Source organism: Haemaphysalis longicornis, unplaced genomic scaffold (assembly GCF_048455015.1).
Source record: "Haemaphysalis longicornis isolate Haplotype H1 unplaced genomic scaffold, Haemaphysalis longicornis Haplotype H1 scaffold_1, whole genome shotgun sequence".
Taxonomy (NCBI): Eukaryota; Metazoa; Arthropoda; class Arachnida; order Ixodida; family Ixodidae; genus Haemaphysalis; species Haemaphysalis longicornis.
In genome coordinates, this window is record NW_027526203.1 from 445614771 (window position 1) to 445686204 (window position 71434).

The 71434-nt window shown below is 48.2% G+C and overlaps 3 protein-coding genes and 1 pseudogene across 3 annotated transcripts; 1 reads left to right on the forward strand and 3 right to left on the reverse strand.

Annotated features, from left to right (window-relative positions):
• Positions 1-24372: 24372 nt before the first annotated feature.
• LOC144162254 (terminal uridylyltransferase 4-like) lies at positions 24373-31033 on the reverse strand (annotated as a pseudogene).
• A 4791-nt stretch (positions 31034-35824) lies between these two features.
• On the forward strand, positions 35825-37973 carry LOC144155887 (heat shock protein 70 B2-like). The gene has a single exon (XM_077687595.1). The coding sequence runs from the start codon at positions 35929-35931 to the stop codon at positions 37831-37833; it is 1905 nt and encodes a 634-aa protein (XP_077543721.1). The 5' UTR covers positions 35825-35928; the 3' UTR covers positions 37834-37973.
• A 6775-nt stretch (positions 37974-44748) lies between these two features.
• On the reverse strand, positions 44749-49264 carry LOC144155888 (uncharacterized). The gene is made up of 3 exons (XM_077687596.1): positions 49141-49264; positions 49000-49041; positions 44749-45376 (listed from the first exon to the last, which is right to left on the reverse strand). Exons 2-3 carry the CDS (start codon positions 49031-49033, stop codon positions 44790-44792), a joined length of 621 nt encoding a protein of 206 aa, XP_077543722.1. The 5' UTR covers positions 49034-49041; positions 49141-49264; the 3' UTR covers positions 44749-44789.
• Positions 49265-54619: 5355 nt separating this feature from the next.
• LOC144155890 (salivary anticoagulant protein P23-like) lies at positions 54620-59655 on the reverse strand. The gene is made up of 3 exons (XM_077687597.1): positions 59584-59655; positions 57105-57152; positions 54620-55259 (listed from the first exon to the last, which is right to left on the reverse strand). The coding sequence occupies exons 2-3, from the start codon at positions 57136-57138 to the stop codon at positions 54670-54672; spliced, it is 624 nt and encodes a 207-aa protein (XP_077543723.1). The 5' UTR covers positions 57139-57152; positions 59584-59655; the 3' UTR covers positions 54620-54669.
• Positions 59656-71434: the final 11779 nt, after the last annotated feature.

Below are 71434 nucleotides of genomic sequence, written 5' to 3' on the forward strand. Positions count from 1 at the left end.
TACTGGACATTACGGTGTTGCTGATAAGCGAGACAACGGGCTGTGGCGGCGCTGTTGCGGTTACCTGGGAAGGCTCAAAGACCGAATTTTCGGTCGGGGGCGGGGTTTCCCCGAGCGTGGTATCACAGGGAAGTAGGTGCGTAGAGGAATGGGAGCCTGTGCGATCACTACTGGCCGGTGGCTCAAGTTCTCGTTGCAGGGAGGCGCTCGCCGTGCAGCTGGTGTGCGTTGCGTTCTGCCCGGTTGATTCATGGTAGGTGCTGCTGCGCCCCGCTGCGCCAGTAGATGGGCCTTGTTCGAACAGGCTGGGCGGGATAGCCGGCAAGACCGGTGTGGCGACTTCCACGTCGGCAGCCTCTGGTGAAAGCTTCAATTTCTTACGCGCTGGACTCTCACTTGACCTTTGGTCAGGGCCATCACCAGGGTAATCGGAGGATGGCGGAGGGGCGTGGTGATGACATGCTACTAAATCGGACAGACGAGCGGGTCTTGCCTGTTGGACAGGATGCTCGTCGCTTTCTTCCGCGGTTGATGAAGTGGTGGGCTCCGGCGCCAATTCCGCCGAGTTCTGGCTGCACAGGCCTAACGACGACGCGCCCGCTAAACCCGAACAATCATTGACCACGACTGTGTCGCCCGGGGAATTCTGATGGAGAATACCAGCCTCTCGGTGAGGGTTATCCATTCGTTTGCCGACACCACAAGCAGCGCCTTGCCAAGCAGCTACTGGAGACGTTCTGCAGCCCCAGAACACAACGCTAGGCTATAGTTCGCCTCCTGGTACAAAGTGCTGCATGGACTGTGTGCCTCAGCTGCTGCGGCTGTCGTGCGCTGAGGACACTGCTACGATGTCTGGGTCAAAGCTTCGCAAGCCTAGGAGCCGTAATGAACGACGCTTCTGGGGCCGAAGAGCCAGCTCGTCTCCGCTTCTTCCACGAGCACCTCACTCTTGCTGTAGGGGACCCGCGCGAGAAAGACAAAGAAGACGTGGCAGCCAAACGGCGCGTGCTCCTGGCCACGATCAGCTAGCTCGGGCTTACCCAGGGTAGCTGTTGTTATTTTTTCTGTCGGGGTACGTACCCAAAAGGGGCATTGACCAAGAAACGGTGTAGCGTTTTAGGTCGCGTACTTTATAAGGTGAGTCTGCACAATTGAAATGAAGAAACGACCACGCAATTATAGATTTACACCATCGGTTAGAACTGGAAATCAACCAATTTTTGTACTGGTAAAATAGGCAGTAGATAAGCAGTAACCAGCTTAGACGCCTGGTTTCCATAATGTATGCATGAATGGCCGCAACCACACATTTTTGACAGAATTGTAGGAATGTTGACGCGGCCTTTAGGCCGCTTCGGGCCAATCCACAGCAGTTGGAATGTTGCACTCACCGCGCATGCGCTTGCACAGGTCCTGCTCGCGTGGATACTCGGTCATCCGCCTGTAACATCACCTGCACCACTGCCTGGTCGTTGACTGGGCGGATGGTGCGACTTCAAGTACACAAGCGGCGAGCCACGAACCATAGCAAGCGGACGAGACCCGCCGGATGTCGTGCCAGCAAGCGTGATGGATTCCGGATAAATCAGTTGGCATGCATTTAATCACACACCCTTCTTCGGCACTTGCCCTAGACAAGCCTGACGCGCACGGACAGTGCTCTACGTGCGAACCTCTTGAAGCGATTGGACAGGTCATAGGGCCACGCCGCTGCAGTTAGGATGTTGCACTCACTGCTTGCGCTTGCACAGGTTTGTTACCTTGAAACTTCATGTTACCGTAGCAACAATGTTTGCCTCATTGCGGTGTCGTGGTCCCATGACCTGTCAAATAGCTTCAAGAGGTTGGCACGTAGGGCACTGTAACACCCGCCCAATGTTTTACCAATATCACGGGAGCGTCGACCGCTCGGTCGATCAGCGCCGCATGATGGAGTGATACGGCAAACTCGGCGAGAGGAGCCGCATGCGCACTAACCAAAGGCCGCTGCGGCCGTCGTCTGCTACTCTGTTTCAAGAGCAGACAGCCGCCCCCTATTTTTGTGATTCGCTTGTCACACTTCGTGTCATACTCGAAATTCTTCTTCAAGACCAGGCACATGGAGCCAACTGAAAACAGAGTAATGAGCGTTGCTGAGTTCAGCAACGCTCATTGGCTCATTGGCTCATTGGCGCATTGGCGCAAGGCTGGAGAAACAGCGGAGCTGCGGGCCGACCTAGCTTGTTGTTTTCCCCTTGGATCCCCTGGCAATGGGGACACACACACACTAGAACAGCCTTGTAAAATCCGGGTGAACTTGGCCTCACCCCACAGCACTTAGCCAGGCCTAGCAAGAACATCGCAAAGCCCAACAAAGGCTAGCAAAACGTAGCAAAACCTGGCAACACTGGAACCCGTCGTGGTGGCTCAGTGGCTAAGGCGTTGCGCTGCTGAGCACGAGGTCGCAGGTTCGATTCCCGGCCGCGGCGGCCGATTTTCTGACGGAGGCGAAAAGCAAAAACGCCCGTGTGTACGAGATTTCGGCGCACGTTAAAGATCCCCAGGTGGTCAACATTAATCCGGAGCCCTCCACTACGGCGCGCTTCATCGCCTGTGTTGCGTCGGCACGTTAAACTCTACAAACCCTGCTGAGCGTAGACAGAGGGTAGCGGTGATACCCTGCGTACACACGATTTCACATAATCTGAAAAAAGTGGCCCAGAGGTATGACGTGGTGGTTGTATTCTCTGCTTCTCACAAGCTTTCTAAGCTCTGCAAAATGACTGACTCGGAGGCAACCCAGCAAAGCGTCTGCGGTACAAATCATCGGCGACCTTTTGTTGAATGTGCAGAAGGGGTAGTCTATGAAATTCCCTTAACGTGCATAAAAGTGTACGTTGGCTAAACTGGGAGATGCGTCAACGATAGGCTAAGGGAGCACGCGAACAATGTAAAGAATGCGCGAGAGGGGAAAGATGCGGAGGGCTTCCTGGCAAGCCATTGTTCGACTTGCAAGGACTGTTTGCCAGAATTACAACACACTTCCATCATTACAAAGTGCAAAAAATCACGGCTCTCACGCGAAATTATCGAATCAGAACGGATCCTTACGCTTGGTGAAATTTTCTACGTATGCGCAGATAAACCTTAGGTTGGACAGCTATATATATATATATATATATATATATATATATATATATATATATATATATATATATATATATATATATATATATATATATGTATATTGTCTCTCAAAATAAAACCAGTTGATAGTTCAGCGCAGTCACTGTCTTGTATCTTTCACAGTCCTTGTTTTTTTTTTTGCGCTGTTTTGCCTAGATTATGTACCAACACGCCCCCAGTTTTCCACGTTAATACCTGCTTGAGCTTTTCCGTCTTCAAAACTTTTAAAACATATCTCACTTTAACTTTAGGTCGAGTTTTCTTTGTGCTTGGATCCATGTCCGCCCACGTCCGATATTTGAAAGGAGTGGCATCATGAATCTGCTTACGAGAAGCCCCAGCAGGGCCTTTTTGTGTGTGGCAGTCCTATCTGCACGAAAACAGGGTCTTTTGCGAGTGAGGGGAGCACCACAGACGCCAACTTGCTCAGCGGCTGTGGCTCTTCCTCTAGAATTGGAGTACGCTTGTAGCAGCTCCCTCGAAGTGACTTACATTCTCAACAAGATGAGAAGAAGGGTGCGCCAGCCAACTCCTGCCAATGCATGCGATGGGAGCCGTAGTTATCTGCAATATATTTTCGTCAGCCACTGCTCGCATACTCTAGCGAGAGGAAAGTCATGACAGCCTTTGCCTCCCGGCTGCCGGACTTGCACTCGTTACGCACGGCTAAACCATGGCGTACGATGTTCTCACTGAAACTACGGCAGCAAAAAAAGAACTTTTCATTTAAACACGCAGTCGAGCCCACACCAGGTTTGCTTCCATGAAGAACAGCCAAGAAGAAGCGCAGCGATCCCATAAAAACAATGCAATAACAACTGCGCTAGACCGAGCAAGCTAGTGCACATTGCCGACAAATAGCAGACAAAAAAAAGCTTAGCTTGTTTGGCTTTTTTAATTGGCTCCCGAAATCCAGACGCCGTCCTCCTTGCGGCGCACGGTGGAGGCTAAGCGTGGGCAGGTCGTATAAGTCGTGCTATACGCACGTGGCCTCCTCAATAAGCAAGGGAACGAGAGAAGGAACGGGCGCAGCGCAGACAGGGTGATTGGCGCATAAAGAAATAAATATAATGCACACACTTTCACGAGAACAAAAATCCTTTTGAACGCGTATAGTGTCGCAAATGAACCTAGAACAAATTTGCATTGGATCGTCGCATAATTATTTCCTTGCCCTGATTATTGGGCGATTCCCCCACTGAGTATGTGCCAAGGAACATGACCATCATAATCAGTCGTTCGGAAAAAAACTGTTGACGAGGGTTGACGAGGGTTATCACTATCATCATCACTCGTACGGAAAAGGACGGCGACGAGGAGCTGCCTCTTCCACAAAGAGGCAACGCTAGGCGGGCCTGGCTCTCCATGCTTCGAGCGAGCCGTTCCTCGCAACGTTCTCGGCGCACGACGGTTCCCGCGCGCAGTCGCGGAACGTCCAGCATTATATGCCGAGTGATGGCATAGAAGAGCGTAGCAATCTTTGGCTTCAGATCGATCCCGCATGCTGCCTTGGAAGGACGCCTCTTGGGTTACCGGAGAGCAAATGGATCGCCCTCATCGAGCGTCCGATATTCCGCGGCCAAATACCCCAGATGACACAGTACTGGGAGGTGGTTCTCCGTTAGCGGCGGTGAGCTCGGGTGAACTCGTGTTCGGTCCCGCCACTTCATCTATAAGTGGTGAGCTGTCTGTCCTGCAGGTGATAGTACGAGGACCATCTGATCGCTTGGGACTTCCACATGAGTCGCCCCCGGGACGAACATCTGCAGAACACGAGAGCCTCGAACGCCATTGGTGGTGGCACTCAACGAGTCCGTGCCCCAACCCTGTTGATAGTCGTTACGGGGCTCAAGGGGATGGTAGCTGGATGCAGGCACCCGCGGGCGCAGGTGGCGCCAGCAGTGATGTTATGGCCCTTGATTCCTTTATATGCCCCTTTTACCTCACCGCAAGACCTATGCAAGCTTCGCCCATGACGCGTAGTTCCCCCTACGAGCTCTCCCAGGTCACGGTGTATGTAACAGCACCATCGCAGCCCTCCGGCGTGTGCAGCACTACAACCGTCACGTCTCTCAGCGGACCTCGTGTGACCTCGTACTGGAGCCATCCTCTCCAGCATCAGTGTTGCGCGCCGTCCCTTCATCGCCCTCATTGGGAAATGGGCACCATACTTGATACTACACACCAGAGGCCCCGGCAACATGGAACACCGCCTGAAGTCTCGGATCTGGAAGGGCTGTCAGAGCTGCAGCCCGACGGGAGCACCAACGGTGGCGCATCTCGGATTACAAGCCCACGATTGGCGCTGTGCCCCAGTCCGTACCTGCCGTCACCATCCCACCACCACTTCACGAGTACGTCGCATCCGATGCCCATGATCCACGCTCCTTGGTCGTTGGACGCACCACGGGCAGCCATCGCGTCATTCCCACCGCATCCACTCCTTACATTGGGTTCGCTTCTGCACGAATGCCTTGTTCCATCTGATAGTGACGTGGTGGCGGCATACCCTCCGGACATCCCCGAGTTGGACTGGTCAGATGACGATGAAGACATAATAGACTTTATAGACCACATTCCCGATGGCATGCCTCAAGATGAAATCGAGAACCTGTTGTCTTACTACTTCAATCCGGAGGTCGACGGCTCGGATGATATGTCCTGCGTCATCTGCATGTCACGCTACGAGGCCGAAGAGAGGGTGCGGGTTCTCCCCTGTGGCCATGAGTTCCATGCATGTTGTATTAACAAATGGCTAGTGGAAACCCGCACGTGCCCTGTTTGCCGAAGAATCGCATAAAGGTTGGCCACGGACGATGGAGAACCTAACTGAAAGTAGTCTGGCAGTAACCGAATTCCATGCATATGCCTGCCTTCCCTTGACTGCACACTCATCATATTGGCAATCATCAGAATTATGCATGCCTCCAAAATCATGGCCTCGATCCATTTGGACCCTCATAGCCAGCACCAAAATAAATCTCCTAGAAGCTTGCTATTGACGCCACGTGCATATTATTGAAAAAGGAGCAGAATGAGCAAACTGTATTAAGGCGGGCCTTAGGTGCTGATGTCTGGGCACCCGCTGGTGGGGGGTTTCCTCCGAGATACCCTGGCCTGCGCTGGCCACCCGGGCCCGCTCCACCAGGCTACGCTGGGAGGAGAGGGTCAGCCGTGCACCCACTGCTCGTATGTAGGTTGGGGATTAGGAGTAAGAGACGGGATTTGTAGAAACCCCCATACCAGATGGTGTATAGGGTGCCAGGGTTGGGGCAGTATTTGCAATAGGCGGTGCAGAGCGTCGTGTACATTGCACGGAGTAGCGTATTGTGGGTGTAAGAGTTTGTTTGTAGCGTTACACCTATCACTCTGCGCACGTTAAAGTTCCCCAGGTGGCCATAAATAATCCGGAGCCCTTCACGCATAGGGCGCGCCACATAGCCCAGGTGTAGCTTGTTAAACACCTCAATTTTTTCTATTCCAATAATATGCACAGCATATTCAGACGACTGCATATTATTGGAATAAAAAAAATCAAGGTGTTAACGCTCCGAAGCTACACCTGGTCTAAGTGGCGCGCCGTATACGTGAAGGGCTCCGGATTAATTATGGCCACCTGGGGAATTTCAACGTGCGCAGAGTGATTGGTGTAACGCTTACGGATTGTGGGGCAAACTTGCGGCAAGACCACCTTGCTCACATCGAGAGAAAGGTGGGGATAAACTGCGATACCGCGAACAGAGAACCCCTGTCCGGCCCGAGTAACAGGATGAATACTGGGAAGCGGGATAGGAAGTTCGGGCTACAAAATTCGGTGAAGACATGAGAAAAGAATATTTCGAAGCCAAGAACGGATTTGATGAGAGGAAATGAAATTCGCAGGGATACTGAGCATAGCTTACGTGTGCGAGTGCGAAGGCATTACATTTTGTTTCAAGCCGTGTGGTCCTCCATGTCTAATGGTAAGTCTACAGTGTTGAGGCGACAATGCCTTTGTCATAAGTGGGACATATCCTCCGTAACGGTTGCACTGGTGGCAATTGGGGGGGGGTTCTAGCCGCAGCGAACACCTGCCTCATTGCTCCCATGGCGGCATTCTTGTGTTCTCATGCATGTCCTCCTGGGGCGTACTTCCGTGGGCGACAGCGTTTCACTGCTGTTGCGGAGGGAGACGCTCAGAGTCCATCGCAGTATAGAGACAAGAGAGTGCGGTGGTGCGATTGTGTCCTCTCACTACCGCAACAAGAACCACCGAAGAACAAAGGCAACTGGCGACGTACATCAAGCTGCGGCTTGGAGACGTCACCAGAGGTCCTCTGGAATGTGAGGACTAAGCAGGCCTGCGTGCTTATACTTAATAAAAGTTTCTCTCTCTCTCTCTCTCTCTCTCTCTCTCTCTCTCTCTCTCTCTCTCTCTCTCTCTCTCTCTCTCTCTCTCTCTCTCTCACTACCATCGTATGACCCTTCTCCCCTTTGCGTCGTTTTCTTATACTACGACTGACAGGCTTGGCCAATCCCCCTCTTTAGCCATACATATACGCTGTTAGCGTAAACGGGTTTCGGTCATTGTGTAATTATCAGGCTCCAGTGGTGCGATTTATCATTAACAAGGACATGATCCCTTTCCCTTTGTGTCGTTTTCTTCTCTGCACCCTTGTAAGCACTGCATAAACGCTATTGATGGAAGAATAGCAAATTTCACGCAAATTATGAATTCAGCGAACTCTTTGGACCAACACCCTCGATAAACATTTGTTTAATAGAAGAGCGTTCTGCGTCATTATCGTTTGTCTACTACGAGCGAGTCATTAGTTGTGCACAATGCTGCTTCACCACCACACACTAGTGTAACGGGGATGACGTGGCGTCATTTCTTTTTATAATTCTCGGTCTACCGTTAGAGATATGCATCGGTCACCCTTAGCCTATAACGGAAAGTCTTTGAGCCAGAGACTTTGCAGCGTTCTTGAGGTGACCTTGGCGTGGCCCCTCGCGCAGGTATGTAGAGTCGCGTGACGGACAGGTCCACGTCCGTCCGCTTCGGATGCACCGGAAGGCATGTGGTGTAACGTACACGTTACACCACCTTTGTCGATGATTAGCGGACATTTGCGACGGGTCTTTGTTTAGCTTTCACTATGCAGATAATTGTACCGAAAGGTGCTTTACATCGCAGCTGTTAGTATACCTCTCGCCGGTGTCAGCGCAAGCATCCTCCCACCCAGAGGGATTGGCCACTCACAGCTGCTGTCAGAAGCTCTGAAACTTCACGGCTCCTCTGAAACAGTTCGCGACCAATTCACCAGCGCCACCACAGCTGTAGTTTGAGGAGGACTGAACGTCTCTGTCAACGTCGATGACGGGCACGAAAGATTTTGGCTTCGGGAGGGGCAACGCCCGCTTATCATCAGCTCATCGCACTAGTTACAAAGCAGCGGAAAGATGCCGTAAAAAGTCGAAGACATTACTGGGTCCTTGGAAGCCGTTCCCGGCCGAATCCCCCTCCACCATATCACGGCCCATACCACTACATATTTATTGGTGAATGACCACGTCAGTTGAGCGTGAAATGATGGTCAGCTTCGTTGCATTATCGATTGGTCATAGATCAATGCGCACATTTCTTTTCGGCGTGCGCCACGTCCACAGGGAAATCCAACAAAGCATCCCACGTATAGTTCTCGCTGTGAATGGCTATGTGCGGTTTATTCTCTGCACTTTACACAAAAACCGGTAGGAGGGCCTAAATTCCTCAGTATCCCGTTTACTAAAGAAATTGCCGTCCGCAATAAAGCCTTCCAGCGCCTAACGCTGAAAGCTGTGGAAGATTAGCAGCGACGTTGGGCACAAGAAAAAATGCGGGCATTGAAAAATGCGAAGCGTTGCGGGGAAGCAAAAAGTTGGGGGTTTGTCAGCGTGCATACGGCCTGTCTCATCGCCCGGGTGTTGCATATGGCTCGGCTCTTTAAAGGCTCAATAAAACGTTCGTCTTTCTTTCTCTTCGGCCCGCTGAGCCCCCATTCGAACTTTCGAAATTCGACGATTTTAGGTTTACATCAAATTCGTAAAAATTAGAATAACTGACACTTATTAAAATCTGCCTCTATAGCTGTTAGACTGAAACGCCTACTTCAGCGCGAGACAATTAATAATTGGCAACGGTGTCCTTTTCGTTCTTTGCAGGAAGCGGGTGCCTTCGAGGCCACTTCCCCATCCTGAAAAGCAGAAGCCACGTGAGGCATGCCAGGCTTGCATCGGCGTTGGCCAAGCGGGGGAAAGACTCGTAATGCGTGGCGCTTCGCCCACGCGGAGGCCGGCTGGGAAAAAAGAGAGCTCGCTGCCACGGATTCTCTTTCTCTCCTCGCGTCAACGACTCGGGTCACGCGCGAGTAAATTACGTCTGCAAGGAAGTGGGCACCCAATTACAGCGTCCACTTGCAATGTACCTCGTCGGAGCGATGGGATCGCGGAGTTGCGCCACTCAGTGCGAGCGAAACAAACGGCACTCTACCCACATTTTTCTTACCCCGCGCTAAACGGCGCATTAAAATGCATTGCCGTCTGTAGCATGCAGATGTGCTGTAAGCGTGCAAGAGGGATGAAATAACTGCGTGCACTCGCTCGTGAGTCTGTCGTGTCGTTGGTTCAACTTTGCGAGCCGAACGCTGTTCAGTGCAGTAACCTCCAATTATAATGTGGTACATGAATGCGACCTGGGTTACTGGCGATAGGGAGTACCTATTAGGCAACTGTGGAATATTTTTGTTTTTCGTTTAAGTTCGCCGTGCGAACGCTTCCTGACTCGGCCCTCAACAGTGCAGCGCAAAAAATAATTAGACAATGCCTTTTGGACCGCAAAATGCGCCAAATATTTACAGCAACGAGTGTATTCCTTGCGGGCAGCGGTATGCATACCTAAAGGAGTGCGCTGCAGAGGTAGCTACTATTAAGGCGAAAGCCTCATATGCCTTGTCAAACGCGAATAGCAAAAGTGAAAAGTGACCGCAGTCGGCGACGGCATGACCACGAATGGTACCAAAGCCACGTGACGTCAGTGGCGGGAACTGCGCAGTGGAGGAGCGCCGTGGCGCTCTGGCACCAGCGGCTCGCCTATCGCATATGCTGATTAGGGATTTATTGTAATGGCTTGTAAAGAGGGATTAAGGTGGATTAAGATGGATTAAGGTACTTTAAGATGAATTGAGGTCGACTACAATGAATTCAGGGGGATTAAGATTACTTATAGACGGTCAAATAGTATAGGGCGGACATGCATCTAAAAAGTGCCCGTCACAATAGTACGCCAGGCCTTCGCTTCAACGCACTTACGTGTACTTCAGTTCCCCGAGAAATTTTTTTTTTTTCATGCATTTGTCGTTACAATTCATTTTTTTTTACTCGTTCGAATCACAACGAGCAGCAATAGCGTCAAACAAAGTGCTTTGATAATTGTTGATGCCCTAAACATTATTTATTTATTTCAGGATACTGACAATCCCGTTATGGGATTATTACAGGAGTGGAGTCACATTGTAAAAACAAACAATATGCAGACTAAAAATACATGTTGCAAGTACTTGGAATTTCAAGCATATATCACGGACGTAGTGCAAAATACGGCGCAGTGAAAGGCAAAGAATCGCCGTGAATATAAACGTTGGTTCAATTTCTGGGGTAAATGACAAGCAAAATAAAAAAAAACAATACAAAAAGTAATTGCACAGACACAGAGTTAAAACCTGCGACATCGTCAACTAAAGAAATCACGGCTACATAAATGTCAGCACAGATTCACTCGCTCGAATAACAAATTTGTCAACTGTCGGCATGTCAACACAGTGGGGTGCAGTGCATTCCAGGCGAGTATGGCTCGTGGAAAAAAAGAGTCGCCAAAAACATTGTTCTTGATGGGATACTCATCAAGTGTGTGGCAATGCTTGTTTCGTGTTTGGCGCTTACAGCTAGCCTTAACATAACTACCAGGATTTATTTTCAAAATTGTTGTGTAACATCAGATACAAAAATCTCAGACTGCGAAGCTTGGCGCGACTCGCCAGAGTGGGCAGATTGATTGATTGATTGTAGGGTTTAACGCGCCGACGCAACGCAGGTGATGAGGCGCGCCGTAGTTGAGGGCTCTGGATTGATTTCGACCACCTGCGGATCTTTAACGTGCGCCGAAATCTCGTGCACACGGGCGTTTTTGCTTTTCGCCTCCATCAGAAAAGCGGCCGCCACGGCCGGGGATCGAACCCGCGACCTCGTGCTCAGCAGCGCAACTCCTTAGCCACTGAGCCACCGCGGCCGGTGGGGTGGGCAGATACACTCTTTTCAAAAGAGCAGTAGGTGAATCGGGACGCCTATAACGATCATAGATAAAACGAACTTCCTTACGTTGTATTCTTTCGAGCGCGCCTACATGTTGGTTTGTGAAAGGGAACCAGGCCACATTCGCATATTCGAGGACTGGACGGATGAGCATGGTATACGCTAGAAGTTTTGTTTGGGGTGTCGAATGACGAAGGGTTCGCTTAAGAAAAAATAACTTGCTGATAGCCTTCTTTGTAATATGTTCGACATGCGCAGTCCCATTTAGGTCGGACGATATCAAGATGCCCAAATATTTGCACGCAGCGACGTTGCGAAGGGGTACACTTCCCAGCGAATACGAATTCGGCTGTTTATCAAACGGCTGCATGTTTGAATTCGCGTCGCCGCCCCGCACGTGGAGGGAATTACGATCACTGTCCCTAACGTTCCTGCGAAGGCCTGCCAGTTACCTTACTAGATTTGGCCTCACCTCCAACTCAAATCAGCCTTGTGAACCTCACCTCAACCTCGCAGGAATGTTGAGCTGGTTCGCAATCGAGCGGTTTACAACGGATACTCTAGAAACGCCGATCAGACATAGAGATGTCAGAGAAAGTAATGCCTGTGCTACACGGTGACTTTCAATTGACAATTGGAGTCCCCCCCAACTGCTCCGTATGTATTTACGATGGGGAACTCGAAAGACAACCGGTTCAACGGCCTTCCGAAGGCCCCTGAAACGACCACGTAGCACAGGTATAAGATTAAGTGCATTAGCAACGAATTTAATAGGGGCAACTTATACGTTCAATTCAGGGACAACGAACACGAAGAGGGGAAAGTGAAAATGCGCAACACACACGTCGATGCTTGAGGGAGGCCCGCTGACTCCTTGCGCCAGAAGCTGCAGTCACGCCGTTGTCGTCTGCTACACTCGTCTTGTGCATGTGTATGTGTGGCAGCAGTTTTTGTGCCCGAACTCACCCGTTTTGGTGTTTGAGTGCTTTAAAAAGCGTGTTGGCTTTAGGTAAATTACATTGCGAAGTTCTCACGCCACTTGATACCCCGAAGCTGTATCCCGAATGAATCGGCAGCACATCAGGATAGCTCGTTCTTACTATCTTATTTCCGAGGTCGGAGCTCAGGGCTCCTAAACAAGTATTTGTAAACTGCGTAGTATTCAAATAAGAACTGGCTCAGTTATAACCCTTGTAAAGCTGGTTATCACGAGTGGAAGCAAATACTGCCGATTGTTTTGTGAAAGTTTCCCTTTCTTGAGATTTCGCAGCCGCATCTCTACAGGATACTTTGATTCATCCTTTCACTTGCGCTGAATGGCTCTCACGGACAGCTCAGTCAGCGCACCATCGTTGGCCGTGTCTTCGTTCCTGTAAAGGCCGGCAGTGCAGTGTTCTCATATCGTTAAAGTCTCCCTAGTCACATGGTTAGTTTGCACTGAGCCGCATGCACAGACGGCCCAACCGCCGCTGGAGGATAAGGCGCAGGCGAAACATCCGTTTCACTCTCGCCCAGCCACGGGGCAGCACGGCGAGGAAGCTCCCAGCAAGTGAAGCGATAAGAAAGGCGCAGATTGCGCGACGGCAGCCGAAGGCCATTGCGGCGCGATAAATGACCTCGAAAGATGTAGAGTAGCAGAGCTTTCACTCTAAAAAATTTAGTGCACTTCCACTCTGTGAATAAGGATGCGTAATGTTGGAATCGTCTTGGCGGCTAATTGTCACATAATTTGTTACCGGTGTTGCGGATCTGGTAGCGGGACCGGTGATGGCGTCCGTTGGTCCTGAGTTGGGGCAAACATTGGGGCCGAGTAGGGCGAAGAATGCAACTTTATGTACAGAAACTAACATGGCGTTTGACTGAGCGAACAGGATTCTGCGCTCCTGTGCGCGCGAGATTAAATAAACAGGTTGGGTCCACCCCCTGTCACCCTTTCTCCCGGTGTTTTCAGGAACGCACCAGTCACGAAAATCCGTGACACTAAAATTGACGCCCACACACTCACAGACAGAAGGCACTTTTCCTCTCGCACAGGTCAGCGCCAGGTTGACTTCGGTGGTGCAATCTTCCTAAGGTCGAAGCCCTTAGGACCACCCGAGGTTAGAGTTCCTGTATATAGCTCCCGCAGGGAGCTATATACAGGAACTCTACCCGAGGTTGAAGCGATAGGAGGACCCCTGGGCCCCGTCGGTAATCCGGCGTCGGGCGCTCGTTGAAAGCGGCGTTTCGGACACGCCACAAACGGTTCCCACGATGCGCGTGTCGCCACTTCGTGGGAACGGGCGGCACCGGGCGACGCCTTTGTCACCACCTCCGTATGACTTTTACGGCGCTTGGGTGACCGTGAATTCTCCGAAAGCGACTTGTGTCCAGCAGCAGCGTCAGTCCCCGCCAGCAGTCTGTCCGTTCCGTCGTGTACGTTGTTACAGGGTTGCCGGGACCAGTCTGCACTCGCCGCCGTGACGAATGCGCCGATATGGCGAAGGCCGGTCCGCGGAACTAATCCCCCTACCGCGACGAATGCCCAAGTGCCCAAACGGGTCCCGGTCAACCCGGCAACAACGTACAGGACGGAACGGACGGACTGCTAAAACTCTCTATTGTGCACAAAGCCGGGTCGCTTCGCGTCGATGAAAAAGGGGGAAGGGGGGGGGGGGGGGGGAACCGGACGCCGGAAGGCTTGGGTGGCCGAATCCGATAATATTGAGGACGATCTTCGAAACACCGTACGCCGATCGTAACACCAGATAGTTCCGGTAAAACAGCAACAGTCGTCTTCTGTAACCATACTCCCTACGTAGATGGTCATGTATTGAAAGCAAACAGCCAGAGGAATTATGACAAATAAAACTCGCTGTAATGCTAGGGCTGTCCTAGCGGCTAATTCGCATATAATTTTTTTTACGGATAATTTTTATAGCGCAAAGGTTAAAGCCGTTTTTTGTATTTATACTCCCTGCATAGGTGGCCATGCCTCACTGCGCAACACAAAATGTGGAAATGCCAGTTTTCAAATACCAAACTTACACTCGGCTTCACGCCTAAACACAAATTCATTGATGGGTAGACATTTTTAGAGGGGCAATATAAGCTGTATTATAGTATTATATCGAAATATGAAAGCTGTAGTACGTTCTTTTGATTTTCGAATGAATTTTTTCTACAGAGGGAACCGGTTTATGCGCGGCGAACAAACCTGCTACAGAGAGAGCGTGACACGATACCAGCAGAGGCTGTCGTCTGGACCAGGCCTAGAACAGCTCCGCTGTTAATTTTTTGAAGGGGTTCAAGAAGATTCAGGGACTTCTAATGCTGTGCACCGAGCAGTGGGCGTCAACAAGCGCACCCCACTTAAGGAAATAAAAAGGCTGTTCTTCGTTTTGTAATTGGCCTGTACAAGATGAATGTTGTTTCTGTGTCCAGTGATTTTGGTAACTCCTGTGCCATCAGCAAAGTCTTATTTTGAACCTTGGGGACGTTCCCGAGTCTCACAGGAGGTTCCTGTACATATTAGCTTCAGGCTGACGAGGGTGCTGGTTTGGGCGTGTTGGTAGAGCATGACAAAGAATTGAAGCGCTAGGACAACGGGACAAGCGAGTCAACACACACAAGGCGCTACTTCCAACACTTTTATTAGCAGACGAATACGCACATATATACATGAAAACTGCCCACGTCGTAGTACAATTTCATCATGTCACACTCCACTAAAAAAATTACTCTCTTTCTTTGATAAGGCGACAGCCGCAGTACTAACGCACTCGTGGTCCGCTTTCGCTATCGGATGAGCTTCCAATATCTCTCGCGTTAGCTCGTTCTTGTTCTTGGCAACAATTGCGCACTTATCGAACAGGGGCTTGCAACCATGCTCCTTGCAGTGTGACGCAAGCCATCCCCAGGTTTGACTTATGTACCTTTTCCCACATTCCAACGAAATGATGTACAGAACACCTCGTGCGCAAGCCATGAAGCGTTTTTTGCGTTTTTTGTTGCACATCGGTCTAGTAGGAAGGCTAGGGTCTGTGAATCTACATAGATTGCCCAATTTGTTAGGAGCCGAAGGAACAACCCTTATTTTGGCCTTTCGGCTATGTTTTTCATATTGTGGGAAAGTTTGTGTACGCATGCCTGAATACGCGCGTTCCAGACAACGTAAAAAATGTTTTACAATATTTTAGAGCATTTACCAAAGCACAAAGGACTGTTCACAAAAGTATATACTTGGAAACGGTCGCTGAGAATCGCAGTGACTTGTCCCTAAGCCAACCAGTACAAATAGAAGGGCTGGAATTTATTTTGCTCTAGCACTTTCTCGGTTATCGAGTATTAGCAGCTGACTTATTCTCTTTGAAAGACTGCGGGATACAGAAGCCGACGTCCTGTATATTCGTAGCAATAAGCAGCAGTGACTCTTCGCACTTCGCACGGGATATTGTGAAACAGGCGATGTTTCCCCCGGAGAGGTAATAAGAAAGCATCTGTATTGTAAATCGCGCTTTGAGCGTGTTCATGCGATTGGAAGCCTTTTATTGTGTTAAACGTTATAAGCACGCCAAATACGGTGTGGGGAAGGAGAACACGTCAACCGAACGGAACGGAAAGCAGTGAGTGCAAGCCTGTACGAAGCCACGGCTTGACTCGACTCTCCTCCTCCCACACTGCCCGAGTCGAGTCCGGCCGGGGCGAAGTAGACGACAAATTCTATAATCTCTAAGCCGACATCACGCAGACTAAGGCCCCTATAACGCAGACGTGTTTAGAGCGCCGCCTGTGGTCGTGCTCGGGGCCCTCAACTGCCCCGAAATTGGCAGAGCGCGCAGTTCAGGCGTTTAGAAGGCGCTGCAGCAGGTTGCCATTGTGACTCTGCACGATTGCAGCTCGAGACTAGCTACCATTTTTTGGCAGGGGGTGCACGACACTACCCCCTTGTCGGGCAGGGCAGGTAATTTTGACCCTCGCGCGCCGCCACGCCAGCCGCTCTCCCGAACCCAACGCCAGTCCGCGCGGTTTTGGCTCGAGTCAGCCTCGCTACCTTTCCCGAAACCAAGACGAGCCTTGATAACTGGCACCAGTGCACTATGTATCCCCGCCCACGGAGATACAAAAAGAATGAAACTAAACTGAAGAAAGGCTTTGCCCCTCCTGGGCTGGCACCACTACGTTCAGCATTGAGGTATATTGCGCTTAGTCAAGTTTATCTGCACATTGGTCGAGACTTACACGTCCACCTCAAATTAATCTGTTAATCGTATTTGCCAATCTATGCATACAGGACCCTGCGAAATTGTCAATTGTCTTCAGCTATATTTTCGCATGTGCATAAAAGCATAACGCGTAGAAATTCTAAAATTATTTCAAACATGTAACGTTCATCATTCTTGATGTAAAACGGACATCGATTCGTACTTACTGTAAAATTTCCAAAAAACAACCCATCAACTCCCATTCCCTGTAGATCATTTGAATTGCCGGGGAATCACCCGCTACCCTAAACTCATGTGCGTGCGCTTTGATCGAGGCGCGAAAATAGCAAAAAAAAAAAAACGAGAGCAAAATATTTTCTGTGCACTTATATCTGCTGTTGCTTTGACGAAGGTGTCCCAGAACCGATCTCCGTCATGTAGTCGTAGCGTGGTGAACTGGGGCGAGCAGTAGAGTTGCCTCCGTTTTGACGATGCACAGCCGAGAGCAAAACTTAAATTGTTCAATGTATGACGAGAAGAAAGCAGCGATGACACGGGAAGAGTAACCAGCAGGACAGTCGAACGGGTAGAGCAACGCTTTCTGTCGAGCCCGAGATACGAACAGCTGGGCGCGCGTGGAAAGCCCTTTTTTATAACCAGAGTCCCAACCCTCTAAAAGAGTTTGCGCAAAGCAAGGGAAAGTACAAATATACAAAACACTTTGCATAGCTCCCATGATAGGAGCTGGCGCCCAAAGTTACTTTATTGGCGCCCGCTCTAAAAGGAGAGAGAGGGAAAGAAGTGGTCTAACCATCGCCTCCTGTATTTTACACTGCCAAACGCATCGCGCGCTTCCCTGTGGGAGTGAGTGGCACGCCTGCAGTGCCCACATGTCGTAAGGTGGGGCCCCGATCTGAACAGGGATCACCCAACCCTGAATTCGAGAAAGGCTTGTGCCTGGTTGCCAAGGCAACCAATGTTTGAGATTGCCAGGTAATGGCGCTCTCGCCAGCGTTAGAAAACTCAAAGCCGCGGCGGGCCACGTTTCGCCAACGTTGCCGCTTTCCACCACGCGTCGCCAAAGATGAACCGGTCATATGACTAAAGCGCTGGGAAGGCTAGCAATAGGGGGAGAGTGGCCGAAGTAGAAGGAGAGGGCTTGGTCGGCCGGTCCGGGCTGATGCGTTTGGCATTGTAAAAAATTGGGCCCATCTCCCCGCGAGGGGGACTCGAGTAAATGCGTCGCATAGGGGGTGGGTGTATTGCGTTAACGTTTAGTGTTTGGGGAGTTGGTGGTAGTGAATGCGTTGTATCAGCAGCTTCTTGATGTAGTTTGAATGAGTCAAGGATATAAGGCGCGTTCGTAGCCTTCCATTCTGTGTCGGCTTTGTGGCGCAGTGGGTAGAGCACCATGTACCTTGCGTTCCGCCCGCAGGGTCGTGGGATCGAAACCAGGCGCCGATAAGTAATATTTTTTTATATAGTGTAGAGGGAGGGGTGCGGACCTGTTGTTGAGAGCGAGGAGGGTAGCGTGATGCGGGAGAGGAGGAGTGGGGGAGAGGGCGCGCCTGCGCGCTGAGCTGTTGCGGACGGACGGCGGACGCTACATGTGAGTTAAAGAAATGCTCTGCATTTAAAATACAGGAGGCGATGGGTCCAACGGACGCCAGAGTCAAACAAACACAAAAAAGCACTCATCCCGAGCCAGACAGGCGATAAGTCAGACGCCGCCGCCGTCAACGGCCGCTCGGGGAAGCCCCTGCGTGCCCGAGAGGATTGTGGCCACGCCGAATTTTCGAAGTCGCATGGGCGCTGCAAGTGTCTTTCCTTCCCGGCACCAGTGCGACGCGCGAAAGCATCTCGGTGCGCTGTCGAAGCCAGCGTATCCCGTCAACACACGCACACACAGCCGATTCGTAACACGGCTTACGTACTTTGAAGAGGCTTCCCTGGCGATACGTAACATGAGACTTTTAAATGCGGAGCATTTCTTAGGCTCGCGATGTCACTCGTCGATGTTGTCGGCGCCGTCCACACGCTCACTGCGCATGCGCGTCGCGTCGAGGCGCAGGTGCGCGTCTCTCCCCCGTACCCTCCTCGCTCTCAACAACAGCTGCGGCGGCGCGGGGGGAGCGCGTCTGTGCGCGCATGCGTCGTAGCTACCCGTGCGCTGCGTCGCGCTCAACAGTAACGGCTGCAGGGCGTGTACACGTGATAACGGCGTGGTGGGTGCGTGGAAAGTTCGCGCGCTTGTGTACGGAAGTGTGCGCATGCGCGTCTCTCCCCCGTACTCCTCTCCCTCGAACGCGGGCGGTGTGTATATAAAGGAGCCATGAAGAGAAAATACAAGTTCGTTTAATTTGAAAGAACTGGGATTCAGTATCTCACTCAGCGGCATTAGAACCACAACAGATGTTTTTTAAAGAAAAAAAAGTAAGAAGTATTTAAAAACTTTTAAATTTTTCGCCAAAGTGACGTGTTATGAGCAAGAATGACGTCATACGGGCCAACAATGAAATGTAATTTTCAGTGCGTTAACTGCACGTTAGCATTCAAGTGATGCGGTCAAGTGGAACTATATGCCCCATTACAGACGTCCAGTCATGTGTTGTCGCCACAGGTCAGTTAGGCGGCCGCCAATCGCACCAACAAGGTTCATTGACGTCATAGAAAAGTTGCGGGAAATTAGCTAGGGGGTCGCCATGGCTTCACACGTTTTCTTTAATATCTCCGTTATTTTTTCGAAGATTGCGATGATATTGGTATCATTGTTATCGGGACTAAGCAGTCTTTCTTATAAACCCAACTTGTATTTTGTCTTCATGGCTCCTATAAGCAGCGGAGCGCGCGTTCGGAATCAGTCAAGGGCGTCTTTGCTTGGCTTTCGCTTCACTTGACGCTTTGCTTGACGGCACCAAGCAATAAAGACAGACTTTAACTTTACACTCCTTGCCTTCGCTTCTCCTTCATTCAAAAAATAAGAATAATAAAGACGAAATAACAATTAAGCATTCCCAAACCATACCCAATTACGCAACATTCACGCGATACCCCCACCACTCTGCGACGCATTTACTCGAGTTCCCCCCGTGGGAAGATGCGGGCGGGTTTTTTCGTCAACATCGTGTTTGCGTGTTTCTTCGCTTTTGTTTCTTCGCCGTTTGGCGCGAATTACGTCGACAGGCAGACCGTGGCGACACTTCACCACACAGCTTCCCCAGAATAAGAGTTCTCCGTGGCTCAAATGCGCCTGTTCTGCTCACGCGCCGTCACGTTCACCTGTCACTTGATTCACTCAACACTCAGGGCTAGGCTAACTCTTGCTCCCCGTCTGGTAACGTGCCAATGTAGCGTGGTGGTAAATCACTCGGATCCTACTCTGGAGACCCCATTAGACCAATAATTGAACCAACAGCTCAACAAACCATGTAATTGTAGGCACGGGATTAGAAGCAACACAAGAAAATGAGATCCATTCGAAATGTCAAGCTTCAAGGTACAAGAGTTTGAGATGTGAGCCATTAGACTATCCTTGTGCCTGATTATAGTTTGCATGCATGCGAGCACGAATCATGTACAGTTTAATGAATCTTGCTTTGCTCCTCCCAATTTGGCCGACCGCGCTCCACGCATTCTCACTGAGTATTTGATAACCTGCTTCGTAGACATAAACTGAATGTTGTCGGCTTTGGACTTTTACTTCTCGACATAATAATTAAATTGTTAACGAATTACCAATGACTAGTTTTCGAATGCCAATAAAACTTATCGGCTGTCCCTGGACATGTAAATAAACACGACAGATTTTTATTGGTATGTTTTTATTAATATTAATAAGTACGAATATTTTATTACTTTCTTATACTGTACTACGAGCATCACCCTCGCTATGAAAGAATCACCCCCACCCCTTTCCGTGGTCGCGCCCGAAAATCTAGCCTCAACTTCCGCTTTGAAGGCCGATGCCGGCTCTTCTGTTTTAAATGCAGAGCACTTTATGGGCTCACCTTGTCGTCTTAGCTCGCTAACGGTCGGTGCGACCGCCGGAATCAGGCGGCGCAGCGAGATAATGGACCCAAGTAGAGCATTCTGTACTGGGGTCAGGGAGTCACGCTGAGGCTTCGAAAACCACCCGGTTTAAATAGTCATAACCGTTCAAAAATCGTGAACCGCTGGCGTTTGTCATACATCTTACCGTTATTTAGCGCGAAGAAAATTGCAGGTATATTTCGGGCAAAATCTGTGTATATAACCGGCAGCCCCCGCGTTCATTTAGTTAGGAACGCTCGTTGGGTTGGTTTTCACGATAGTAAGCGAAAAAAGCGGCAGCGCAAGAAAGAAATGGCGCGTTTGAAATGCTGCAGAAAGGCTCCATCCGCGCGAGAAAAGAATTAAGCGTTCGAAATAACGCAAATCAGCTCCAGCATACGACATTAAAGCAAGCAAAAAAAAAAAAAAAAAAAACAGAACTCCCGCTGGCGCAGTTCCAGGCACGGTGTGCGCGAGTAGGGTGCCTGGATGTTCCTCCTCGCCCATCCAGGCACCCTATGCGCGAGCACTGCGAAGGCGGGAAATTTAAAGTGCAGCAGTGAGCGGATAACGGCGCTGCAGCCCATTACGGCGGATGACTGCTCTGCACTTCCGACAGCTTTCACATTGAGTGGAACGGCTTTAATTTTTTTTGGTGCAGAGGCTGGAGGGAAGACCCGCTGTGTGAACAGAGGCGACTTGGGATCAGGGGGTGGCAAGGGCAATGTCCAACCCGTTATCGAGAGAGCCAAGCTATACTAAGACATCGATATGTCTGCTCTGAGCAAAGTCGAGCTCACCGAGGACATCGGGAAGGCTGGCTGCCCTTGGCGGCCTTGGCTTGCAACGTATTTATTTATTTATTTATTTATTTATTTATTTATTTATTTATTTATTTATTTATTTATTTATTTATTTATTTATTTATTTATTTATTTATTTATTTATTTATTTATCTATTTATTTATTTATTTATTTATTTATTTATTTATTTATTTATTTATTTATTTATTTATTTATTTATTTATTTATTTATTTATTTATTTATTTATTTATTTATTTATTTATTTATTTATTTATTTATTTATTTATTTATTTATTTATTTATTTATTTATTTATTTATTTATTTATTTATTCATTCATTCATTCATTCATTCATTCATTCATTCATTCATTCATTCATTCATTCATTCTCAAGGCAATGCGTTACAAAGCAGAGTGGTTAAAACGTTTAACAAATCGTACAAAGAAATGAAGCAATATCAAAAAAGATATGCCTGTAGGGTCGTCTTGAAGTTAGTCTTGTCGGGTATTGATGCGATCGAAGCAGGAAGGTGGTTCCAGGCCGAGCTTGTTGCGGGCACGAATGAATTAAAATGAATATTTCTCCGGCTGCTTGGAATTCCAATTGTGAAGTGATTGTCGCTGCAGAATCAAAAGGCAGCAGCAAAAGTAAGTTACTTAGTGAAGGCAAAGAATGATAAATCTTGTGGGAGAGGCACAGGCGCGAGCTATTGCGGCGGCTTGATAAGCTGGGTAGATTTAGACTTGATGTCATGGTAGTTATGCTTGCCATGCGGGGGTAATTTGACAAAATGAATCGTGTGGCGCGTTTATGAATGGATTCAGAGCTCATGATATGAATGTTGACCTGTGGGTCCCATACAGATGAGTAATATTCTAGCTTAGGTCTTACTAACGTTAAATCAACTGCATCGGTACAAGAGAGAAGTCAAGCGTAAATAGCCAACAGTGCAGTTATCTATAACTTTAATAATGTCAATGTGAGTCTGTAAGGAAACGCCGTCAGAAATTGCAAGAGGTAACTTTGCTCAGGAAAAAAATGATTCAATATGTACTCAGAAGAAATTTCGCAGGTTCGATGGGAACCTGCATTTCCACAAAAATGCAGATATCACGGAAGTTCCACCTGTAATCCCTAAAATGGCGTAAATGAAGGGTCGCACAAAATTTTTAAATACTACAAAACAAGAAAAATATAAAAAAAAATATGGAAAATGGCGAAGCGTGTAACGCCCTGCATTTCCCCAGTAATGCAGATTTCACGAAAGTTCCACCTGTGATTGTTATAATAGCGTAAACGAAGATAATTGGTCGAACGAAATTTTTAAAAACTAACAAAATAAGAAAAACATTTGTATATTAGGGGCAGTGAAGGGTAAGCGGCACACAGTTTCATACTAAACATTTGAGGGTACACTGCCGCTGCAATCGTGCAATCACCATGGGGCTGATTGTGCAACGTAGACTTGTGATTTCGAAATTGGCTTAACTTGAGGCTTGCCGGTTGTTATTCGTACCAGGCTTCGGATTTTCCCGCGCCACCAGTTTCGGTTTCGGCGTCGAAAGCGCCGACGGCTCAGTCCGGGGCAGAATTGCTGTTAGCGTCCGATTAGAGCGGCTCCAATCAACAGATACTGCTCGGCTGGAATGAAATGGAAGCGGAAAGCAGGAGCATCGCCGTGGTAGCCTCTACACTAGCACTAGTCATGTTCTACGGCATTTCTCAAAAGGGACGCGAACTCGGGATTCCACACATGGTAAGCGGTACGAGCACGCTGTTCCATCCTAGTACCTTTCATGGCGCAACTTGCGAGGACAACACGAGCGCGGTAGCGGCTAAGCCAAATAAAAATCTTTTACCAGCAGTCGGTGTATGTGTACAGTCGTCGCATTTTTCTTGCGGTAGCGTCTCCCGGCGGGTGGGTCAGCACAAAGTTGATACTGGTCAGAACCTTATCACAGTAGAAAGCGGCAAAACAATCCAGGGAAGGTCGCACGCATAGAACGATTCCGATATGCAAACATCGTCTGCTAGGCTGTTCGCGCAAGTACACTACAGCTTTTTTCAGCTGGTAACCAACTGCCTGTAATCATTGGCGTGAATAAGACGCACACAAAATTGCTGTAACCGCCAACTTGTGAAGCCGCCGTGCGTCAGCCGCACGCCATCGCCGACTCGCACGCAAGAAAAGAAACGCTTCGCTGCCGAATCGCCGGCTCCGATAAAATCAGTCGTGTATGCACTTTATAAATCTATTCCCGCCCAATAGAAGAATACTTCTAAACCTCAATATAAAATTAACAGAAAGTACAAATTCTTTACACGACTATTAGTTTACAAACTCTTCAACATTGTTTACAGCTTTTTTGTTAAAAAATGTGCCTTATAGGTCAAGTGAAGATGATGGCTGGGTCAAGCCAAGTTTTAAAATCACGTATCCTCCAGGCATGGCCGCCCGCGAGGAGGTTGAAACCGCTGTTCGGCGGCTCGCATAGACACTAGCGGCAGTGTCCCCTCTGTATAATAGTGTGAAACTCTATGGTAAGCGGAGTAAGGCGCGTGCAACAGACACACCCGTAGCGTCCGTGAACTATCATTATTGGCTGCCTTTTCAGAGGCCTGCTACGTAGCCCCACGGCCAAGCGATAACGATGACCGTCTGCTGAGAGCAGCTCGTGGCGCTGGTTAATTTTACCCTTTTTGCTTCTTTTGTTGCCGCGCGCGGTACGGAGCTACATACATTACGGGACATTACGGTGGTGAATTCATTGACATTCTACTTTTGTGCGGTATTCTTCATGTGCAATGTTGTAAATGACGGAGATGAAAAAGATGGAGGTCGTATGTTTACTCCAGCCGGTGGCTTATTTACTGCAGCAGATGCCTGAAACAGGTCATCGATGTTTATACATGCCTAGCATCTGCCATTGGCATTGGCCGTTGTACCTTTAGCGGCTGCATGCGTTCCTGTCTTCACACTCGCTAGGGCAGGAAGCAGGCTCGTTGTCGCGGTGGCCAACCTTCCGGGCACTCTTTCAGCCGGTGGCCAATCTTGCCGCAGCGGTGACACCCGCGGTCGTTGGGCGGCTGTCCATCGGTCAATTGCCGCGAGTCGAAGAAATAGTCCACGTGTGTGGAATAGGCAGGGGGAAGCTTGTCTATTGGTGCTCCGAACAGGGACCTTCCCTGGATGAAGGCTTTCATTATGTATATGTACATCTTCTGAGACACTCCAGTACCGAGGTTGTGGTGCAAGTCAAAGGGATCCTCGATGGCAATGCACCGGCTGTTCCACATCTTCTGGAGCTTGGTTAGGGGGGCCTTCTGACGGATGCACACCACGTTTTTCTTGAAGTTGAACTCCTCCGTGTAGAAGCGCAGCATGCCCAGCCATAGCTCCCCCACGGACTCGTTGTTCTGGCCAAACTCACTCCACACGCCTTGCAGGCGGTTGATGTCCTCAAAAAACCACGTATTCCAACCTTCGATTATCACTTCTGGCTTTGTCTCCCCATCTGGATACAGCTCCTGGAGCACTGGAATGACTGGTGGCTTGCGCTGCTGGAGGTAGTAGAGTGCCACAATGATGTACGCATAGGAGGACAGGCTTCCCCGTGACGCGTCACAAATGTCGCACGTTTTCGCAAAATGCTTGACGGTGTAGCCCAGTTCACGGACGCGGTTGTCAATACTACTGTACGTTTTAAGAAGTCTCGTATTTTGCTGCGCCAGCCTGTTGTACAAGCTGATGTCGGCCTCCAAGCCACTCGGGACGTGGAAAAGCTTGACAATGGGCACCTTGGCGTTGGTGATGGCAATGACCTCTTTAAGCTCTGGGTGTTTGTAGAACTTCCTCGCAAGATACTTGATCATTCTGACATGACTGATGTCCTTGCCGTCTTTACTGCTGTTAAACGTCAGACAAATGTCGAGATCACACCGTGCCAAACCAAAGCCGTTACAGGATGAGCCGTACAGGGTCAGCTTGGCGTCTTTGTGGGACTCCTGAATCAAAGACTGCAGTTTATGAAGCACATCTTGGCGATCTGCCTCGTCTTGCGGCTTTAGAGCGCAGGCATTCGTCACGTCTTGGCAGACGTCGTTGAGTATCTTCGTGAAGCTTCGGGTCATGTCAGGAAGTTTTTTCAATTTGGGAAGCCACCAGTCTGGGCAGTCGTTGCGCAGATGTCCACTCTTCTTGCAGAAGGAACAGACGAGCGGAGGCACCTTTCCGCCGGCGAGAGTCTCCCGGGCGAAGCTGTACTGGAAGTCCCCCATGTTGCAAAGGTCGAGGTCGTCCAATATCCCCCGAGGGATCGGCGGTCCCGGTTTGACAAACTGCAGTTGCGGATCAGGCGTTTTCTTCTGACCTTTGGCCTTTGTGGCCGAGTCCGGAACGAGGTGGCGGTTGCTGACGACATTGACATTCCCGTCAAACGAGACGTCCTTAGCGTCACACTCTTCCTTAGTATCATCCTCATCCGTAGCCTCAACTTCATCCTTAACATCATCCCTCCGCTTTTCCTCACCGTCATCACCGTTGGTTGCCCTGGTCCCAACTGAGCGTTCTAGCGGCTGGTGCCTCATTTCCTTCGTTACCTTGAGCTGGTCCTCTTCCTGGTCAGACTCGGACTCGGAACTCTCAGTCGTCCTTGTAGTGAGGCATACCCGGCAGCATGGTGAATATCGGCCCCGACCGGAGCTGGGGCAGCAGAAAGTAGAAGGCTGACGAGCGCAGGCCTTCACAAACAGGTACACCCGCTAGCTCGGGATAAAACGGGCCAGGTTCCGTTTTGAGGAGTACGTATCTTTGATAGCAATGTAGCGCTTGTTCCACTTCTTGTCGGCAATAAAAATGGGCTCGGACTTCCTGAAATACACCACGTGTTTGTAGAGCTTGAACTCGACGGCATAGAAGCGCAAAACGTGAGAAACAGCGCTAACTAAGGGAACTCAGAGTACAAGACATACGCACAGCGCTGACTAACAACCAAGTTTTACGGCTTGAAGGCGGCTTAAATGCGCATCTACAAAGCAATGGAAAGGGAAAAGGAAAAGTTGCAAGAACCACAAAATGAACAAAAGTTCTTGCGCATTGTCATCAATAAGTACCCAGTTATTCATTAGAAAGATACATGATTTCATTTTCATACAGTAACACAGACGGTTTGCTTACACATTGGTCACCGCTCTGGCGTATTCAAAAAGCTTCATTGATTTCACGTGTTCGTTTGTCCGCATATCTTCGAATGATGTGACACTGCTCAAATTCTGGTTGGGACCGACACTGGCCACGGTGTGCAGATAAGTGGCCGCCGACATTCGCTTTCAGTGAATTTGCATGCTCCTGGAGCCGTAAATAAAATAGCTTCGTTTGCATCATTTGTAAATGACCCCTGACAGCAACCCACGCAGTTCGTTTTGTGGTTCGTCTTACATGAGTTGCCTTTTCTACTATCCTTTCCACCCCCTCACCATCCATCTATCCATCCTTTCCAACTATGTATGTACATACATTAACCTCATCGCCTTGGCAACAGGCTAATACCGGCTAAACTGATTCTCGGTTAATGCCTTCGTCCCTGTTTAGGTCGTCTTGCTGTTCGGGACCTTGTTGCCGTCAGAGGGACACGCAAAATGTGTGTGTTGTATTTTGTAGTCCGAGGCGCAGAGACAGGCGCGCTTTTACAGTGACTGTCTTTTGGCTTTTATTAGGGCCACACTACCATGTTGCAGCGGGGTAACACAGTTTCACCGGGATCTACGCATCACTTCCTCTGGCTCCGGCTGTTGCATCAGCTACCAAGAAAACAGCGAGCCCCTGGTCCGCGCGGGCAAGAGGTGATTTTGCTGGGGAATCTCTCGCATTCTCCAGGTACGGAGGAGCTACTCAGCATGGGGCCGAAGTTGTGTCAACCGGAGCTTAGACGGGACGGCGCTTGTGGGCATCGTCAGAACTGCAGCTGGCAATGTGAAAGAAGAAAGGGCGGGTCTTTGCATGCAGGAGGCCGTTGAAGCCCTGCCTAACACTCACAAAAAAGGGTGTTCCCCCGTACTGGATGTTCACGCAGGCCCCCAGCAGCGCTGCTACGGGAAGCGGATCTTCGTCTTCTGCAATCCCACAAGGAAGGTGGTTTTGTGCTTGCGTCCAGTGACGTATTCCATGAAAATGCGGTCACGGCAACTGCAGAAAACTTCAAGCCAGTCACCGATGCTAAGCCCGGGAAGGTCAAGTCTACAGCGATCAAGTTGTGTTAAGGAGCCAGACTTACCAAGCTGGCAGCTGCCGCAAAGAAAACTGAGGGGAACACCCTCTCGATCTTCTCGGCAAAAACTGACAAGGACGACTGCCCCCTCCGAGTCATCGCGTCGGAACGGGGGAATCGAAGTTGCCGACCCTTGCATAGTCAGGAAGCCGTACCTGGTCGATGAGTTTCTTTTGGCTGAGCGTCCAAAAAACGTGAGTGGATTCTGGGTGGACGTGAATGACTTGGATTACTCGTTGCCGCATAAGTTAGTCTCCGAAGAGGTTACCGCAAGTATAGACCGGCATGGTGCAATTAAATTTCAGAACGCGTACGGGGTTTCCTTAGACAGTTTTATAGAACTGCTGACTTATTATCTTAGCTCTACCCTCATCAGTCACAAAGGGGGCATTTTCATTCAAAGGGAGAGTGTCCGCATAGGCTCATCTCTCGCCCCAATTTTAAGTGAACTGCTTTTAGCTGGCTTTGACAGAAGCCTCATGACCGCTCTACGCAGACAAACATGACCAAAGTGTACCGGTACGTAGACGATTACCTAGTTTTGTACCAAGGAACTGACGAACACCAACGGAAGACTTTTGTTGAACTAATTTTCGAGGTGTTTCAAAACGAACTAAAATGTCTGCAGAAACTGACGAAGGAACTACCCGATGCCAACGTTTTACGATTTTTCGAAATCACAATTAAGTTCAGCCCTGAGCATGTGTACGGGTGTCTTGCATCACGGTCGCAAAAGGCCCTTTTGCCTTTTACTTCAGCCCATTCAAAGATAGTAAAAAGAGGGGTGGCCATATCATGTTTGAAGTCAGCATTGACTAGGTCGTGCGAGCACTCAGCACAACATACTTTTGACGCCCGAATTGGCAGACTAGAAGCCGCTGGTTATCAGCATCCATTTTTATCAAGCATCCCTGGATCCCTGTTACGGGATCTCCGGGAACAAAAACACAACAAACTGTTACTTAACGGAGAAACCTAGAACGTAAAACGCCGCAAAACCGTATTCCGTACGTGCATCAGGTGTCGCAAAAAGTTAAGAAAATTGCCGAAAGAGGGGGCGCAAAGCTTCTCATATCCGCGCCGAATAAACTGAGCAAGCTCTGTGCGATGGTGAATAAAGATGGTAGAAAGGGAAACTCATGTAAGATGAAACACAAAACAAAATACAGTGGTGAGTGGTGGGCGGCCACGGGAGCGCGTGGCCGCCGTTATCAGAGCAGCCTACCCTGGGCTGCGCGAAGCATCACGCATGCGCTGTGCGTGTCGAGCCAGAATTTGCTTTTAGCGCACGCATCGCGTTATCGGAGCGTCTGCTCGTGTTCTGCTATGTTGCGCATCGTCTGCTAATGGTGCCTTGCTTTGAACCTGGAATCCTCGGTCATTGTATGAACATGCCAAATAAACATCACAAAGGTGCTTTTCCACCGTGAATTGAATCGATGTTGTAATGCCCGAGCTCACTTTAAGCTCTCAATTTATTTCTGATAAACATTGTACTTATGCGTTCCTTCGGTTTTCGTGGTAATCACTTACAGACAATAAAGTGCTGCAAAAATGGGCGTCATCTTTTTGTCGAGTCTGCTTGAAGCAAGCTGGCGAGTTGCGATGTGACGAACCGATTGCATTGCATCAAGCTAATGAAGGAATAACCGCTCCCTCAGGAACATTTTTCTGGCGGATTCCAGTTATTTATACAGCGACCAATTGCTCCAACGCTACAAGCAAGATAAAATTAGCAGACGAAGTTCAGACGCTCCGATGTCGCGATGCGCGCGCTGAAACCATAGCCTCGCTGGACACATACAGCGCATGCGTGCTGCTTCGCGCATCCAACGGTAGGCTGCTCTGATAGTACCGGGGGCCACGCTCTCACGTGTTCACCCTAAGCGAGCTCACCACTGTACGTGGGTTGCTGTCAGTGCATATGTGTCATCTACAAAATCCCCCTGACATACAATTGAAGCCATGTTGATCAGACGGGAAGATGCGTTAATGTACGGCTCCAGGAGCATGCAAATTCACTGAAAGTGATTGTCTGCGGCCACTTAGCTCCGCACTGTCGCCAGTGCAAGTGCGAAGCAGAATTTCATCAGTGTCATATCATTCGAAGATATGGCGACAAACGCACACGTGAAATCTATGAAGCTTTTTGCATCAGTCAGAGGGGCGACACATGCGGTAGCAGACCGTGTATGTTACTGTATGAAAATGAAATCATGTATCTTTCAAATGAATAATTGGGCACTTATCAATGACAATGTGACAAAAACTTTTTTTGCCGTTGTGCAATTTGCAACTTTTCCTTTTCTTTTTCCATTGCTCTGTAGATGGGTATTTAAGCCACCTGCAAGCAATAAAACTTGGTTGTTAGTCAGCGCTGTGTGTGTGTCTTCTCTGCGTCCCGTTAGTTCGCGCTGTTCCTCTCGTTTTTAACGTGCACCAACCAGCCCACTTGATTCCCTTTCTACGGCATAGAAAGGCATCTTTGGGCTTCACGTATGACTCGGACTCATGGCACACTTTCCCCTAGTGTAGAACAGGCAGCAGGACAGGCTTGCATTGTTGCAGGAAGAACACAGTCAAACGCGTGAGCTAGCAACGTGCCTTTCTCTTGCTGGTCGGGGCCACGGATCTTGGCCCAAAACCAGAATGCGACACCCAGAGTTTGTACCCCGGGGTCGAGCGACACACACTAGTCATGGAGACTCGAGGTCTCGAGCGAGTTGCAGTTGTTGAGGCTGATGTCGCAGCAGAGCTTGCTGCCGACATCCCTGAAGCGTATTCGTGGCACACTGGACAAGAAATCCGTCTGCACGTTCGAATACTTGGGGCGCTGCACGAGCAGGTTGCCAGTTTTGATGAAAAGCTTCACGGCGTCCGCCTTTCCGACTGGAGACAGGCCCATGTCGACCTTGGTCGTCTTCAGGCCAAAGCCATTCACCGACGACCCGTGCAGCGTAAGCCTTACACCTGGCAATGTTGCCTTGATGTGTTCCTCCGAATCCTCGGCTATCTTCCTGCGCAGTTGAACCTCCTCTCTCGTCAGACCGTGTTCCTTGGCAATCTGCTTGACGAAGTTGCTGATCGCGTCGCATTGGGTTTCGACCGGGTACGGAAGGTTCTTGATGTCCATTCGCAGGTCACTGACGGCCTTCTTGATAACGTGTACATCCTGCTGCACGTGCTTTTCCGCGTGCCCGACGTCGTCAAGGTTTCGATGGCAGAGATGGCTCCTTAAATGCTCCTTCTGGAGCATTGAGCTGAAGACGTCCTACCGGAACTTCTTAGAGTGCAAGGTGGTGCGCCTAAGCTAGGAACGCCGCTTCACCCGCGCAGTGGGTCAGATGAAGCTGGGTGACTGCTCAGGGGCTGGTCAGTAGTACTCTATCACATTGCTCGTAAAAGGGATGGGGAATTTGCGCGATTTTTGTTGCCAGAGCTAGTCCCAAAATACGTGGTAGAATGTACCTGGCAAGTCACAGAAGAGGGTGAGTTCCGTGCAGGCGACATGGCGTGGAGTGAAGGAGGAGGGTAGGAGAAGGAGGAGTTCGTTTGAAGAATCTGGATAGAATGTTAACGTGCTTTCGCAGAGGAGGGTCGACAGCAATGAGGAGGGGACATTGTTTAGTGTGTAGTACTGGGTTATGTCGTGATAGGTGACCATTGGGAGCGCCGTTCACCCACTCGGCTCGACGTGCCAGTTCGCGGGCGTCTTCGTCTGCGGCGAAATTGCCTGGGAGCAGCGTGGTATGAGTCGAAGCCACACAGTGTTGGTGTTCCGGTCGTGCAGATGACTGAGGAGTATGTTGAGAGCCTCTTGGATATTCTTCCTCTCAGGAACCGTCCGCACACCATTCGGAGCCGGTGATGAACTGAGGCGGCATCCATCCTTTGGGGGATGGTTATCTGCGTAAACGCGATTCTCATTGTATTGCGGGGGGAGGGGGGGGGGGGGGGGGGCTGAGTGCGTGGTGGGTGAGAATACCTCTACTTGAACACTTGAAAGCAACTACCCTACCTCCCGTTGTTCAGTAGTGGTAGGGAAGAACTGCTAACACGCCAGAGTTGTTTCTTGTACGCACTTCGCGCGTAGTGGCATGTCGATGCATGGTGGACTTAGGGGCGACCATTGCGACTGATGCGACGGGGTCTGCAGCATGCGCTAGAAGTGAGGTTTGGCTTGTGCGACGTACTATCTGTGCGAACAAACTCAATTCACTTCACCCACCCCTCCACCTTTCCCTTTCCCCATTCCCTGCCCCTCAACCCTCCTCGTCACTCTGTCCACATTCCCCGAGGCTTCACGTTGCAGTATAGATGGGCGTGAGTGGCAAGACAGGGACAGACCTGCCACAGAACGGGAGAAGTAGGCCAAGGGTTACTCGCATTAACACTGAAACCCTTGCCACGTGAAAGGAAAGCGTCAGGCTACTTTGCGCCTGCCTGGGGGTACGTGACGCCGTGTAAGTGACGAGTGCTCATCCGGTGCGGCTTTACAGCAGCATAAAAGCTTCAAATGGACGGCCCAATATAAGCGTCGGAATGCCACTAGCGCCAGCCATCAGAAGCCTGAAAAAGCATTCTGAGGAGCATGAACCATCGGTGGGTAACGCCGCACATCAGGAGGTGGCAACAAAAGCGTGCCGGGCGGTCGCCGCTGGTGGTTTATTTTGAGCCCCGTTTATTGACTTGATATTGTTACCTGGCGACCAGACAGAAATGACAGGAATGCATGGTAGATGAGTAGCGATGTATTTACATTATTTACAAGTCGGCCTTGAAAGACCTCCCGCAGGCTAAGCCCACATTTAGAATCTTCGTCAATACTCGAGGCCACAGCAGTATGTTAAACTGACCACTTCGTGGTCACCTCGTTACAATATAATACGCTACAATCCCTCTCTTCAAGTGAGAAAAAGAGCAGCCTTAGTTTTGCGAGGTATCTAAGGCGGGGAAATAACGCCCGCAATCCCTGTGGGACGTGTCACGTTTTTACGGCGCGGAGAAAACACGATCCCGCACCACGAATAGCCTTCGTACCGCGCTGCTCCTTGCTCCGCGGTGTGGTGGGGGCGTATACGTGTGAGTGGCGCCCTAAAATAAGCGCGCACTTTCACGCTCCCCGAGCGCCTTTCTTGCAACCCTACGCCCCCAGGTTGGAGCTTCTTCAAAGAGTGTTTAACGCAACCAATTGCGACGTAATTTGATAGAATTCAGGCAAGATACAGGGCAGGTAATCAGCAGGTGTTCTACAATTCACGGTGCTCTTAATAAAGCTCAGTAAAGTGGACAAAAGTCGAGCGACAATGATTGCTACCGACTATCACTTAGCAAATGACACGGAAAAAGGCGGATACATATTCGTCGGCATAACCTGTCTATACGGGTAAAAAAAATTCATGCATAGCCGAATACGTTTTTCACACGAATTTAACAATAATAAAAAAACATTGGTAGTATGCATCAGTCATGTAAACATTTGTTAGGTCTTCATATAATGGGAGCATTCTTCTGCCGAGCTTGCCGACATTTACCTCGTCTATACATTTCTCACTTTTCCATCGGCATTTTTTTAATCATTTCGGGAACCCCGAACAATTCATATGCTATTTGTTGTGGTTGGCTTATCATCGAATGTTAGGTTAAATCACTTTGCTACTAAGCTTTCATATTTTACGAGATGGTTGAGCCTTACCCTCACATGACACACGCATTAGTATATATTTTATGCATCCCAAATGCGTTCTCGTTCTTATTGTTTTCAACTTTAAGTTTCAAAAATGTTCTCTAAGCATCAGCGCTCGAAACAAGCAAGCTGCCACAGTGAAAAGCCCTAAGAATTAGAACCCCCCCCCCCTCCCGCCGCCTTTCACGCCATACGCAATCCAACCATTTATTTCCACGCTACACTTTTTTCAACTTTTTTTTTGCAAATCATAAAGGTTTTCAGAACGTAGTCAACAAACACATCGAGTACTTAGAATAGGGGGTCACAAAGTACCTCAGCCAAAAATTGCTGCTCAATGCCCATCAGACTACTTGTAAACCTGCTCAAAAGAATTTTTTCTCTTTCCCGAGTCTTGACGCTTTTTGAGTGCTCCAATTACGTCATTACAGCAGTGTAGCGACTATCGGTCGCAACCTGTTTGTTGCAACAATAAAACGGATTGGATAGCCACTTAATAAAAAGGCCACAAAGCAAAGCAGAAATGTAAGGCGGATCTGCTGCGACGAGCAAATCAGGCAGTGCCGATCCGTGCTGTAGATAACTATAGCTTTGACAATGTTCCCAGACGCGAAGGGAAGAGTGAAGGCGGTTATCGGAACTGCTGCAGAGTCCCTTTAGCTACTGCAGTCGCAGTCTTGCTCGATGCATGCAGCCAGGGCAAGACGTTGACACCAAGAGTAACAACAAAAGGGAGCCGCTACACTGGTGTAACACCAGACGATTCCGCACCTGACGCTGGGCCCAGCGTGCGAGCTGTTGCATGTACAGACTATACGCAACAGGCATATCGTCAGCTGTAGCCATAACAAACGGCTATTCGCGCAATTGTATTTGCTGAGATTTGAGATGGCGTCCTTAGTTGGAAACATTACAGCAGTTGCGACTACAGTCTTAATCGGTCCTGTGTCTCCCTGCCCCAGATACTGATCATGGCTAAAGCAAAATTTTTGAAAACAAAATGGGCACTCTTCCTCACTTTTTTTCACGGTTCCAAGAAAGCCCAGTGAGAGAGAGTAGCTATGCATAAGGTTTATTGACGCCTTGCTCAAGCTATTTCCAGGCGGCTGAAAAATCATTATCTGTAGTTAGTATATGTGCTACATGGCGTAACTGGAAATGCTAAGAATACCTGCCCCCTCCTCCCGCCCTTCTGACCAAGTTCGCTGTAAGATGTGAATGCTAAGTGCACAATAGCATAAAAAATATAACGCCAACCACACAAAAACAAAACGCAATGTATTCAAACCTAGTGTATACATGCGTGTGTAAAATAATAACTATAATCTAAATTTGATAAGTACTGAACTTCAATAATAATCACGCGCAGTTTTACATAACTTCGGAGGAAATAGCAGCACGGTAACAGAAAACTATCATGTCACAAAATAAATAAGATATTTTATGTTCTATTTAAAAAAAACCACTACCGTACTTTGAACATCAACACGAAAAACTAAGAAACGACCCTTGACTACGGCTCCTACGAGTAATGAACTTAGCCTTCATAAACTGTCAGTGTATCGAAATGAGCAGAGTTAAACATGCTGAGTGTTGCAGCATTCACAACTCTCCTTATCTTCCTGCGGTCCACAATGGTCACTGGTAACCGACGCGTGTCGCGTTTGAGCTCACACAAATATTTCTCGGCCTTCTGGAGGGCGCAGGCTGTTAAAGCTAGTAGTTGAGCTGTAACCCCGGAAACATGATCGAAACAAGTGCTCGTCTCCACGGTCGAATTCTGTTCTCTGCGGTCGGTGCATGGCTGCTTGCACGCTCTAAACGGTCGGTGCCTTGGCACGCAGAGCCATCCATGCATGCAGGCAGCCACCAACCGGCCTCGAGAGCTGTCAGAAGCCGGCACCCGTCAAGCTCTGCCGTGTACAAGGGCTCGTCTGTTGGCGGCAAGCCTCAGCGGCATCAGGGCGCGAGCCGTTATTTTTAAGAGCTCCCGGCTTGCCGCTTGAAATAGAAGCAACAACAGAGAGATACTCGAGAAGTGTTCGCGATTGATGCACAGCGCGCTATCACATTGACAAACACAGATCTAATACCGTGGGCTGTGCGTATCCCCAGCACGGGCGCAGCCACAAAATTTCATCGCGCCTCCTGCGGCTGCTGGACGCGAACCTCGGCTGCCCCAGCACGGCGGCAGGAGCCCCGGGCGGGGAAAAGGAGGCCACGGGCTCTCTGGGACGGTGACTCACGTCACCATGATGCTTGCAGCCGGGAGGCTGGATACGCCTGCGCGAACTTTTTTTTTCGCGCCGGTTGAAAACATAGTGCGCCATGGGGCCGACCAGGTAAAAATAGATACTCGGGGAGCCCGAGCGTCTTAAAAAGGACCAGCAGGGTGTCGACAAAGCTTGGGGAAAGCACGGAAAGGTGGTTTTCGTTCGATCTCAAGAGCGTGGAGGCGGAGTAGCATGGCCAAGAGTGCGCCAGCGATTGGAATTGATTTGGGCACCACGTATTCGTGCGTGGGAGTCTTCCAGCATGGTCGCGTTGAGATTATAGCCAACGACCAGGGAAACCGAACGACGCCCAGCTACGTGGCCTTCACCGACACCGAGAGACTGATAGGAGACCCCGCCAAGGCGCAAGTGGCCCTCAATCCGGAGAACACCGTGTTCGATGCCAAGAGGCTCATCGGCAGGAAGTTCGATGACCCCAAAATTCAGCAGGACATCCATCACTGGCCCTTCAAGATCATCAATCAGGGAGGCAAACCCAACATATGCGTCGAGTTCAAAGGGGAGAAAAAGGTTTTCAACGCGGAAGAAATCAGCGCCATGGTGTTGACCAAGATGAAAGAAACCGCTGAGGCATACCTGGGAAGTGCGGTGAAAGACGCCGTCGTCACAGTGCCAGCCTACTTCAACGACTCTCAGAGGCAAGCCACAAAAGATGCGGGAGCGATCGCCGGCCTGAACGTCTTGAGAATTATCAACGAGCCCACGGCCGCTGCCCTCGCTTATGGCCTCGACAAGAACCTCAAAGGTGAGAAGAACATTCTCATTTTTGACCTCGGAGGGGGAACCTTTGACGTGTCCATCTTGACAATCGATGAAGGGTCCATGTTCGAAGTGCGATCAACAGCGGGAGACACTCACCTTGGGGGCGAGGATTTCGACAACCGCCTCGTCAATTACTTTGTGGAAGAGTTTAAAAGAAAGCACAAGCGCGACCTCAAGTCAAACATACGTGCCATTCGGCGGCTGAGAACGGCGTGCGAGCGCGCGAAGCGGACGTTGTCAAGTAGCAGCGAAGCCAGCATCGAAATCGACGCTCTGTTCGAAGGAATCGATTTCTATAGCAAGATAACAAGGGCACGATTCGAAGAGATGTGCATGGATCTGTTCCGAAGCACTTTAGAGCCTGTCGAAAAAGCCATCCAAGATTCCAAGCTCAGCAAGTCACAGATACACGACATCGTCTTAGTCGGCGGTTCTACGCGAATCCCTAGAATTCAGAAGCTCCTCAAGGATTTCTTCAACGGGAAAGACTTGGCCATGTCTATCAACCCGGATGAAGCCGTTGCGTATGGCGCTGCCATACAAGCCGCCATCCTGACAGGGGACACGAGCGATATTATTCGGGACGTATTGCTCGTTGACGTGGCTCCCCTTTCTTTAGGCATCGAAACAGCTGGCGGAGTGATGGCTAAAATTGTGGAGCGCAACAGCCGCATACCATGTAAGACATCTAAAACCTTCACTACGTACGCAGACAACCAGACAGGCGTCACTATCCAAGTGTTCGAAGGGGAAAGGGCTATGACCAAGGACAACCACCTCCTCGGTACCTTTGACTTGATGGGCATCCCTCCAGCACCCCGAGGTGTTCCACAGATCCAGGTTACCTTTGACCTGGACGCCAACGGCATTCTTCAGGTGTCCGCCAAAGACGAAAGTACGGGCCGCTCTGAGAGCATCCGCATCACCAATGACAAGGGTCGCCTTTCCAAGGACGAGATCGACCGAATGCTAGCGGACGCGGAGAAGTACAGACAGGAGGACGAGAAGCAGCGGGAGAGAGTGAGCGCCCGCAACAACCTCGAGTCGTACGTGTACAACGTGAAGCAGTCTGTCGAGATGGTGGGTCCTGAGAAGCTAGACGCGGCCGATAAGCAGAAGGTGCTGAGCAAGTGCGAGGAAGTGATCAGCTGGATCGACAGGAACACGCTGGCCGAGAAGGAGGAGTACGACGACAAAATGAAGGACATGCAGCAGGTGTGCACGCCCATCATGACCAAACTGCACCAAAGTGCCGGCCAGGCGCCCCCGAACCAGGCTGGCGCAGCTGGCCCCAAGATCGACGAGGTGGACTAAGTCGAGGTCACTTTTGCTCAACGGCTGTGAGTTCTGGAGACAGGAGACGCTCCTGTCTCAAAAGCCAATTAGTTAGGGTGTAGGTCTAGCCGCCGACGGAAGCTATGTTACTGGTGCAATCGGTTAGTCTTGCCCTTTCGTTTATCAATTGAGCCTGTGGTGGAACGGGCATTCAGAAACTTTAGACAAAGCTTCGAGGAAAAGGTTCGGGCTCTCAACTCGTGACATCTTATGTGTATTTCAAATCTTGTTGCCTAACATTTTATTAGACTCATATAGATATGCACTTCTCTATAAATTTCCTTTCCCTACAAAATTGTAATCACGACGGCCTGATTTGCTGTAAAAAGTATAGCTAGGGCAGCAAGAAAGATGATAACCCAATTTTTGTGTTCCTCACTTTTTTACATCGACACGGAAATTCAAATGTTGAAATCGGCTGCACTATAGTTCATTGTTAAGAAGATAATCTTGACTGAAATCTCACTTGTTGCCTAATCTAACTTCCATCTTGGTAGGGCGAATTTTATCTTCAAAGATGAAATTCGATTCTACTAAGACGGTGCCGGGTTCAGATTCACAAAACCGTTCACTCGCAAGAATTGTTCGGTCAGTGGCTTGTCAGTAACTCTCAGTGGCGCCTTGCAGGTCAGCTACACCATAAAAACGTGACAACAGGCAAGGCACCATCCAATCAAGAATCGTTTTTATGAGCGCTCATTTCTGTGTATATGGCCTCATCGTTGTTCTGCCATGTACAGCATTTTTACAAACATGTTAACATAACGTTCCAAAGCTTGTTGCGTAAAGAAAAAAATATTCAGAATTGAAAATCAAATTGAAATATTGGGTCGATAATAGGGTGAGTGACTTTACTTAGAAGTCCTTATTCTCATTTTTAGACTGCTTCAGTCCTTCAAAACGGGATTTTGAGAAGTGAATCATGTAACCTTTTCGCGAAAACCTCCTTAGAATTTCGCTACCGTGACGCCATTCCTTTGAACACTCGCAGAAATTGCGAATGTTGAAAGAACTTTGGCGAGAAGGTCTCACCCTTATCTCCACAAGCAGATTTTTTTGTAATGTGTACCAGTATTGCTTGACATGAAAGTTTTTTGCTTCTTGCAGAGTTATTTAACACATTGAGACCGAATGTAAAAAGTTATAATCGCGCAGCAATTGTTCATCGACCTGCATGTCATTGTGCACACAGTCGCATGTTTCGCTTTTTAAGTGGTTCAGCTGGAATATAGCCGGCTCTCAGGAAGCCAAGGTTTCCATTTAAAAGTGTTTTCTGTTATTAATTAAGCAACACAATAAAGACAATCAATGCGATTATTGTTCAAAATATCAAAACATTGCCTTGCATTGCTTATAATGGGAAGAGACTGCGCTTGTGGGCTTTTTTTTTCGAAATTAATTATTTTTGTTTTAAGTTTCCCTTGGGTATGGAATTGAAAAATCTACCTGACGTGCACTGTCGTTTTAAAGAAGTGCTGAAATTCTTTGCTACTGTTGCAAAAATTGTCCATGATTTCCTTAGAAAATCAGTGCTTTGTGGATATCTGACACTGATATTGAGTAATTTATGGTGTATTTCTGACTGGCGTGCTTCATCGCTAAATTTGTCTTAACAAAGCACCACTCCAATTATACTGTGTCAGTCTTTTTTGAATAAGTCAAGTTTTCATTTAGTGTCGACCTTTTTTCGTGCCACTGCAGCACCGCTAGTAAATCTCTATATTGTAGCGTTCCCTTTAAGAAGTGTCATTTTTTGCTTCCTTTTTACGTTTATTGTGATCATACACGATGTTCAAGTCATAAAGGGTTGGTTCTATCTGTCTGAACATGTATTTTCGGTCTTGAATTGGTGGCTTAAATAACGGGCCAAAATTCGGTTACTCGAAGTATCGAAATACAGTTTCGCTAAGTGTTTGTTATGTTTTTATGTCGCTTTCATGGTTTGGCGTGTTTTGACAGATAGCTGGAAAATGTAGCACGCGCTTTGGGAGCCGAATAAAGAGAGTACATCATAATAGCATTGATGAAAAAGATACCGAGAAATGACGTCTAGTTTTACCGTCGTAAGGCTGTATTTATGCAAGCAACCTTGTAACAAACACTCTATACGATATGCTGCTTGCCATGTACGATCATGTACCGTACTTTTTCGCGCGTTTTTGTTCGAAATTAGGCCTCCATGGCTTGTTGAAAGCCGTAGGGGCCGAATGCACTTTCGTAAAGCTTTGTATGGAGCACACGTTAGCTGAGATATTGACTCCAGATGGGATCAACAGGTTGGGGTTCTGGTGTTGCACTACGTGTGGTGTATGCTGCTTTTTTCACATCGTTGTGTGTTTATGTCATTCTCGCTGACTGCGTTTAAAAAGCTGTAGGATTTTTACACCCGCCTTAATCTTGTATCTTAACTAAAATGCCCCATAGTTCTCAAACTTGTGCTATAAATGCTCTCAGAAAACTCGGACAAGACAATTACGTCCCACGCTCTCAATGTCCCACCTTACACAGTTCACCACATAGAAAGAAACAATCCAAGTATGGTAAAATTTCCATACTTCTAAGGAATTTGCTCATACTCCCGAATTTGTGAGGAAATGGAGGCACCAATTATTTTTAATGCTTCTTCGATGCGAGTGACTGTTGACACAAGGCTCGCATTCGCTATTGTTGCGGCTTTATAAGCTTTCAAAAATTTAATCTACTGCCCCCACCCTTTCATCTTCCCTTTGCTTCGCCCAAGAGCAAATAGCGTTAAAGGTGACCCATATGAATACACATAGCAACGCTTGGATTTCGAGTTTACGTTCATACTACTATAAAACGCCTTTTAAAAGAAATTAATAATGAATCATACGAGAACCAGACTAGGTCTCAAGGGTGCAGCTGGAAAGCCTAATGAGGTTTCCATCTCATCAGATCGACCTAAACTTAAAATCAACCTCAGCCTTAGCATTTAGGACTAAGTTGAAGTGGGTTCATATACACTGTGATTTGCTAAGATCGTGCACGAAGGCTGGAGGTTCTAATACCAACCTCAACCGACGACTTCTAGACTGAGTGAGGTTGCGCATCAAGCTGATGCAGTAACGTAGCGCGATATATTAGCCTACTTACCGTTTTACGTAAATCTTTCTCCGATTTTTCTAGTTTTGATCGTGCATGACGAAAGAAATCAGTATTCATTCAAACGAATGACCTTCAAATAGGTGTTACGCTAGTGGCATTTAAGGAACGCTGACGTGAGTTGTAAACATTCTCTTATCACATCACCAAAATGAGTAGGCCATTTTCTGGAGTTTTCAGGCCTATTTACCTGCATTTTTAATGAGAAAACTTTGTTCAACGGTGCGGTTTTTCTGCAACCATATTCCCCGACGAATTTGCTGACGTCAGCTATGACGACACACTGATCAGTCGTCCTTTCGAGCACGTTTAACGAGCCCAATCTATACAGGGTACAAATAAACAGGTGATATCGCGCATAAAATGGGTGAAGATAAACAATTTGAAGGCTGAGATAGCGTGGAAGCACATCGCAAACCAATGTGGCGTGCGGTGACCGCGAACGGCGCTTGATGTTCCTTCATCTACCACACGTTGGAGACGAACTGCAGCTATAGATGCCCGATAAATGTCAAAGAATTGGCTTCTGCCGGTGTAACTTCACAACGTGGCCACGTGCAGTAATCCCTTGTTTTACCAAAGTCCTAACGACCGAAAATTGCCTTCGTTTAAACGATAATTGTTAGAAGTGGAGGTGATTAGTTCTCTATGTACGGCAGTGAGAACCATTAAACACTGCGAACAAAGCGATATTTTGAATAAAGCGATTTACTTATATTGAGGGTTTACTGTATAAGCCTTCGACTGTTTCCTTTCAGTGCCCCTTTAAAGGAACACTGAAGAGATTTGTAAACATTGCGGGATTACTAGCGCAAATTGTAGTCCGGAGTCCCTAGGTCATGTTTCGACCATTCTGAGCGCGTTTACGCGAATTTATTTAACAGAAAAGTCAATTCGGAAATGCTGTCCTCCTCTCTGCATCCTCACCCATTTTCTGTGGCGTTTTCGTGTGGCGTCAGGAGGAGATGACTTAGCTTGACCATACTGCAGGGCTCGCCGACCTTCCGGCAGAGTCAGTCGGCCCCGCGTTTAGTCCGCCGACCGCCGATGGGTCGTCGCAATTCGTTCGCTCAGTTGAAACGAAGCCACGACCCGTTTGTGATTGGAAGAATGTACCTTCGTTTAATTTGTTAGTTTGTACACTGTATCTAGCTCCAAGTCAAGGTCGCTCCACACAAGCGCTGCACAAGCGCACATGCGACGCTTCGCTGACTGGTACGCTAGTAGAAAAATCTAAGGCCACTTGAAAGCAGGAGAAGAGTCAGCGAAGTCAATATAGGTACTAAGGAAATAAAATCAACTGATACTTTTACCGTACAGCGTAAAGCTATGGAGCCCGAAGCGCTTTTTTTGCGCTGGGAGAACAAGCACAGCGGTCAACAGCACGACCACACATCTGCGAACGCTGTTCTGTCTAAGAAATGCAATCGCTAGACGTGAGATATTGTAGAAATTTGGGGGACGCTTACTGCACGAGCGCTATACAACAAATAGTCACCTAAGGTACTTGAAATGCTAAAACTAAATAAAAGTGTGAACTGGTTGACATTATATACCTTATATATCCAAATTCGGCAGCGCTGGCTCGTGGCCGAGTGGGCTGAAGCGCTAGGATTGTTGTTTTTCGAATCCCCGAGGGTACATTGTTTTTTTTTTTTGTTTTTTTTTTTGTTTGGTAAGTTGACTTTTTCTTTTTCGGCCGATGTTTTCTATACTGAGTTCACCATTTTCGGGCCGTAACGTAAACTGCTCCACGAAATAGTTCACAGAACACGCCCAGGCTGACACTGACGCGCTAGTGAGGTCTCGTTGGCGTGCTGTTGCCATAAGCACCGACTGCTTGCGGGCCGTGGGCACAGGGCGGAATCAACAGACCCTTGGCCTGGTGCAACACGCTTTTTACGATACAGGCATGAGTGAGGCAAGCTCCAAATATGGGGGAAAAGCGCATAGCATTTGAGCGTCTGCGGTGACGCGGAAGGCGTTCATCCACTGCGTAGGCCTCGGCTAGTGATTGCTACGATTCCAAGCCGTCCTGAAAGGCTTATCTTAGGCATTTTACAGCCGACAACATGGCAGAAGCGTGGTATGACGATCACTGAGATATCGAGAATGTCCATCCAACGATGCCGTCGGATGTCAAGCATGTTGTTTTCAGAACCAAAACCGAAACTTGTTTGAATGCTAACCTTGGACCATCGTCCAATCAAGGTACATCTCCTCCTGTTGTCACAGCCTTTAGTTGGTGCAGCTGCCGCAAACCGCGCATGGTAGTTTTTCTTCTTTCGCGCTTTATAAAATAATTACCGACTTCTCAACCGGATAAACGATGAAAAGTGTGTTAATTTGAGCCAGTCTACGCATGCAAGCAAAACCGGGAGCTTGACAAATTCACTTCAGTGTCCCTTTAACTCTGCCTGGGGCCATAACACGGACACTGTAAAATAATTCCGAAGAAGTCACCTACGTCCTCGTGCAGGTGCAGTGAATCAAAACATGTGAAAATACGACAAAGAAATGGGGATTTCTCACCTAGTTGTTGACTATATTCTTTCTATTTTAGTTTTACAAATATTATCCACTTCAGTAACGCTTGGTGTCGGGGCAGTTGGTTGAACATCGTTTGGAAGGTTGCGCTGGGTATAACACAAAACACACTGGAAACGACATATTCACTTGACATAAAGGCTGCGCACTGACAACTGTTTATTATAAATGAAGTGACCACATATATGCACACGAAAAGCAAAAAGAAAAAGGGGGAAAGGGGAAGTGGCGATTAATAGGTCTGAAAGACCTTTCCAGTGGCACGCGCTGCTTTCACGGTGATTGTTCCACAAATTCCATCTCACGTGTGGTGAGTGCGATGGAAAGGGAGCTAACACATTCTCCTTCGAGCCCCGAGAAAATTTAAAGTGCTTTGAAAATCTTCCGTCCGAAGTCACCTTTTGATCTTGACAGAATAGTGGTTTTATCAAACAGGGCTTCGCAGTTGCTCCTCGTGCAGTGCGCGGCCAAATTCTCTGCGGCAGTTACCTGCTGGCACGCACGCATATTTATGCTCTTTCAGCCTTTCAATGATACATCGGCCCGTTTGGCGGATGTAATAACGACCGCAATCCAGTGGGACCGCAATCCAGTGGGCACAACTGACAAATTTACGCATGTGCCTGAGCTTACACGCTGTCTTGGCTGGGCCCCTTTCTATTTTTACCTGAACAGCCTTGCGCAACCCACCAAGTTTTATTGGTGCCGTCAACACCGCAGCAACGTCAGGTTTGCCCTCAACTTTTTTTAACCGCTGTGAGACGCGTGAACATATTTCAAGACGGTCGCCTCTTGTGCCTCGCGCTTTCCTTCCCGTCGTCTTTTCCCTTCACAATTGTCTTCAACGCTTTTTCTGCCACAGAGACTAGCAAAGAATCGCGGTACCCACTTCTCTTTAAACCGGCAAACTTGGTTACAAAGGCTTTCGTCGATACGGTGATAACGGGGTTTTGTTACTGCTCGCGAAATTTCATGAATACGCAATAGCACACTTGGCTAACTTCGAATTCATGCCTTTTCGCAAGTGGTCCAAAAATCCCGTTATCACAGTATCGACGAAAGCCTTTGTAACCAAGTTTGCCGGTTTCATTAGGCGACCACTTCGGATCGACTGAAATTTTAATAGCCCCAACCACACGGTAAGTACCCCTCATGTCCCCAAGGGATTGCTTCCATGACTTTCAATGGAGACGTTGCACGCAAGTCGTTAACGAAGGGACAAAATTCGGCATTCGGCAATTCCGACCGTCAGTTTATTCAATCCCTCAATAAGGCGCCGGGACGTCCGCCAGTGCGTCGGCCAGGTGGTCGACGTACTCCTTTTGCAGCGCCCTGTGGAGCATGTCCGAGGCCTCCCAGCCGTAGCCCAGCCTCATGGTCTCGTTCTCGGTCAGGTTTCCCAGGTTCGTGTAAGAGATGGTCGGATCGAGTTTTTTGTGCAGCTTCAGCGTCACGACGGGGTAACGGCGCGCTCCGACCTCGGCGGTAAGTGAGGCCAGGTGCGGGGGAAACGTGGCCGTCACTCCGATCACGTCCGGCCGCTGGCCCAGATACGACTGCGCCGAGGTGAAGCGAACCGAGAGGGCGTCAAGGCGAAGGCTGCAGCTGACCACCAGGCGTCCGGACGGCAACGCGCTGGCCTCGGCGCAGTCGCCGGCCCGGCGCACTTGGCTCAGCCCGACCAGCGCGACGTCCTTGATGTTGGCCGTCCAGTCACTGCGGATCCAGCTGTTGAGCATCGCGTAGCGCCCTCGCAGTCCCATCGGGTCTACCTCCGGGTACTTCTGCACCCCACCTTCGAGCACGGCGTCCATGTAGTCATTCACATCCTGCACGCTGGCGCCGAGGGCACCTGCGATGGAAGTGTGTGCTTTTATTAGTCCTTTGTCAGAGCTGATGCGTGACTTCTCAGTCTCCCACTGTGAACGTTAAATGCTTGGTTATCGAGTGTATTGCGTATAAAACACAGTGTATTAAAGTGTATTGCGACTGCTCGGCTGAGCGAACTATTGGCGTTAATTGGCAAAAACCGACCACCGCGCTGTCTCCGCTCCCCACTTTCCTTCTATGCCCTCTTGTCTGCTAAACAGTTTGTCTTTTCGACAGGTAAAAGGCATTCTTTAGACTCCGCTTTTCATACACATAAGAAGAATGTCATTGTTAGCTCTATCGCCTTCCTTAGCCATTGTAGCACTTTGCCCTTCCCACCCTACAAATTTAATGTACCTCCTGCTGTTCCGTAAACCCTGCTACATGAGCGTGCGAACTATATAGGTACACGCCTTTGGATGAGCCCTTAGCTGGGGCTTTGATTAAGTTCAGGCAAACCGAAACATTTTTTATGAATCTTGTCTGAAAACATGAGCTGCGAGGAAATAATAAAAAGGCGTCCAATCGCGCGTCGGCTGTCCATCTTCTTGCGTCTTGTGATGATTATATATATATATATATATATATATATATATATATATATATATATATATATATATATATATATATCTACTGCCTGAGCAGGCGGCCAAATCCCGCTCATCGCTTTGGACGAACAATGAAGAGACCATGATGACGACGATGCGTCACGACGACTGTCCGTGCGTAGACATATTTTCTTTTCCTTATAGCTAGGCATGGCTAAATCCTCCATTTCAAGAATCAGCATATTGGTGGAGCAAGCGAGATTTGTGATAAAACATTGAGAATCGGTGGCTGGGAATCGATCTAGCGATCGACCCCTTGTGCAAAGGCGCAAGACCTTACCGGTCCTATATACGTTTGGTCATGCGCGCCACACGTGGGTACAAAGAGAGGAATGATGAAGTTATACTGTTCGTTAGAGAGGGACATATATGTGGCTGGTTTCGCACTTTACCGCGCAGCAAAAGTTTGTTTTGCCGATGCGCCAAGTATTGTTTTACTAAACCTGATACTACCCAACGTCTAATAAGCTCCTTACAATTAGTGATGGTGAGCGACTGGAATCTACTGTTAAATGTAAACCTTCTCTCGCAGTGTTCAACAAGCCTTAAATCAAGGTAAAAGAAAGACTTACCCTGCCAGCTTAAAAGCAAGTTATGTTTCTGTTTTTGTTTTCCCTCATCTAGGATTTTAGGGGTTGTAAGGGGAGGAGGTGTCTTTTTAAGTTCAAGCTTGGGACTGCAGTGGGAGAATTGAGCAGGGAATCCCAAACAATTGCGCAAAAAAGTGGGGACACGGACGAAGTAAGGACGCACACGCACGGCGCAATATGTGTGCGCCGTGTGAGCCCATCCTCATTTCGTCCGTGTCCCCCCTTTTTTGCGCAATTATTTGGGATAATTATGAATTACGAACGTGTCCAGAATGCTACCCTTATCATGAGCGGTGAACTTTTAACCGGGGAAGGGTGGGGGGGGGGGGGGGGGTGGCCTTTAGGGCCGACTCCGTAGTAGTAGTAGTAGTAGTAGTAGTAGTAGTAGTAGTAGTAGATATATGTATTGTTGGATGAGGAGGACTTAGCCTTGCATAACTGCCGGCGATTGCTCCGCCTAATCGTCCCCAATATTACATCAGATACATGCAATGTCACCACACTAGCCTTAGTCCTATTATAACAGAAACACAATGTCACCACACCTCACTTAGTCCTATATGGACTGCAAGAATCCCAGCAGGAGACGAGACACCTCTCTTAGCACAATCCCTGTATGGCGCATGACTACGTTTCGCCAGCACAGTCTGAAGTCTTATGAGGGTGAAGTGCAGGCGGCTTTCGCCGCGATGAAAAGCTGCCAGCCATGTCTCCTGATAGCCACCGGCGAAAAGTGCGCAGTTAGTTGTGAAACCGACGACAGGCTCACCTGCCAACCACCGGTGCATGCCCTATCATTGTTTCATTTTTTAAAGACGATAGTCTTTCTTGGGCAACTTAAACCCAGAAATTTTGGTCTGTCTGTCTGTCTGTCTGTCTGTCCGTCTGTCTGTCTGTAACTCGATTCAGCCACCCGGCCAAAGTAAAATGCTTACTGCGCAATAGTCTTATATACTCACAGCCAAATGTAAACGTCTAATCCCGGTTTATATGTTCATACTTGTCAACTTTGTTGAACAAGAACAAGGCATTACGCAAATATAAGAGAGGAAATTAGTACACAAGGGATATTTACAGTGTTCCTTTATTAAAAATTTCCTGGGTGCTTCGTTTTTCGATAGCAAATGATATTCTACATCTACTGCAGAAAACCGCCACTTCCTGGCGGCATATGAAAAATCACGCGGCAACAGCAACGAAAGGTTCCACTAGCTAGGTTCCACGTTCTGCCTGGAACGCACGTGGAGCACGGCCACGCGGTTCAAGGTTGTAGATTATCGCGTTAAGTCCGAGTTTTAATTTGAAAGGCCACGAAGAACAAAATCTGTGTTACGGTTGAGATGAGAGCCCACGTCACTGTGTTAGTGAAACAATGCCATGACAGTGCCACGTGCGCCGCGAGCGAGGTAGGCCTAATGGGCCTGCCCGCTGTGTCCGATGGGCCAACTAGAGCCACTAGATGAGCTTATTTAGTGGCCAACGGCCCGGCCGTCCCGAACGAGGAGGCGGCGGTGGGAAGGGCGCGGGGGAAAGAAGGAAGGCGTGTAGCAACACCACCTAGGGAACGGTGGCATTGCTTGCAGGCTCGATCCCGGTATGCGCGTCTCCATCGCTGCTTCTCCCCCTTTGGGATCGGCCTCGTTACGGCATTATTCAGCTCTACCCAGTCTTCCCGCCACGACTCACCGACACAGCGACCATGGGCTCCAGAGGGCCAGGACGAACGAGGGCTTTATTGGTCGAGTTTCCACTAGCCAGGGGCATGGCACACGTCGACAACGCGGGCGCTCGGGCGCTTTCTCTGGGCACGTGATGGCGCTGCTCTCAGGCGGAAGGCGACGTTCGCGGGAAGAGGAAAAAGGGGTCTAAAGGATCCCCACAGTGGCTGGGAATCACAGACTAACCCCAGCCATGAAAATCGCCGGAAATCCCCCGAATAGCTCAGAGTAGGTGTGCGCAATCAGAGTTTGCGCTGGCCGTGAAAATATTCCGAATGAACGTGAACTGTCAGGGACTCCCGATATTGCGGAGGTACGACTAGTGCCTAAATAAACACGCTTCCACGCGCCGGCTTTCACCACACATATAAATAAAACCCTGGATGCTCCATTTGCCATTTCTCATTTTCCTGGCCCCTTTCATGAGTTGTCACCGAGCACCACTTACTGCCACAAACCATGTGTCACGTTATCTTGTTACGCCTCGCCGGGCTTTCCGTTCATCTCATGGTTTTTAAAATAAGCATTTCATAAACTGGGGAGATTCCAGGGAAGCGTCTGTATATAAAAAGTTTGCTTAGTTCTGTCCTGAACAGTTTCTTATCCAGTCAAGAAGCTATGTCGTCGGGCAAAGCGTTTCATGTCGGGTACAGATTGATAGCAAAAAAGCGAGAAGAGAATTGAACGTACCCACGATGAAAACTGCCAGAAGTACGGGCCGCATCGTAGAAGCTGCGACAAGAGGTCAAAAGGCAGGCGGGAGCTCAATGGTAACTAGAAAAGGCTCAATAGCATCACAAGCGCCTCGAAATTTGAAGCATAGGGGATTACCTGTTGAGAGAAACCACGTATACCTAATCACTGGAGGCACTTCGGGCTTCTTTGGCGGGCGCGATTTAATGCAAGTCAAGCGCCCATTGATTTTTTGCCACCTGACGATAGCGGCGAGCCGTTCGCCGAATCGCACAATAGCAACTTTAGCCCTATCAGAAAACGGAACAAGAGAAAACGGAAGCTTGATAATCGGGGGTAGCGTTGAAGTGCGAGCTCACGTGGTGCGAGCCATTGTCAACGAATCGACTTCGCTCCCCTCAGTCCTTTCAGCGGCCTGCGCGATATGATCGAGTCCCTACGTCTGCCCGCTGACGCCATGCTTTCACAACTATACACACCTTACCTCATTTTGTAGAAGCCCGTATACTTAACACCAGAAGTCACCAGCAACCATAGAAAAAGCAGCTGTTCCCGCAGCAGTTCTTGATGTCTCTTGATGTCTCACGGCCCACACCACTTGGACAAAAGACAGCCTATGTTGACACGGCGCCGTCCAGTCTCACCGGCCGCAGCTGATAGCTGGATTTTCAGTGTAAAAAATGTGAAGTGGCCGAATGTCTGTGGTGCCTGCATTTGAGAAATGAGGTGTTTTTACGACGCTGTCAGTGTACTGCATAGACTGTCTTCTCCGTAGTGCCCGAGGACTGCTCTGAGGTCGCTGTACGTGTTGCTGTTGGGCTTGAAGTCGTAGTGTGTCGCGGTTCGTCATCCGACATCTGCAGGCGTACCATAGCGAGTTCTGTAATCTGCTGTGTCAGGCTTCACTTGCTGCGTTGGTGCAACCACCTACTTCACACTATAGCCCTGCACGGCCTTTTTTTTTTTTTTTTCAGCCGGGGTCCTGTCCTTGCCCGGAAACAATGTATACGCCACCTGGCCCAGCCTAGCCAGGGCCTGTACAGAATTCACGCTATTTTATCGGACGCGGTCCGCCACACCTTACCTTAGTCCCGAGCCCGGCCTATAGCCAGAAAACGACGCTAACGTCAAGCTTTGCTGTGTTGCGCGTGAAATTGTGCGTACCTGACACTCAAAGGCATCTTGCGTACACTAGGCGACTGACCTTAGAATAGCAAGCATCAACGTGTTGATTCTGTCCTTCATTTTCAAAAACTCGGCCATTTTTATGAGTTCGGTCGTAAAGAAATAACTGGTTGCTTTGTTTAATTTGAAAACATTACTTTTTTTCGCGAAATAAACATTTCAACACACAATGTCGACCCAGGAACTGGCCAGGTAACAATGTGTAACACGTGTTCGCAATCGCACCATGTTTGTAGACATTTACACGATTCGTAGCCCTTGTAGTCATGTTACTAATGACACTAGTTTCATTTTCCGGTAAAAAAAAAAACTCTACTGGGCATTTCTAACCTGCTAGTCTGAATGCATCTACTTATTTGCTTTATTCCCATCGAGGTAAGTTTTGGCAATTCCGGAATCGTTTGGAGTGTGCCAACAATGGGTAAAGCAGAGCGAGTTCGCTTTACCTTTCGCCTTCAATTTACTATTTCGTTCAGGCTACAGCACCATGTCGTAACCAAAAATACGTTCAAGGCAAATTTTCGGAGAGTAGTCCGGTGCAAAAAGAATTTACAAGAAATTGGCCGCGTATCTGCTTTTTTCGTTGCAAATGCCGTCAAAAGACGACAGTCTTTATCGGCTTTTGCGAAGTAAATGCCTCCCTTCGCTTTCCCGCTCACCTCTCATGTTGTTCCTCTTGCGTCGCGCTCCTCCCAAGGTAAAGACGCCAAAGGTTGCCGATGGCGCTGTGCGACGCTCAGAGCCAGGGTGCCTGGGAGGCACGCACTTTCCGCGGCGGACAGCGCGTGCACCCAGGCACCCTAGCTCTGAGCCTTCTGTGGGGCATGGTGCTAAAGCGTTATTCCGCGTAACGATTGCGGGAGGAGGAACGGGCGGTTCTCCTTCTCCTCTCCGCCCTTTTCCTCTTCCCGCATTTACCCGCCGCGGTGCGTGAGTAGCCGAGGCACTAGGCCGAAGAGCATGAGCTCACAGGTACGATTCCCGGCCATGAGGCTTTATTTTCTTTTTTTTTTTTCTGGTGGAGGGGATAAACCAAAACGGCCGCGTATACGAAATTCCCCCGCAAGTCCTCTGGTTGTCTCGCCTTCCCGCCCCCTTGGGCGAAAACGCCCATTTAAATTGTACCCTCCCTCCTCTTAGCACACAGACGCACACATCGAGCAACTCACAGGCTTTTTCCAGTCGTAGTCACTCGATCAATGATCAATAACCCGCAGGTGGCTTTCCAGCATGCATGTTTCCGCGCTGGCGGGACAACGCCAACGTATGGCGAACCTTACTTTTTCCACACACGTAGCATAACTATGGTTTCGGTGATGTGCACGCTAATTTTACAAGCAGGTGGGACGGAACGGTACCGAAGCACTTGGAGGCAGTTGCCCAAGCCTCGGGAAACTAGGCTGTCACTTTTAAACATTTGGTCCAATAAAGCATGTGGAAAACTCATGTTACTTTCTAAGCAAAGTGCAGTTACATTTAGGAAGCCTTTGATAGAAATCAGCCAAATCCACGTCGTATAGTAAAATCGACAGTTGGGCTAGTTGGGGTTGATACATCGTTAAGTAGCGCTTGAAACAGGAGACAGCAGCGCCGTCGTGTGTCTTCTCTGGTGCCGTTCTATTTCAAGCGCTACTTAACGATGCAAATACACCTAAAGCGAATTTTAAAAAAAAGCTAATGTTTGTTACCGAATGTAAATGCAACGCTGTAAAAGCTATTACGCGATACATTTTATATGTCAGCTAGGGGAAGTTCATGGCCACAAGTATAAATGAAACGGTGAATTTGAGCTATATTGGGAAGAAAAGTTTGGGTTTGGCTCTTGCTGAATTGAAACACTGAATTTATTGCGGCATTTCTATGAAAACTTTATTAAAAATAACTTTGAAGAATTTACAATGAATTTTTAGCGAAAAGCCATTAGGCCTAATCAAGAGGGTTTCAAGAACGGTAGAACTATACATGAAGAGAGTACGTGAGTCTTCTTGGCAGCATAAGCAGCTCTGCGAACTCTCCCGTAGGATGATTTTCTTGGGCATGCCTGAAGACACCCACGAAGTAAGCAAGCTCTTCATTGCCTTGCCATGAATTTCCAACACGCTTCGCAAGAAGGCTGCTCATACCTTCTTCTTGACCTTAATGAAGTGGCTCGTACCCGCAGAGAGGGGGGTATTTGCCAGGGCTCGTAAGCGGTGGCTATTTATTTAAACTATAGAGGCCATGCAGACAAAATACAAGTTTGTTTTATTCGAAAGACTTCGTGTCTTGTAGTGCCCCCAGCACTCGTCCCGAAGCAAACGATGCCTTATCCACTGACAAATATATCAATTTAAGTTAAAATTTTGATTCTCGCGCCAAATCGTGCATTTTCGTGACGTCTGCAATGATGTCATACGTGCTGGGGAGCCTCGTTTACTGTTAGTTGACCTTGGTGGCGCCATCATACCGCGGCGGGCCGTTTTCTGCTTTTGTTTTTCACCGTATTTGTACCTGGCTTGTTTTTGCTAAGGTAGAAAATAATGGTTTCGTGAAACATGGTGTTTGCTGGACAAATATGGCCACGTAAGACACCGTCGCTGGCGCCAATCGGCCAGTGTCGTCTGAGACAACCACAAAGCGTCGCAGTGATGTGCAGCTAAAACAGCATAGTGCGCGCACTACCAACAGCAGTACGCATCGGTACTTCTATGTTTATGTGTACTTTCGTAACTTCCACTATTTACCCCACCGTTCTTACTGCTATAAAAAGAGTGTGCTCTAAATGTAAGCGCAAATAGCTCGTTCGGCAAGCTTACAAGCCCTGCTAATTTGCGTGTGCTTTTGCCGGCCTCAGCCAATCGCAGAGGTGTCACATATGACATCATAGGTTCTGTTGCGAAAATGAGCTAGTGGGCCGCATGGCCATTCCTTTTTTTTCTAATTATGTAGCTTATTTGGGCGAAGTTTACGTTAAAAGTTGGGTCAGTTTGATTCTAGCGATGCAGTCTTTCGAATGAACCAACTTGTGTTTTGTCTGCATGGCCCCCTTAAGTACTAAAATGGTAAATATGGGAGTAAAAAAAATAAAAATAAACAGAGTTAGTCGGAAGGGACGTGGAAGACGAGATAAAATGATTATTTCACGTCTCTCAGTTTCATTTCGTTTACTTCTTATTCTGCTCACTTTGTCGTCGGCATCTGGGGACAGATATTTCGCCGATCTTTTAATTGACGTCTGAATTCATGATAAGCCGACTTTGAAAAAGAAAACTTCCGAAAGAACCCACGAAACAGTCCGAACAGGCCCGCCAAAAGCAAACTACCATTGGGCAAATGGATTTGGCTCCTTGTCATCCCTGCCCCAGCAGGATCTGGCTTATTTTCGATACGAAATAACGGTCTGCGTACACGGTCGCAGGGTGTTACCTCACCTATTTTCTCGGCACCTCTTTTCTAGGGAAAATTTGCTTAGTTTCGCTTGTCACTACATTTTTATTTGACTGCTTCGGTTTCGGGATTAGGCTCATCTCAAAAAAAAAAAAACGCAAGTTACAAACGAAGTTAGAACCGTGCAGTTACAGTTGCAGTTGCAATTGAACTTGAAGGTCCATTATCCGCTAGCTGACATAACACACGCTGTTATTTATAGCGACCGCGGTGGCTCCGTAGCTAGGGCATTGGGCAGCAGAACACGAATACGAGGGTTAGAACTGAAAAAGTGTGTTGGTGCGGGCTTATTGGTACATAACTGAATATGGAAAAACAGCGCTAAAACGGGACAAAGAACGTGACAAGACTGGGCGCTGTCCCAAGGGTTAGGTCCCAACCACGGCCGACAATTTTCCACATGGAGGCGAAAACGAAAACCTGCCCGTGTGTCGAGATTCGTCCCATGCTAAAAATCTCCAGGTGGTCTATCGTAATCCACAACCCTCCACTACGGTGTGCCTCATAGCCTAGGTGTATTTACAAGGCGAACCCCCCCCCCCCCATAAAAAACCATGCACCCCTCCGTCTAACGACGACAACGGTTGAAGGCGAAGCTCTTTGGTTGGTCAATACCATACTGCGAGTATGTGCTAGTATTGCTTCTTTGGTGGTCGCCTGAGTTTTCCAAATCACTTCGACCATGTCGAAATGGAGCAATCGGATAGACTTAGGCATCATACGCGAAAAACCCTGGTTCGATTCCGGGCACGGGAAGCGTTTTGTTTTCATTCACTTCACCCACGATCATTCATCGTCAGAAAAAGTTGGCTTTCCTGCGGGGCGTATTGGCGCACAACGGCATCAGTGAGGACACCGAAGCTTCGCCTCAAAAAAAAAAAAAAAAAAAAAAGAACTAAGGAAGTGTAACTATCGCCGGCTCCTCCCCTTTTCGCGACCATTCCGAATGTTCGAGTCCTCAGTGACAAAGCAATAAAATTACGAGACTATTCTCTTGCGACAGCACTAAACAATCAAAAGAAATTTATTTCTTAAATGGTGAGTGGGGAAGTAGGCTTAGCGGGGGAACGGGACGGCCCGGCAGGCAGCGCCGAGGTTGGAGAGGTAGGGCCCCGAGAGCTGCGTCTGGAGTATGCGGGACAGCTCCCGCTGATAACTCTGCTCGATCACGCTGTACAGCGGCAGGTCTCGGAGACCGGTGAACACCATCCTGGCGCTCGGTGGTCGGAGTAACTTGAAGTTGACGGATGGCGGCTGGCCGACGACGGACGTCACTTCGACCAAGGCATGGTTCGTGGCAAAGTCAGCCCTGGCTCCGATGCGTCGGGAGGGCCCACCAGCGTAACTCAGGTCTGATGTTGTGCTGACGGCGACGCGGTTTAGAACGACATTGCAGCCGACGGTGACCCGACCAGGGCCCGACGCGCCCGGTCGACCGCAGTCGCCCTGCCGCCGGATCTGGCCAAGACCAGTGACGTTGACGATGCGCATGTGCGCGTTCAGCTGCTTGCCCAGGCCGAAGTTCGTTTGGTAAGAGCCCACGGGGAGCGGGTCCAGGCGGTTGCGGCGCACCAAGTTCGGCATTTGGTGGTTCAGAACCTGATCCATGTAGAAATTCGCATCGTTGACGGTGGCGCCGAAGGCTCCTGAAAAAAAAAAATAAAGAAAAAAAAAAGATCGCGTTTTACCAGACATTCCAAAACGACAGGTATATACAATCGTCTGAGCACTTTTAGAACTGCTAAAGGAGCAGTTGCTGCTGCCCCCCTTTTATGACTGAGGGAAGCCGATTTATTTATGCCCCGCGGATTCACACTAAATAAGATGTCGAGGCAACCATTTTTCTTCGGTGCCCTCTGGTTTCTGTACGGTTTCTTACTGTACGGTTTCTTATCTAACTTTCATCAATATCCAAGTGAGAATTACCAGCGACACATCAATGACTGCGACTGTTCACCAAGCCTCTTTGGCGACTGGCCTAATGGGAGCAGATGTCGAACTTGACAAAGCCAATTCCGTCGCTACACCTCTAACCTGCCGCTTTTTAAAAATACGAAGCCGCCTGCCGGTGAACTCTCTGCAACAGATGGGCTGAGTGCATGCTCGAATTTCTGTCTCTTAGAAGCTCCCCGTACAAAACAAGTACAGCACTAGTCGTCTTCCGCTGCGGCGGTAAAAATGAGTGGTAAAATACCAGCCTTGCTTAGTAAAAGTATATGCACTTTTCGATTTATACTATGTCAATAGAAATGCATTTGCTGTATTCGTCAGAACGTAGCCATAACCGGGCTTGTCCCGTCCTCTTCATTGTCGTTAGCTGGTAGCGCTACTTTTTTTTGCATTGGTTAGTACATCTTGCCAACAAAAGGATACCGTCGAACCAATTCTTCACTACTCATTCAGCTATTTATTCTGACCGTCGCTCCCTCACTCGTAATTCATTCAAAGTCAAACATTAAGGTCGGCGCATTTTTAATAGAAATGAATTCTATACACAATATGGCTTGGGAAGAGAGAGAGAGCGAGTGAGCGAGAGAGAGAGAGAGAGAGAGAGAGAGAGAGAGAGAGAGTAATTTAATGAAATTAAATTCCACAGAAGTCGTCATGATTATTTAGATACATATTAAAATACCCACGTAAATGTACACTTATAGTTATGATTAGAATATCACTTATTCCCGCCAGCCGTTTAAAAATAGAATAAAAATGGGGCATCTAAAGAACAAGATCAAAAAAAGTTCACGGGACGGAGTTCAAGACTTCGCTTACAAATTGAGCTCGAGCGACCACTCTTCTGAAATGTTAGGTCATGGTAATAATTACAGAATAACGTGCTGTGTTTCGATGATGTACCATCAGACACTTTGAAAACCATGGTCTGCTTCCCCTCTATGCAGCTGTATCACCAGTGGTTGTGATCAAGAGGGCTCAGTAGGTCAGTGATAAGGACCAGCATATGATTTTATTCGAAAAACTTCATGCAGCGCATAATACGCAATGCAAGCATGGTATTTTTGCATTGCCTGATGTTCCAGGACACATTTTCGCGTCACTCTTATGTGGTTCCCACGACCGGCTTCGTGGTCTGGTGTCGGTATCCATCAAATTCGCTCCCTTTGCCGCAGAGACCGCTGATTCACGTGCAATAAGGCAAAGCAGAGTTGAATGTGGGAGACAAACATACGTGAATCACTCACAAAAGAATTGTCTTGCTAAATTTTCTGTCTTATCTCTCCATACCTTGAGCAATGAGGAGATGGCGCAAAATAGGTAGCGAGTACTCGAGCATTTCAACACGCAAATGCATGGTAGGTAGTCCAGAACGTTCAAACTATAGATCAACGCGATTCTGTCGGATAGTGCCGTGTTTTTAACGTTAAAGTCGAAAGTGGTGAAGGACGGGTTCATCAGGAAGTACCCTGTTCTTGCCTCTCCGAAGCATAAAGTCATTTCCGGCAAAATATCTCTGATGCGCGTGCAGGTAAACTTACCGACAGAAAGGGCCAGAAGTACGAGTGGAATCATTTTGTCAGCAGTGCCTGGAATAGAACAAAATGTCGCGGTTAATTCCTGTTTTGAAGTAGCTAATAACGTCGCAGATTAGACAGGTAGTAGGCGAGTACACGTATGCGCAAAGGGGGACCAAGCGTGTCATGGCTACTAATGGCATACCTAAGCACGGTTTATAGCAAATACAGCCTCCGCATCCGAGGCTGGAACCCTCGAGCAGCACAATAGCTTAACAGTTTTCGATGCTTTCTGCACGTAGGTGAAACGCCACCGAGGTGCGTACTGTCGTAGAAACTTCGTAGGTTATGCACTCACGTGCGAAGGGATTATCGGTAAAGTCAGGTATTATATGTCTCGCTCTGTAATAAGGAGCTCGCTGTGGAACTGAGGCGTGACTAGTATTTTAAAGGGACTCTGCAACCCCTCCAATGGATGCTTTCACTCTTGGCGTCTCGAAGTGTTGTGAAAGGTATTTATCGCCAGCGCGGAGCGGCACTGCGTGATTCACTCGCCGCAGCAAATCCGCCTTTCGTTTCAGCTTTGGTCTTGTGGCTATTTTCTTAAAGTGCCTATCGATGCGTATATTGCTTCATTTAAAGGAAGCCGGCCAGTAGCCGCTACATCGCTGTAATGACGTAATGCGAGCGTGCGAAGAACACCAAGACCGGGAAAGAGAGAAAAAATCCCGGACCGTCTCCACTAACGTGAAACCTGGGGAGCCCCGGGGCGTAGCATGCAGTGAAAAAGTGTATTATTGGTGCCTTGGCGCTTTTACCAACGGAGTGTGTAGGCACAAAACTTTCTAACTTCGTAGTGTATAGGCACTAAATTAAGCAACCTCCCACAGTTTTACCGTAGATTTTTTTGCTTCACCTTCTGCTGTAAGTTTCTGAGGGGCGTGAAAAAACAAAAAATAGAGCCTGCACCTAAATTCTTAAATCAATGTTTCCTCTCTGTGCCTTTGTTTGCATCAGTGAACCGAAACTTTTGGCGGAGAAGTATAGAAAAAATGTCAGTAATGTGTACGATTAGTAAAATAAAAGAAATATATACAGTACGACAAACAAAAGAAGTCGTGCAAGAGCAACGCCTAGTATTCGTGAGGAGCCCCGGATTTGGGCGCCCAGGAGTTAAACACTCACTCATCGCTGTCGCGCGCCTAAGGTCGTGTACACAGCCAGTACAGATTTTGTTTAATACCCTGAAAAAACTGCTCACGCGTCTAGCTTCCAACATTACCCCACCGTATGACACGTAGGCTTAAGAAGGACACACGTTCACTGGCATTTCCTACTGCCAAGGGGCCAAGGGCTTACGTTCTGAATTGACGGTTTTGAATAAACGAGGTTACCAAGACATAATACGAAATGAAAACTGAGTATATGAAATGATACCTGGCGTATGCCGTGGTTACTAAGATTTCAGGCCTTCCCGGCTGCTGCAAAAGTTGAGCTCCATTTCTTCACTTGAGCATGCTATAAACCCACGTTCTTTTTTCTTTCAATGGCTGTGTGCCTGCCTGCTTTGCCCCAAATGACGCCGAAGGGCCACAGCGTTTCGGCCATCTGCCACTTAATGACAACCCCTACTCTTCCTATGAGTTGTCGATTCCCTGTTTCGTGGTGTAACCGAGAACTTAGACTTAGTTGTCCCAGTAGACACCAGTGATACGATCCTGCTTCGCTCAGTGGCACGCAGAGCATGACAAAATTTTCAAACAAATGCACTTGAGAGTGATGCATTCATCTTTTCATTTTGCGACCGGGTCACCACTGTCTCTCTGTACTTCCTGCTACGCCGTACCATATTCAGCACCGTTTCGGGTTACGACAACGTCTACGGCACGATAAATTTCAACACAATCACAAATAATTTGTCTGATCGCCGTACATACACCTGCTGCACGGGGATAAATCCATAGTACTACTGTTTCCGGCCATGGTGCGTACGTTTGATTCACACCAGCGACTGCTGGGAGTTACTTCTTGGGCTGTTACATTTCTTTTATTTTTATCAGAGAATGCGATGTCTGCCTTGCTGCATTGAAATCCTTTTCTTCGCTGCGTACGTCCCAGCGTACGCCTCAAAGCCCCTCCACCAGGATTTCATCCTGCTCCATATTCACTCCGGCTAACGAGCAGCATCTAATGTCAATAAATGTCAGACAGACCAATGCTAAAAAACTATCAGTTCTGCGTATGACTTCATGCGCTTGAATATGGTTGCAGGGAAAGGTTGCGATTTGCATATTCCGGCCGCTGGGATTGGTATTCCTCACACTACGATACGCATTTCGGGAGCTGCCTCAACTTTTGTCGAGAGGTGAAGCCCGTGTACTGCGGCTTGGAACATTACCACTAAGGTGTGAAATGGTGCCACGAAAACGGGCGTAGACAAGTCAAAACATGCTGAAGAAAGCGTACCCGACCCCGTTCACACAAAAAATAGCACTTTACTTACCTTAATATTCAGCAAGCTCCACGATCATCCAGCCGACTGCAAGTTCTTTATATAGCTGGAAATATGCGATAACGCTTGTTCACAAACAGCCTTTTTTTGTGCGTGTACCGCGAGGCGATAACGCTATAGAGGTAGGCAGCAGTTGTGTGACACACCAGGAACTGGAAATAGGCGATTCCAAATAAGCCTCTTTATCGGTTTCTATGTATCATGGCGCACAATACTATCAGGCGTTGCAGCTCGGAGAGACAGTTGAAATAGCGCGCGACATAGACAAAGAGACAAGAAATGCGGGGAAAACAGGCCAGGGACCATTGGGTCCTCATAGTAGGCCGGCCGAGGCTCCGAATCCCCTCGCGAGAAAACCATCGTGCGAAAACCAAAAAAAAAAAAAAGTAATTCATGGAGAAATCGGCCACAGGCTTCAGCGATCCCAAAGTAGGACTGTCAATTTTATGGCTTTCGAGGGTATAGTGAAGTGCTTTACAGCTGCTTCGGTGCAGGTAGTCAGGATGAAGAATTTTTCGCAACGGGGATGTAATGTACAAATAAAAAGGATGGGGCTCATCTTTCGCCTTGTTAGCCACTTTCTTCCCTCTTGCAACCTACATATGACAACTCGAACGAATTATAGAAACAGGTCTGGGTATTGAGGGGCATGCTTGGACGAACGCAGAAAGAAAAGCCCGCAATCAAGGACGCCAAGGAGGGCGTAGGGAAAGTCGTTCGTGAATTTTCTCGCTGAATATATTTGTTTGTTTTTTATGTTGGAAAGCAAATGGAGGAAAACATGCTCTCAGGGTGATAGCCAAACGCACGCCCTTCGGAATGCGCGTCTGATGAAAAAGCAACTAAGCTACAGGGGAGGCTGTGCTCCCCGCCACTTTGTGAGGTAATACCCAAGACGCGTATGGCGAAGGTCCTTGGTTCGGGTCCCACTCAGGAGAATGTTATTACAGATAAACATAACACAGATGAACAAGCCATGTGATAAATATTGCTGAAATTGTTCATGAGTAGAAAAATTCCAGAATTGCAGAGCACCTACACTGCCGCGTATACGATATCTCAGAGCTCTGGCCCTGCTGAATCCCTGCGTATGTCCTGATTGCACTCTTAAAACGCCAGTTGGTCTGCCCGAACGCAAGGCTCTTGAATGACGAGTAATTGGAGTCAGTGAGATAAAGTACAACAATGATGCCCGGCATTCGATTTGACTTGCTTGCTCTGTGACATTACGGATTGCAAGCACGCCACCTTGCATTGATGTCACAGCACAGGCCATTGTCAAATTGCGCAGCCCTCCTTTCCCTCGACGCAGCGCCGCTTCGCGACATCTGTGTTACCGAGAAAACCGTCATGGGGGTGTCTACAGCGTCCACCTTGTAGCGCCACGCCTACTGTCGCACCCATCGTCAATGTCCCCATATCGACCATTAAGCCGTCATGCGACTGCGGGTTTCCACGAACTGCACACAGAAGTCCCTGGTTAAGTGAGCCTGCTGTACAGAGCTGGTTCTCTCTAATAAAACTCTATTACCAGTTTAGGGGAAATGCGCAAGGTGGAGTAAGTTTCTGTGTAGGGAAAATTTGGCACCCACCTGAAATGGAGCCGTATGACTACAAAGGAAAGCTATACAGCTTCCGTTGAAGCGTCGCAGATGAAGAAAAAAAATTCCCTGTCCAGGATTCGACCAGGGAGAAAAAATCGTCTTGGACAGGCGGTAGTCCCGGGTTCATACTAGACCAGGAGAAATTGTTCTTCCACTGTGAAGTTTCCGAGAAAGCAGCATAGCTTTCCTTTGTATAGTCATACGGCTTCACTTACGGTGGATGTCAAATGTTCCCTACGCGAAACCCACTTCTCAAGACTACTCATGACCGGAATTCCCAGAAGTTTTCCACCGCTATTTTTATGGGACTGAAAACACCTGAAAACCTAAGCGCCAGGAATTAAAAAAAAATCTGCAGAAATTTAGAGAATTGTCTAGTAATGCTGCATTCTTATGTAGTGTGAGTTATTTACTCCCAATTTTTTTGAATTTTCAAAATTCTGCTCGACGAGTTATCTCAATTTGCGCTATTATAATGATTACAGATAGAAGTTCTGCGAAAAATCTGCATTTTTGTGGATATGCAGGGCGTTACATGGTTCGGCTATTTCGATATTTTTATATTTTTCTTATTTTTTGGGTTTTCAAAATTCTGTGGGACCTATTATCTCCATTTAAGTTATTATAACGATTAAAGATAAAACTTCCGCGGAATCTGCATTATTGTGGCAAGGCAGGGTGTTACACGGTCGTAGCTGTGGGGGTACTCGGCAAAGAATGCTAGGGATTAAAATGTGCAGAAATTTAGAGAATTGTCTACTACGCGTAAGCATTCTACGGCGCTTGTATTGATTGTGAGTTTTTATAGCCAAATGTTGGTATTAGTGGCAAAATGAATTGAGTTACTTTAGTTTTATTTTGTTTCTTTTCGACAGTGATGCTTAGTTAAACTTTTCTAAGGATTTAATAAAATACCTTCGCCAAGTACACTCCAAGAAACCGAAGCAGATGGCCTTCATTATGGCGCCCCAAAACGGCCAAACAGGGCCGCCAAAATGTGTGAATTCGTAGAATGACGAGGCCCAGAATGCGATTAGAGTAAAAATAGAATATCCGCTGTGACAACAGCGCGCATGCACGCCTTGCGCTGTTGTCCATTCCATTACATTGCACTGAAACTGCAATACAACGTGCTGTTGGGCTAGTTGGTACATACTGAATGGGGGCTTAGCGCAAAAAAAAAAAAAAAAAAAAAACACATGAGGACGGTGGCAGACGAGACAGGCGCTAGTCTCGTCTGCCAGTACAGTCCTCGCTTTTTTTTTTGCGCTAAGCCCCCCATTCGCTGAAAATGAATCAAAGGATTGCCTTAGAAGCTAAATCTCGAGCTTTGTCGTGTAAATGTGTCCATTTAGAGAGTCCGCCACCCCACGATTGCTGGTACGAGAAAGCGCTAGCTTCTCGGTCGTGTCCTGACCTGACACGTGTAATTGTTTGAAACTAAAAAAAAGAAGAAAAAAAAAAGCTCACTGCGCCACGAAAGTGACAAATGACCTGCAGCGGGCGACGCTTCATAAGAAAGTGTCAGCTTCTCGTTCACTTCGGCGCAGTGGTGCGAGGCCATCTGTTATCGGGAAGCAGCGGTAAAGTGGCTTTTCGAGACGACCCGGTTCACTCGCTGCACCGGTAGCGTTGAAAATTAACGCCTGGGATAATTTACGTATCTAACAAGACAGACCGAAGAAGGGCCAAGACGCGCCAACAGAAGCGACGTTCGCACAAATAAGTGAGTGCACTCTTTTCAGCGTAGGCAATGGGGTCACAAATAAATTACTATTTCACAAGGAAAAGTTGAAAGAATAATGACTCCAGGGAAAAACAGCGTTGACTCTTTTTCCCCTCTTGTCTTGATAATTCGTTTCAGGCGCATACAACCAGCAGCCCACGAGGTTGCTCCGGAGACGTCATGCTGTGTTCGAAGACGTATAGTCCGCTGCGATGCGTGGCCAAAGGACCGAACGGACCTTTAGTTTGAGCCTGTCAGCGGCGGTCAACGTGGGTGGTCTAAGAATTGCTTTAGTGTTAGGCCAGTGCCTGGTCTTTCGTAAGCGTTGCTTGCTGGGCTGAACAAAATTTGTTCGAACACAGGAGGGAATGAAACTACAAAGTTTCTCCTCCTTCTCCTGTGTGGAGGCATCATACAACTTAAAATTCTTTCCCCCTTCTGTCACCACCCCATCACAGCCAGTCTCAACCACCTTGGCACTGCCCCAAATTTCCTCGCTTTCGTACCTTACCGCCTTCCTACCATTACACCACAGAATACATTGATACCGTCTACTACATTATTATTCATGCCACCAAAAGCGGCCTAGTACAGGCAGTTTAGCCGTAGTCTAGGCGATTATGAAAAGATGCTTTTTCAAGACGACCTCCATGAGGACTGAACTCCCTCTTACCTTCTTCCCCTCTCTTTCCCGCTGGCCGCAGACCTTTCGTTCTATTAAATCTTGTAACAAAAACATACAACGTTGGGGCACGCCCGTTCGATGCTGTCAATGCATTGCCTGTGCAACTGTCGTTTTGTACCTTCACCACCAATCTGCACCTGTTTGAGCAGATCTCTAAATGTGGCTATGCGAAAACTGCCAACGTTCCCAGTAACCTTGGAGTCCCGTTTATTATGTCTGCTTTTGCGGGGATTCTGCAAGCGCGGAATGACTGTCACAGGAAAATCAACAAGAAATAAACAGAAAAAAATCGACAGGCGTGTTTTGGCTGCGCCAACCACGGAGTATCTAGCGAAGGCAGCATACATTGCTGTTTGAAAGCGTCGTTAAGTTCCCCATAGCGGATATGTGGCTACTCTGGGGACGTGTAACACTCCGGTAAGCCTTGGAGTCGGCATACAGCATGCATAATAGTGGCACAGATTTCTTGTCGCCGACCCACCTTGTGCTTGCGCTTGAAGTAATTCCCAGACTGATCGGTTTATTGCTGGGTGCATGCCTCAGCATTCAGTAAGCTTATGAAGCGTTGGACAATACTGCAGCGCGGGTGTATGCTACTCTGTGGATATCTAGAGAGAGAGAAACATTAAATATGCTGGTGAGCAAGAGGATGTTCTTATGGCCTCCACCCAGTGAGAGGCGTCCTTATTCCAAGATGCCTTAGGGCTGGCTGGCTGTCCGCGCCCGTTCCACCAGTCGGCGCTGGCCCGAGAGGTCGGAACTGGTCAGCTGCTCCGCCCACTGCTCATAGGCAGGGTTGGGATTTGGGGTACGAGACAATAGCAACAACTCTGGGGCATCGGCTGAGAGTGCTACTTACATAAACCGTCGAGTGTAGAGTTCTCTTACGGGTTGTTAGCGTTCTCCATGTAATATTTCGCTTCAGTGATATTTCATAATCGCCAGGAAGTATCCATTGATCATTCTCCTTACCGCGAATAGCAAACAATCACTGATGGCTTTGGATGAGATCGACTTTGATGTGCACACGCCGCCGGCGGAGCTTTGCTTTGTTTATGTCGGACCCACTTGATCCATGGGACTTGCCGCTTTTCACTGCTTGATTTGCACGTGCCACTTCCTCGCCACACATGACACTCCTCCCCTCGAATATATGTCGTACACGCAATCCTTCCTGGCATTTACACTTGACTAAATTCCGCATCAGATTTCCACGAGATCCGGTCATCAATTCATCCAGAAAACGTTCAAAAGAACGGATTCCCGCAAAGCTTGAAGCGCTTGGCGCTACGTCTGTTTTCTTCATGTGTTTACCATCCATACCAACTGACTGAAAACGTCTTAACATTGCGCGACCCTCACTGAACTGGGGAATCTTGGGGCTGCCCACAGAAAGTTTACAGAAGACAGTGAACAGCTGAAAATACACTGAGCACTGTAAAAATTGCCGCGTATCTGCTCCTTTTGTTGCAAATGTCGTCAAAAGACGATAGTCTTTATCGACTTTTGCCAAGTAAATGCCTCCCTTCGCTTTCCCGCTCACCTCTCATGTTGTTCCTCTTGCGTCGCGCTCCTCCCAAGGTAAAGACGCCAAAGGTTTGCTTAAATCATTTTAAATTTCCCGCGTTCCACTGCTCCAAACCGGGTGTCTCGATGCCAACGCTGGCGTACGGCGAAGACGCGCGTGAATCGAGGCGCCCTACTTCCACGTTTATAGAACCGCGTCTCCCTAGTCCACGTGCGTTCCAAGCAGAACGTGTAATCTATCTAGTGGAACATTTCGTAACTGTTGCCACTTGATTTCTTCAAATGCCGCCTGAAGCCATATATTTTTTCTTCAGTTGATGAAGTATTTAATCTCGCCAAAATCAAACATGAACGATTTTTCATAAAGGAACGCTGCAAATATCACTTATGTATTAATTTGTAGTCTTATATATGCGTAATGTCTTGTTCTTCTTCAACAATATTGACAACTATGAACATTACACCGGAATTAGACGGGCACATTTAGCTGTGACTATATAAGACTATTGCGCAGGCATTGTTTTACTTTGGCCGGGTGGCTGAATCGAGTCACAGACAGACAGACGGACAGACAGACAGACAGACATACCGACATACAGACAGACCAAAATTTCTATGGGTTTAAGTAGCCCAAGAAAGACTATCGTCTTTAAAAAACAATCCTCGTTGCGTCGCTCTAGACGCACATGAGGGCAACACTTTGACAGACGCCCATAACCCCAGCGTCCGCCACTAACTTAACACCCTTCGCAGGAGTTTTACGGGCACCAGCCCCCGTCTTGTTGCCCCTCTGCAAGCAATCGCTGGAAGCCATCGGCCGGGCCCCTCGTAAAAATTCGCTTGCTTGGTTGCTCGCTGGCTTTCTATGCACTGCAGGGGGATTTCATGCGGATATGGAAAAACAGAGATATCACTCGCAGTCATATGCCTTCTTCTTCACGCACAACGTTATCGCAAAAGCTCTCATGTTATCGTCACTTGAAACACAATGGACACAAATTACGCCCATAAAATTTTCCGTGGGTGACCTGTAGCTCTACACCTCAGGCCGTGCAGTCAAATGTATTTCAAGATTAGTCAGCAAAAATATGGTATCTAGTATTCTCGACCCGATAAATCCCCAGCCACCCATAGCGAATGGTTTCAACCTCAGGATATCAATTTATCTGTATTGAAATGACTACCCTGCAAATAGATAAACTCGAGAACTTTAAGCCCAGAATTGGTAACGTCCTTAGTGAAAGGCGACAACAAGAGACGTGCAGGTATACCAGAGAAACCAGCGCTTAGTTTCGTATTGAATTCCGCATTTTATAAGAACGATTTCTCCCACCCTACAAAGCTCTCTACTTTAGGCAGATGAAATGATGGGGCGAAGCTCTCCAGCCAAACTCCTCAGAATGACGCCCCGACTTGCCAACATTCTTTTGCATCCCTCTGCGTCTCCGTCCCGTTATTTCAGTGCGCCACGCGGAATTTCCCTGTGGCTTAGTGTGTTTCAACCTGATCCTACTCCCCGTTTTTGTCTGCAGCGGTCCCATGTTGCCCGCTCCTTCTCCGCAGAAATCCTCATTGGTTAGTCGGTAGTCTCGTGCGCGGCCATCCTGCACTTCACAAAATGTTCAAATAGAGTATAATATCTCCAATACATGCTCATAATTTCGCAGTGAAATTGTTGGGAGGCTTGCAAATTTAGCTCCACCAACTTCATGCTTCTACTTTTCTTTCTGTTGGGGTTGCTTACCATGCTGGAAAAGTGCAGATGTTGAAACGACGTGTCCCCCATATATCATGACTGGCTGAAGAGGGCAGGGCTCCAAAGTATAACACCTAAGCTACCAACTATATCGTTCACGCGTCGTGCAACAACATGTTGAAATATACGCCTCCTCTTTTGGGGTGTTTAGTGGTTTGTTTGATTAGGTATTTATGCCACGATTGTTTTCACAGCCACTGAGCTAGCTAGACCCTGAAGAAATTTTCTATGAACGCGGTACCGCATGCATTTCTCACGTGCGTCGTTACGCGGGGTAGTGGTGCCGCACGCGGTGCTACAAGGTGAGGTCGCTCCCGTGAGAGGTTTTTAAGACGACTTAACCCCAGAAATTTTGGTCTGTCTGTACGTCTGTCTGTCTGTCTGTCTGTCTGTCTTTCTGTGACTCGATTCAGCCACCTGGCCAAAGTGAAACAAAGTCTGCGCAATAGTCTTATATACTCACAGCCAAATCTAAACGTCTAAGTCCGGTGTCAGTGTTCATACTTGTCAACATTGTTGAACAAGAACAAGACATTACACAAACATAAGGCAGAATATCAATACATGTGATATTTGCAGTGTTTCTTTATTAAAAAATTCATGGATGCTTGGTTTTTTGCGATAGCAAATGTTATTCTCCATCTACTGCAGAAAACCGTCGCCTGGTGTTGCCCGCACTCCTGGCGGCATTTGAGCAATCATACGGCAACAGCAACGAAAGGTTTCACTAGATAGGTTACACGTTCTTCTTGGAACGCACTTGGAGTAGGGCAACGTGCTTCTATAAACGTTGAAATTGGCCGCCTCGATTCACGCGTACGTGTCTCCACCGTACGGCAGCGCTGGCATCGAGGAACCCGACCTGTAGCTGGAGAACGCAATAAATTTAAATTGTCTTGAGCAAACCTCTAACGTGTTTACCTTGGGAGGAGCGCGAAGGAAGAGGGACAGCATGAGACGTGAGCGAGAAAGCAAAGGGAGGTGATTTCTTGGCAAATATCGAAAAGACTGTCGTCTGTTGTCGACATTTGCAACAAAAGGAGCATATACGCAGCCAATATTTTTATGCGCGTAAATTTAAGGCCGGCGATATGTGAGGATACTTGTGCTATAATTGTTTAATTGTGCTATATAATATTGTAAATATAATTGTGCTAAAAAACGTGCAGAGATGGGGCATCTCTTCACGTTTGAATTAAAAACAGAGGCGCGGTGCAGTATTAAAGGGGGCCATTTCAGATGGACAATCAACCTCTCTACCGTACGGCAACATTTGTCAGTTACGTGTAGTTAGGGACAATCCTAGATACGATGCGTCACTTCAGTCACACAACAATCTTTGGGACCCCTATCAGCACGGAACGTAATGTCGACTGCAGCAGTCCACGTACTCAGAAGTTTGTGGCTAGTATCATACCGGATCCCTCAAATTTTTTAACTCTAGGTGTGTCGTTTCTAAGTACCTGCGTGGTCATTTAAGAAACCACAATTACAGAAATGACCTTAATATAAGCAGACAGCCGACATAAGGACCATTTATTTTTTCCAGCAACAATAAAATGCACGATATTAGTTTTTCATACGCAAATTATAGGTAACTGCCCGGACTGATTTCGCTCCGGAGTGACGTGCTTCTGATTACATAACTTCCGAGCGCTGCACGAGAGAAGGCCTGCTCCGTTGCGCCCATGACTGTGGCTCGTAGGAAAAAGAGAGAGAGAGTACACTTTATTTTTAAAAAGAGAGGGAGAGAGAGCACGTGGTCGGTTCTTCATTTCAGGCTCCGTTGGAGCTTACTGCGTTCTCCGCCCGTTCCACCCAGCCGACGCTGAGTTTCGCTGCTGGAGCTGGACAGTCGTTCAGAACCTTAACCAGGGGAGGACAAGCAAGGCTGCTTTTTTAATGCTCACGTGCTTATGGAAGTTTCATAATACACCTTAGCTATTCTTGGCAGTGGAAAGGAACTTGCTTCGAGAGTTTTAGCTCACTTGCAGCCTCCGCTACCCTAGCGGCATCTCGAACAGCATTGCATGATAGTTACGGGCAGCGCCAGTTAAAACTTCATTTTTTTTACTATTGGTGATGCTCATCTGAGGCACAATTCTCAAAATAAACAAAATTACGTAAAAAAATTAAGGAAGCTCACACTAACGCGTAAGACTTCAAATTAGCGAAGCTGTACGCAACCTTCACGACCATCACGATGGTTAAGTCCACGATTGCAGCCGATTTGCTTCTTCTTCGTTGCCGCAACGACATTTACTACATCATTGTTGCCATAAGTGTGAGCTTCCTTCGTTTTTTGGGGGGAAGTGATAATCACTGGACGTTGAAGGGGCGTACGCTACGACGTGTCTTTGTCGTTCCGAGCATGGTGTTGCCGTGATTACGGCGAACGCTCGAGTTTCTTTTTTTGGTCAATCTTCGCCAATCTCCCTAAGTGGGTATGCTTGGCTTCACTAGCGTGCGCCGGGGGTCGCTGGGCGTTCGCCGCGAGGCACGCACACACGAGTGCGCGACATTTTCCTGTGTTTTTTTTTTTTTTTTCAAAGTGCGGGGTGGTTGCCGAAATCTCGGCCAATCTCCCTAAGTGAGTATGCTTGGCTTGACAAACGGGCGCAGCGGATGCTGGGTGGTTTTCGTGAGCCACGCACACATCAACGCTCGGAATTTTCTTGGTTTTTTTTTAACTTCCGGGCGGTTGCCCCAACCTTGTACAATCTTCCTTGGTCAAATTTCTAAGCGGTAGGCGTTTTATTTCTTTTGTTCACTGTCCGGCGGTCGCCACGAGGCTTGCGCTCACGTGCGCAAGCTCGCGTGCGCGCACTAGGCAATTTCTTGGTATTTTTGACTGCGAACAGGAAAAATTACGATCTTCTAAACAGCTTCGATGTTAAAAGTTAAGCTATAACAGGCGGCTTGGGTGACGCCACTTTACGGCCGCTCTGGATACACATATAAATATTAGCCCACCAAAACATCCTCATGGAGCCCGAGGTCACTGCTCTCTAACAGTGGCGAGGACTCCATGATCTGTTGCACGTTTGGTCCCAATTTATGAGCGAAGGGAATGACCGACGGAGCCGAAGACTGAAGAAATACGCCCACGAGTGAACGGAGTTTCATTCCGAACATACTGGGGCTAGATTACGTCCACTGCTGGAACAATCAGCGCCATGGGACACGAACAATCGAAAGAGGACAGGTGAAATGCAGATGGCACAGAACGAAAGACTCAACAAAAGTACACACTGATGTGGAAAGCTTCGCATCACGTGCGCACACCAGCCATTGCCTATCTCATGTAAGCGCCCCTGTTGCTCGACACGAAATCTATCTCCGAGCTGACACAATGGTTACCCTGCCTTTCTTTGAAGAGGCAGCAGTGATTCCGCGTGCGAGTTAATTAGGGGCACGGATTGTGTGAATGACAGATTAGGCGAGCGTGGCAACAAAGTGCTCCGAGCAAATGCAGGGACATCGCCTCTGCGGGACATTCTAATTAAAGCAGCCGCAAACCACTGCGGTACCTACAACTGAGAGGGAGGGAATGAGCTCACTGTATAGGCTTGCAGTCTGTTTTAGGGGCATGAGCAAGAGCTCGCTTAGATTGGCATTGTCTACGGTACTGTTCGGTGCATGTGATGTGCACGTTCTTCCGCGAGTTTTCAACAATGTATTTTAACGCACTTGTTGAAGCTTTTGTCCTACGCCCCGTCTCTTTTACTTGTCCTCATTCAATCCTTTTCAGCTACGCCGTTTATGGCTAGGTTGCCGTGGATTTTTCGCGTCCTTCAAGTCTGGGAGGCTAAAACGTCTAGCCACAGAAGATTTTCGCGAATGCTGAGGAGGAAACAGCTGTAACTTCCGTTTTATCAAAACTTTTCGAAAAACAACTCTAGAAAAATTAGCTGCTAAGATGACTTTACTTCTTTATTATTACTCCGCGTTTTGGTTACTTCTAATTATTAGTTAGTTCATCGCGCAGTTGTACAAACTGTGAAATCGCAACACATGGGCTTCTACGGGATGTAAATGGAGAGATTTCATTGAATGCTTGATTGTGAGGATTAACGCGCCGACACTTCACAGGCGATGAGGAGCGCCGTAGTGGAGCGCTCCGGATTAATTTTGACCACCTTGAGATCTTTAACGTGCGCCGAAATCTCGAACACATGGGCGTTTTCACTTTTCGCCCCCATAGATAAGCGGCCGTCGCGGCCGGGAATCGAACCCGCGTCCTCGTGCTCAGCAGCACAACGCCTTAAGCACTGAGCCACCGCGGCGGGTTGTAAATGGAGAGCCCCATGTTTGTCTGCTAGAATAAAACTCTAGTCCTTGCAAGTTTTATTATTCCAAAACCAGAGTCACTGTCATTACCAAATGAGTAGAAAAAAAAATACGTGTACATTGTGTACCTTTGCGCATGGTGTGTATTTTATACAACTTCGCTGGTCATTCACCTTCACGGACTGGGATGACTCGTAATGTTTTGTCGAACGGTGTTTTCCGTTATAGTGCGTGTATTTAATCAATGGATAATC

What these genes read in the sequence shown, in the direction of transcription:
- LOC144155888 (XM_077687596.1), bottom strand. Translation starts at nt 49,033, where the DNA reads ATGCGGCCCGTACTTCTGGCAGTTTTCATCGTGG. An exon ending in TCTGGCAGTTTTCATCGTGG is followed by an intron (nt 45,377 to 48,999) that starts GTACGTTCAATT and finishes CTTCCATCGCAG; the next exon opens with GTGCCCTCGGCGCCAGCGTG.
- LOC144155887 (XM_077687595.1), top strand. Translation starts at nt 35,929, where the DNA reads ATGGCCAAGAGTGCGCCAGCGATTGGAATTGATTTGGGCACCACGTAT.
- LOC144155890 (XM_077687597.1), bottom strand. Translation starts at nt 57,138, where the DNA reads ATGATTCCACTCGTACTTCTGGCCCTTTCTGTCG. An exon ending in ACTTCTGGCCCTTTCTGTCG is followed by an intron (nt 55,260 to 57,104) that starts GTAAGTTTACCT and finishes TTTTTTTTTCAG; the next exon opens with GAGCCTTCGGCGCCACCGTC.